This window comes from Elaeis guineensis, chromosome 5 (assembly GCF_000442705.2).
Source record: "Elaeis guineensis isolate ETL-2024a chromosome 5, EG11, whole genome shotgun sequence".
NCBI classification, from domain to species: Eukaryota; Viridiplantae; Streptophyta; class Magnoliopsida; order Arecales; family Arecaceae; genus Elaeis; species Elaeis guineensis.
Window position 1 is genome coordinate 43,474,024 of NC_025997.2, and position 72,089 is coordinate 43,546,112.

Genomic DNA, 72,089 nt, shown 5'->3' on the forward strand with positions numbered 1-72,089 from the left:
TTGCATGATCAAGGTTATAAGACTTATGAATCAGCAATTGAGCTCTTTCTTTATCCACCGATTAGAGTGGAGAAAATATTCTTTTTAAATGTGTTGTAATTTGAGCACTTTGCTTATCAGCTAACAAATCGGTTATAATATTTCTTTTTGGGTAGATTAAGATCTATCAAGCTCTAACTGATTATTGATTATTTAGAGATTTGAATGGTTGTTGATTTTGCTAGAGACACATCATCATTTGATTTGGTAGGCTGAGTTGTTAGGCAAGATTTTTAAGATGGCAAATCCAAGCCATATTAAAATATAATCTCTTTTATCACTCTATTTAAAATGAGCGTGACATTGGGGGCTGCAAGATGAGAACTAAGGAGATGTGGTTACAAGCCTCAATAAACTAGGATACAAAACTCAAGCCACTAATCTTTCATGGCTTCTACTTGTGATCATAGGCATAAGGATGAACAAAACAAATTCTCTAGAAATGTAACTTAGGTACAATTTTAGCTTGAAATTGACATGATAATCAATTTTTAAGTGCAATAATTAACCCTTTTCTCTAGTTGTCCCCCATTTCTAACCTATTGGGTAACACAACATAGCAAAAACTCCTAGAGACCATACTCAACTTGCAATATTGATCTCTTGCAAGATATTTTTTGGACCATTCTATATCATAACTTCATTAGAGTAGAAATCCATCACTATTTCCAAAGCAACATGACATTATCTACATCCATATTACTAAACTATAAATAGTTATAGACTCAGCTAAGTTAATGTAATTATGAACCCCATGATGCTACTTACTTTAGTCATATGTCCTTCCTGTGGATGCAATCAAGTTGAACCGAGTCAAGAAACTAAAGGGTTGAGCTTGACTTGATTCAAAAGAAACTCGACATGACATCGATCAAGCTTTAATATCCTAAGCTCAAGCTCAATTCGATAGATAAAGAATACAATACTCAAGATTGACTCAAGACTCAAATGTCAATCAAGTCACATTCGAGCACGAATTCAAGTCTTAACCTACTCATATAATATATATATATATATATATATATATATATATATATATATATATATATATATATATATATGTGTGTGTGTGTGTGTGTGTGTGTGTGTGTGTGTGTGTGTTCAAATAGACTCGTAAATCTTCAAACTAAGTATCTTGCTATTTGAGCTCGACTTAAAAACTATTCGAGTTATTTGAGCTCGATAGGAGCCAAGTCAAGTCGAACTTAGACTCAAGGATAGTTCAAATAATTAGCAAGTAGATTAACTCATTTGCACTCTAGTCCTCCCTGTCCCCTTTCGTTTAGCATTAACAATCTGATTTGTTTACCATTGAGACTGCCAATCTATGCCCTCATCATCATCTTTTTATTATTCTGATAAGTCTGTTTAAGCTTGAGTATCCTTAGTACACTAAAAGTCCAAATTCGTTCAAATTTAATCATAATAATTAGTATGTGATTAGTTCAAACAGATCGATGCATAGTGTCCTTTAATTCGTATAGGTCATAGATCAAATTAACCTTGACACAATTTTCAGTAGTCCAGGATCTTTCTTAATAAAAAAGTATTATTTAGGGGATAGAGCTAACTATAGGTCAGATTTGGATAAAACAATGTTAAATTTCAAATAGGCTTGATTTGAAACTCTTATTAAAAATGAATATAGTTTTTTTGAGTTTGTTAAATAACAACAGAAAAAGAATAGAGAAAGTCTTTGTGCACCGCATGCGGTGCAATAAAATTGATATGGAGCACACCACCCAACCACATTAGAGCACGTAGCTACTACTTTCTAATACACATTTAATGCCTATAGTTCTACTTTTTTGTTCATAATTTTGAATGATAAAAATATTTCTCATATTCCAAAAAAATTATGACATCCTATGGTTATATTATGATATCCTGCGATCAAATTATGACTTCCTATACATAGAAAGTCATAATTTTTTTTCTAAAGTCATAAAGAGGAAAGGATATTTTTTGTTAGATGTATGTCCTAGAAGTCAATTGGACTGACACATTAATTCTTTCTAAGACATAATTTTATATTTGACCTAATCAATTAGGATAGTTAATTATCATTCATGTAGTGTATGTGTCCATGAATCATCCAATGAATTAATAAGATAATGACACATATTCTCAAGAGTTGAAAATTTAAGATATGTATCATTGATGATTAATTCATAAATTATTTTTGATTGTAGGATCATCATGAAGATGGTGATTAATTTGGATAGATTGATGTATGGATCATTTTTTTTTAGATAAATGAGTCTCGAGTCTATAGTGTAGAGATACTGAAGCAAGAGTGTAGGTGTTTGTTAGAGAATAAAAATACTGAGCATGATCAACATAAGAAGTCACTTGAATATCTACTCTGTTACCCCAAGAATTAATTGTGATGGTCACAAACTATTTGAGGAAGCTACTAATAAGTTTCTTATCCTTGGAGAATACTTTGGTGTGGTTTCAGGTAGTCCAAAAATATTGAGTTTGAAAAGCTTCTTCAAGGATACCGTTGGTGCAAAAATCCGCCTGCGTTGGAGAAGCTGGAGTCGAGGGAGTCGCGGTCGCCGCCAGGACCTGCAAAGGAAGTCTAAACCAGAGTTGGGGTTGCTCCGGCAAGACCCTCCAACGCTCAAGTCAGTTCTTTGCTTCAACAAGAATGGAGTGCTCGAACAAAAATTTTAACAGAGTTTTTGGGATAGAAATTAGAGCTTAGAGAATAATGTATCTGGGATCCCCCCTTTTTATAGGTGGAGGGGGCAACAGACCGATAGCGACGTTTGTAACCATCTGGCAGTGGGCTGTTCGGAGCTAGGAGGAGTTTGTTATGAAAAGTAGTGGAGTGGAATCATGGCCATCACCATGACCTGCCACGTGGAGTCTGAAGCGGCGTCCGTTGTCGCGACTTGCCAAAGGGTGGAGGAGCCGCACGGTATCCATCGTAGGAAGTGGAGCAGAGTTGTGGCCATTATTGTGGCCTGCCAGGGAGTGATGGAGCCGCACAGAATCCATCGTAGGAAGTGGAGCAGAGTTGTGGCCATTACTGTGACCTGTCAGGGAGTGATGGAGCCGCGTGAAATCTATCGTAGGAAGTGGAGCAGAGTCGTGGCCGTTATTGTGGCCTGTCAGGGGGTCCAGGCCTGTCGGTCGAAGTTCGGTTGGGGTGCCTGGTGGAGAGAGGTAGCTATCCATCCGAGAGGAGCTCGGATGTTGCAAATCCTGTTGGGTGCCTTGGGCGTCAAGGCTGCAGGCGAGGACCACTTGCCGTAGGAGCTCGGTCAGAGGCTTTCCACAGACGCAGTCTGATTTTGCGCAGACTTCGACAGAGGGTCGACCGGTGGTGGATGTCGGATGGCACTGGAGAGGTTCATCCATCGGAGGGGTCCAGCTGCTGGATTCCGTGAGCCTGACATTTGCCCGCTTATAGAAGTTCGGTCGGAGTCCGATCTCCGTAGAAGCCTGGATGGGGATCATTTATCGAGGAATCCCGACCAAGGCCTGTCTGCAACAAAAATCTGAAAGGAATTCATCCATAATGGAAGCTCGGGTGAAGACTTACAGTGGGAATCCAGCACGGACCGCTCGTGGTAGAAATTTGAAGTAGATCATTTGTAGCAAAAACTCAGAGTGGGTCGCTTGCAGTAGAAGCTCGGAGTCCGACCCTTGTAGGAGTTCGGGGTGAGATCTACCTGCAACAGGAGTTCAGGACGGAAGTCCGGCTCCCGTGGGAGCCCGAACGAAGTCTACCTGCAGTTGGAGTCGGGGGCGAAGTCCGGCTCCCGTAGGAGTCTGGATGAAGTCTTCCTATAGTTGAAGTCAGGGATGAAGTCCGGCTCCCGTAGGAGTCCGGATGAAGTCTACCTGCAGTTGAAGTCGAGGATGAAGTTCGGCTCCCGTAGGAGTCCGGATGGAGTCTTCCTGCAATCGGGGTTGGGGATGAAGTCTGGCTCCCATAGGAGTCCGGATGAAGTCTTCCTGCAGTTGAAGTCGGGGACAAAGTTCGGCTCCCGTAGGAGTCTGGATGAAGTCTTCCTGCAGTTGATGTCGGGGATAAAGTCTGGCTCCCGTAGGAGTCCGGATGAAGTCTTCCTGCAGTTGATGTCGGGGATAAAGTCCGGCTCCCATAGGAGTCCAGATGAAGTCTTCCTGTAGTTGAAGTCGGGGATGAAGTTCGGCTCCCGTAGGAGTCTAGATGAAGTCTTCCTGCAGTTGAAGTCGGGGATGAAGTCCGGCTCTTGTAGGAGTCCGGATGAAGTCTAGCAGATAGAAACTTGGGCGGAGTCCATCCATCGTGAAGAATTCGATCGATGCTGGTGGGGGTCTATCCATCGGCAGAACTTGAGAACGTTGCGGAGGCTCGGCCATCGGAGAGGTTCGAAAAGATGTTGTCGAAGGTTGGACGCCGGTAGAACCTCCGGAGGGCCACTCCTGACACGAACTTCGGCTGGGGGGGGTATTTTATGCCCAACACCAGTCTCCCTACTTTCGAGTTCGAGTTTCGAATGAAGAAAGTACAGAAAAATTTTCATAGCTGAAGTTGTCCCCCTGAATCCTGTGCACGATCGCCCTCAAATATCTTCGCATTTAATGCACGCGTGTCGGAGTCTTTTTTCAATTAGGGTGATCCGAAGGGTCCTTTCGAAATTTTCGTCGGAGCGTAGTCCCAAGTGCCACACCATAATGGTCCCGCCAGCGGTCAGCCCTACGTCGCGGTGAGTGGGACACGTGGCGGGCATTGGTTGACCTAGGAATATCTGCCACCATAACTGTGCCAGGCCCCGTCGCTTATTTAAGCCCTCTCTTTCCCTCCGAAGACTTCATCTCGCCTGAGAGTCGACGCCTTTCTTCTGCCTGAGAGTTTAGCCACCCCATCGGTGCCCTTTTCGACTCTGGGCATTCTTCGCACCAATCTTCGCCATCTCCGCCGGCTCCCCGCAGCCTTCAGTCTTTCGAGCCCTTTCGAGGAGTTCTCCCGTCGGGGCTTCTGCCCCAGAGCCCAATCTCAAGAGGATGTTGCGGATCGAGAGGAGTAGGAGGGGGAAAACAGTGGTCTGCGAGTTCAGCGACTGCCGAACCGTCACTAAGGGTTCCCACCGCCTCGAAGGGGGCTCGAGGGAGAATTCTTTCAACAACAGGGATTTAATAACGGAACCAATCGATGAGCACATTCCGCCCGAGAATTTCAGAGTAGTTGAACGAGGCGACACCGATCAAGGGGGTAGAGTTGTCGTCATAAGCTGTGGTGGGTTTCTTGACATCATCGGGGTCGAGGGACCAGAGGCGGTCAGTACTGACGGCGGGGCAGTAGAACTTGTTGCGGAGATGGTGAAAGTAGCGCATGCCGACCTTGCCGAAGTACTTAGGATGGTGGTCGTCATGGAGCACGCGGTGGTGGTGCATGCCTCCGGCGTCATCGCGGCCTCCGAGGTACTTTCAGTTCTTCCTGATGCAGGTTGTCGTCGCCGCTGCCGTCGCCGTCGCTGCCCCTTGAATTCTATCCCCCCCTTTCCCCCTAGGGTTGGGGTTTCAGCAATGGAGCAGAACGAGGCAGGGGGCGAGAGGTGAGAGGTTTATCACACGCACTGAAAAATACTGCTGAGAAGGATGGAACCGAAAGGAGAAGTCGAGAGCTTGAAGTGGTCCCTAACGTGTTCCTTTCGAGTCTTGTAGTAATGTTCTTTTTTCTCAGACCTCAGGGTCTTGTAACGTACATCTTGTTAATCGAGAATGAGAAGGAGATCTTGTTACCTTGTTCATACTTTGTGTCAAATTGTCACCTGCCGAACTTCTTTCATTCACCATTGTTATTGTTGTATTCCCCTCCTCTTTTCCTTTTCGTCTTCTTTCTCTCTTCTTCCCCCCTTTTTTTTTTTGTCGACGTCGTCTGGAGGTTACTGGTCGTTGCCGCGTCGGCCCACTTTTTCGGTCATCTTTCTTCTTCAGCCTTAAGGGCTCTGTAATGCATATTTAGTAAATAACATGAGAAGAGAATTTTCTGCTACCTCTTTTACTCACGTGTTGAATTGTCGTTTGCCGAGCTTCCTTCGGCTTTCGCCTTGTTCGATATCGATACCATTCGGAGGTACCTGATCGCCGTCGCATAAATCCATCCTTATGTTTATGGCCGCTGATTGGTTTGGGACCACTCGAGTTTGACGCCTCCTTTCAGAGTTCGAGCTCGAAGATCTAAGCTTCTCGTCGTCCTGAGGAAGCCGTCTTATCCTTGGCCTACATTGAGAGCTCTTTTGGAGACCAAGGATTTCGATGAGAACCCCCATCCTCGCTGAGATGAGGTCCCCTGTATTTTTATTGTAATTTATTTTTCATTTGTCGCTGATGTAGTTTGTCGCTTTCCTTTTTAACCCCTTCCCCTCTTTTTTTTCTTTCCTCGAGTGAGGGTTTTCCCCCTACTCTTTGTGGGGTCACGGGAGCGCAGAGGGGTCGCTGGGAAGGTTTTCCTTTTTCTTATCCGATCTTGAATGACCAGACCTTAATTGGTGTCAGGATGAGATTCTTCCCCTATTTCTGACGTAATCGATTTCAGCTCAGGTTAGGATGAGGTCCTCCTCTTGTCTCTAACAGGATTATGGGGGCACATATGGGCGTTGCAGGGCCTCTCCCCCCATCTGATCTAAGTGTAATCGGGCCTTCAACCTTGCTCGTGTTAGGACGAGGTTCTCCTCCTGTTCCTAATAGGGCCGTGGGGGCACATATGGGCGTTGCAGGGCCTCTCCCCCCATCCGGTCTAAGGGTAACTGGGCCTTCGACCTTGCTCGTGTTAGGACGAGGTTCTCCTCCTGTTCCTAATAGGGCCATGGGGGCACATATGGGTGTTGCAGGGCCTCTCCCCCCATCCGATCTAAGGGTAACCGGACCTTCGACTTTGCTCAAGTTAGGGCGAGGTTCTCCTCCTGTCCCTAATAGGGCCGTGGGGGCACATATGGGCATTGCAGGGCCTCTCCCCCCATCCGATCTAAGGGTAACCGGGCCTTCGATTCTCTTAATCGAGAATGACATCCCCGCATTACAAGGAATAAAAGTTTGGTTGTCATCATAGTTCTCCATGAAGGATTTGGGTGAAGCATCCTACATCCTAGGGATGAAGATCTATAGGGATAGATCTAAAAGGATGCTTGGGTTATCCCAGTCCATGTACATAGACACTGTGCTGAAGAGGTTCAGCATGGAGAATTCCAAGAAGGGCTATCTACCGATAGGCCAAAGAATTTCTCTCTCTAAGAAGGATTATCCAATAACTCCTGAAGAGAGAGAGCGTATGAGTAGAGTCCCATATGCTTCAACCGTGGGATCTATCATGTACGCCATGACATGTACAAGACCAGATGTGGCATACTCACTAGGAGTAGTGAGTAGATACCAATCTGATCATGGAGAAAATCACTGAAAAGTGGTTAAAGCCATCCTTAAGTATTTGAGAAATACTAAGGACCAATGGTTGGTTTATGGCGAGTCAGATCTGAAACTTGTGGGGTTCACAGACTCTAGCTTCCAATCTGACCATGATGACAGCAGGAGCGTGTCGGGTTATATCTTTACTCTGAATGGTGGAGCCATCTGCTGGAAGAATTTCAAGCAACATACTGTGGCGGACTCTGTTTGTGAAGCAGAGTACATCGCAGCATCGGATGCCGCGAAGGAAGCTGTGTGGCTGAGAAAATTTATCAACGAACTCGGAGTAGCACCCTCCCTCGATGGTCCGGTCCTGTTCTACTGTGACAGCACTGGTGCCATAGCTCAGGTGAAGGAACCCAAAGCACTTCAGCGGACGAAGCACATTTTGCGTCGCTTCCACCTGGTTCGGGAGATCGTGGATCGAGGTGACATCAACCTTCAAAAGATCGATGGAAAGGAGAACCTGGCCGACCCCTTCACTAAAGCCCTGGCGATAAAGGAGTTCGACAACCACAAGTCGAAGATCGGTATTAGATATTGTACCGAGTGGCTTTAGGACAAGTGGGAGTTGTTGGGAAATGTGTCCCAAAAAGCCAATCGTCAAGCTGTTGACGGTTGAGCAACCAAGTATTGTAATTGATTTGTTAATAAATAAAATATATTTGGCTTTTTCATCATAAGTTTTTATCTTCTAATGAACTCCGTTGTTATGATGAAATCCTTAGGACTATTTAAGTTCGATAAAGAGAGGATTTATCGATTAGTCCTTAAAACAGTTCACGACCAAATGATAGGCTGTTAATAAGGACGATAGCTTCTATCGAGCATAGATCGCTGTAGGCCATATGGGTTGGTTGTCCTCTTAACCAAGGAGTGTGGAGACATTGGTATGGCATACAGGTGAGATGTACTGGTACATCATCATTGAACGTGACCAACTCCAGAGTATTCTGCTGTCGAGAATGTCTCTGATGGGATATAGGTATAAGTGTCCCTTAGACTTGAGATCGCCTCAGTGACTTGCAAGCAACTCACTGTGCTTTGGTACTGGACTAACTGAATTTCTAATTCAGGGATGGAAGGCTTTTGGGCACAGTCAAGTACTTGTGAAGTCAGAGTGTGATCGAGATGGGATTGACCACTCCAAGAGTTGGAGAAGAATGAGTCGCTGTATTTCAATTTAGCAAAACCTTGGCCAGGGTAATCTATCAGATGGATTTGATATTTTGAAATACAATGTGGACAACCTGATCAGAGTTGACAGTTGAACTCTGGGATATCCTAAGATCATTTTGGTCAAGGGGATGAATTATATGAAAACTATATCCGCATGGGTTCTAAGGATGTTGTTCTACACATTCGACCTATCCGGTCGTCGGGTACCATTGCTAGATGGTCACTTCGATTGGTACAGAAATTTATTTCTATGCTATCAACTTAGGTTTGGACCTATGAGGTCACACACATTAGAGTTCATGATCCGATCGGATGGTTGATCAATGATTAAAAATCATTCTAGGGTTAAATGATCAATACGATTGACATTTAATCCAATGCAAGTGTTGCAGGAGGATCGATTAGCAATTTGATTGCTAATTGACTTAATTTGATTAAGCCAATGGGCTGAGATTAAGTTTAATTAAATATAATTTAATTAGATTTAGTTTGGGCTTGATTGGATCAAGTCCAATTGGTTTATTGGATAAGTCAAGTGCAAGAAAAAACTAGTCATAGTTCAACTAGGACATGGGTCAATCTAATTTCTAATTTAATTAAAAAATTAAATCAGATTTAAATCTAATTTAATCTAATTAAATTAGGTTCTTAATTGGGTTAAGACCTATTTTAATTAGGTTGATCTAATTTTGGTTTGATTTGGTTTGAGAAACCAAATTAAAACAAGTCATAAGATAGAATCCTAGTAAGACTAGGATTCCACCTTGCACCACATAAGCCTTCCCCACGCCCTCTCTCTTATTCAACACCAATCTTCTCTTATTTTGTGTGACAAAAGCCCTCTCCCAGGTCTCTTCCATGTTCACAAAAGGTCTCCTCTCTTCTTTCTTACATGGAAGGTGGTTTGGATCAAATCAAAGAGGAATAAGTTTGGATTTCGAATTCTATGAGATAGAGTTTTAGAAATCTAAAACTCTTTCAATTTTGCACCGAATTTATCCAAATTTTTTTTGGAATTTTTATGGCTTTTAGGATATATATTGTGTACCTTTTGGTAGTGATCTATGTATGAAAATAAGGAGGAGGTGCTCAAGAGTTGGGCGCCCCTTATCTTGCCATGTTTGGATAAGCCTTGACTAGGTATTTGACCTAGATAAGGACTCTATCATATCTCTCTATATAAAATGAGTTTCTTCATAAAATTTTTGAAAAAGATATAGATTTGAGAGACCTTTGATCCATCCAAAAATTAGAGAGAAAAACCTTTGGGTCGTGGAGATATAAAAGACACAAGTTAGGGTGTCTAGAGAGAGAAACGAGAAGAAGAAGAGGGTCTTCTTCTAGGGTTGTTTGTTTTCATATCTTTCCTCCCTCCATCTTGAGTTTCCTGAGAGTGTCTCAGATCTGAAACTTTTTATTCTACTTTTTATCTTTAGAAGAGTCCAAATCAAGAAGAAAGAGGCACCTGATCAACCATCAAAGAAGGATCAGCGCAGTACTAGCATACTGTGCTGATTTCCTGAAGTAGGACTTCTGATCGAGATTCGTGGGCTCGTCTGGATGACTCCTAGAGGCCGGATGCATGTGCGGCTTGCAACATCATCCTCAAGCCCGGATCATCGAGATTAGAACATCAAACTTGCAAGGTAATAGATCTGATCTATTGTTTAATACATACATTAGATGTAGTATAGAAACATGTTGATATGATCAACATGTAGTTCATGCTATATTTATATATTTTAATTTCTGATTTAATGCTATGTAATAATCATATAATAGGATCTTAGATCTAGAAATTCTCTGATTTTAAAAAATAATTTTGATTTATTTTAGTCTTCCGCTGTATGATCTTCAAAAAGTTTCAAGATCTAACCCTGAAATCCTAGATCTGATTCCTACAACCAAAAGCTCTCCCTCTCTTCTCCCTCAAACTAAGATTTCTCTCAAATCTCTCTTCCCACCAATTTTCACCCTTCAAATCGTCTATTTAGGAACCAACTTTCTTTCCTCTTTCTTTCTCGTTTGGGCAATTCAAGCTTGCTCTAGATTCTACCCCTCTTCTCTAAACCGATGATTTACCTCTCCAAAATCTTTGCTTTTTCTTCTAAAATCCTTTTCTCTCTACCTCTCATTTAGTCTCCTAAGCTCCTTGCAAGTCTCTTTCATCCAAATAGCTCCCAAAATGAAGCTACCGCAAAGAAGAAAATCTGTTCGTGGGTTGGAAGAGAGTGTGCGCAGAAAAAGAATAGCAGCTGAGCCCTCTCCTGCTCCAATACCAGCTCCAGGTCTTGCTTCAGCTTCTACACAGTCTTCAATCAGTCCAAGCAAGATACCTCTCTCTGATCAAAAAGTGAAACCCGAAAAGAATATAGATTTCAATTTTTTTTGAAAAAGAAGGGTTCTCTATTGGATCAAAGATTAAAAATCAAGGATAGAAATTTTACTGTCTATTGAAAGAAAACACTTATGTTGATTTGGTCAGACAATTTTATTTAAATTTATGTTACTTCAATGGAATAGTAAAGTCTACAGTGAAAGGTGTTGATATTATTCTTGATCTTTTGCATTTGGGACAAATTCTGCACTTGCCTTGTAAAGGCTATACTAATGGAAAAGGTGCAGGATTTCATGCATGAATTTTAAAACTTTTTTGAAATATAACGTAGCAGAACATGTAAATTAAATAATTTAATCTATAAATATATGTAATCAAATTACTAAACCCTATAATTAAGACCTATAACATGTCATATTGTATTTATAAATCAGAAAATAAAAGATTTGGTATTGATCAAATCAATACCCTAGATCTGAAACAGTTTCAGATCTAAAACTTAGATCATATCTAGATAAAAGAAGAGATCAGATCTCTTACCTTCATGCAGGTCGAGAACTCTATGGTTGATTTTTTTTATTATCTTTAGAGCCACACATGTGTTCGGTCTCTACAGATGATCCACACGAGGCTGCAACAAAATTAGAAGTTCATCGAACAAAGATCCACTCGAAGTGCTAACTTCTTGCAGATCCCTCCGGATGGTTAATCTAAAAAATATTCTTTGAATCTCTTGGATATTTCAAGAGATAAAGAATATGAGAAGAAATAAGAAAGAAGTCAAATCTTTTGACCTCTCTAAAATCAAAATTAATATTTAATAGAAAAGGGTCCTAAGAGAAGATAGATCTTCTCCTTCAATACATCAACAATTGATATCCTGAAAATATCTCTATGCTAGGACTTGAGAAGACCTTTTTCTCTTGATATTTTTTTAGTTTTCAGATCTTATAATATCTAATTTTTCTCATAAAAAAATCTCATGATTTATGGAGAAGAAGGGTTCTAAAAGAAACCTTAAGAAAAGACCTTCTTTTCTTCTCTTCTTCCATCAGAACATGATCATATCATATCTAAAATAAGATCACCATGCTCCAACTCTTTGGAGCATGAATTCACCACACCTTCCCACTTTTTCTTTTAGATATTTTATCATATAAAAAAATAAAATAAAGAGATATTAATATGAAAGGAAAAATAATAAGAGAAGACAATCTTCTCTCTTACCTTTCTCTCTACAAGACATCAACCTTTGATCTCTTGATTGAAGAATTTTCTTCAAGGATTTTGGCACCTCAAACCACTCATGTAATCTTTCTTTCTCTTTCATATTTTTATCATATAAAAATACAAAAATAAAGAGAAAAAAATATGAAAGAAAATCAATAAAAGAAGACAATCTTCTCTCTTACCTTTCTTCTCTACAAGACATCAACTTTTGATCTCTTGTTAGAAGACTCTCCTCCATGGATTTTGGTGCCTCAAACCTCCCAGGTCTTCCTCATTCTCCTCTAGTAATTCTCTCAATTTTTTACAAATTTTTTGACTCCTATATCATGGCATATGGGGTGGCCTCCTTTTATATGGCAGACTAGGTCATAAGACCTAGTCTAACAAGGAGTCCTTGGGACGTCCAACTCTTGGACGCCCCCTATCTCATTTATTTCATGGATAGCATAAAAATAACCACAAAAGGGGCAACAAAAAGGAAGATAAACATGGGGGAAGTTGGTGCAAGAGAGGGAGGGAAGAGTCCTTGTGAAGAGGGACTCTTTCAAAAAGAGAAATAGGCTAAACCACTTTCCACAATGAATCAAATTAATTTTCATATTGAACTAGATCAAATTTGATCTAAATCTCTAGAATAAGTGGTGTGAGATTACTTCTCTTAGATATAAAAATCATAAAAAAATTATCTAAAATTAATTAGTGGGCGTGGGCTTTGATTTTCTTAGGTGGCGCAAGAGAAGATGGAATCCTAGTCTAACTAGGATTCTTATTTAGATTAGGTCAAATACTTTAAATCTAATTTAAATTAATTGTAACTTAATTAATGGTAATCCTAGTCTAACTAGAAGTTTAATTAAATTAGATTAAATTATATTTAATTTAAATTCTAACTTAATTAGGAATAGGTGCATACAAGTCCTAGTCAAACAGAGACTTGTTCTCCCTTGCAACTAGCTTATCCAATAAATCAAATAGACTTAATCTAATTAAATCCAAACTAATTATAATTGAAACATATTCAATTAGATTTGATCTCAGCCCAATTGCTTAATTAGATTGAGCCAATTAGCAATCCAATTGCTAATGATCCTCCTGCAACACTTGCACTAGGTCAAACATCAATCACATTGATTGTTTAACTTTAGAATGATTCTCAATCATCGATTAACCATCTGACTATGTTACAATCTCTTATATGTGTGACCCTATAGGTTCGAACCTAAGCTGATAGCACAGGAACCAATTCCTGTACCAGTCGAAGTAACCATCTAGCAATGGTTCCCGACGTCCAGATAGGTCGAATGTATGCAAAGCAACATTCTAAGAACCCTGACCCATGATTGCCATATAATTTATCTTTTTGACTAATAATGCTCAAGATGACTTCGAGTATGCTCTCAACACTCATGTAAGTCATCTCTATTGTGTCTCAAAATTTTTGCAAATCCCATGACTCCTCACGAGGATTACCCAGGCCTAGGTTTTGCTAAATTGAAATACAGTGAGATATTCTCTTTCTGAAGTTAATCAAGAGTGGTCAATCCCATCTTGACTCATACACTGACTTCACAAGTACTTGACTGTACCCAAAAATTTTTCAAACCTATATTAAAAATATAGGTAGTCTGGCACTAAAGCACAGTGAGTTGCTTGCAAGTCACCGTGGTGATCTCAGGTCGGAGGGACACTTATATCCATTGGTCTTAGTTAACTACTCTTGATAGTAGAGTATTACATTGGTCATGTTCAATACAGATGTACTCCTACATCTCACTTGGATGCCATAACAGTATCTCCACACCACTTAGTTACGAGGACAACCAACGCATATGGCATACAGTGACCTACACTTGATAAGTTATCGTCTTTGTTAATAACTTATCATTTGATCATGAATAATTTAAGAACCATCTGATAAATCCTCCTTTATCGATTGATTGTGGTTCTAAAGATTTCATCATAATTTAGGAGTTCATTTAAGAAAGATAGAACTTTTATGATGAACCTGTCAAATAACTATTATTATTAGATAATTCATATACTAATTCCAATCATCTACCACTTAGATGATAGGCTTTAGGACATATTTCTCAACAACTCCCACTTGTACTAAAGTCAATCAGAATGATATCAAATATTCTATCTTCCACTTGAGTTCGTAGAACTTCCTAGTTCCAAGACCTCAGCAAATGGGTCGGTCAAGTTCTCCCTTTTCATCGATCTTCCAAAGATCGATGTCACCCTAATCTAAAATCAAAAGTGATAGTAATATAGAGTATATTGATCCTTCGATCTTTAGCCAGATTTATAGCTCCAGTGCTACGATAGGACTGGACCATCGATGGAGGGTGCCACTCAAAACCTGTTAATGAAGCTCAGCAATTATACAGCTTACATGGCAGTATCATATGCTACGATGTACTCTACATCACTAACTGAGTAGACTAAAGTATCCTGCTTGAAACCTTTCCAGTAGATTGCTCCTACAATTAGGGTATGATCCGATACTTTCTTGTTGTCATCTTGATCTGACTAAAATCGAAACATCCACATGTTTAAAGTCAGTATTTTCATATTTGACTCACTGGATCTTAGTATTTTTCAAATACTTAAGGATTGTCTATACAATCTTCCAGTGGTTCTTACTTAGATCAGACTGGTATCTGCTCACTACCATTAGTGAGCATACCATATCTGATCTTGAACATGAAGAAATTAGATGACACCCAAACCTTTATTCCTTGCAATGCTGGAATACCGTTCCCGATTAAGAGAATTTCATCCACAAACAAACAAGGAATAACACTACAGAATATTTTACCCATTTATAAATGCAGGGTACCTCTTTGTTCATAACAAAGACATATGTTCAAAACGTATATTCTAACTCTGGGATAATAGCGAAACGAGCTTTATAGGTCTCCACTTTCCCATCTGTGCTACTCTGATCCTTTTGAAAAATCCATTCACACCTAATGGATTTTATTCCTTCAAGTGAATCATCTAGTGTCCATACACTATTGATTTTCATGAATTTCAATTTGGATTTAATGGCTCCAAGCCACTTCTCAGAGTTAGACCACTGCATTGCGTTTACTTTAATGGGCTCCGAGTTTGATCTAATCAAATCCGGTTCTGTAGGTTTACTAGATTATGTCGGTTCATTTTCTACCAGTCAAACTTTCAAGTTCAACTTGATAGGCATCAGTTCTTTCTCTAAGGAACTCCTTTCTAAAAAGAATACCCTACTGCTGATGAGCATCTTATGTTCTTCAGCATGATAGAATTAGTAATCCTTAAACAACTATTGAACCATGAACCAAGTTTATCTGTATGCAAACCTTTGACATAGGCCGATCAACTGCAAACCCAAAGGTGAGAGAGTCTAGGTCTATGTCCGATCCATATCTCATAAAGAATCTGCACAATAGACTTACTCAGTATATTTTCAGAGTAAAACAAGTAATCACACAAGAGCACAATCCTGAAACAGGCAGATTAGTGAACCCTATCGTGGATTGAATCATGTCTTACAAAGTTCAACTTCTCCTTTCAGATACACTGTGTTCTGAAAAAGAATCCACTGAGAGAGAATCCAATTCTCTCCTAGATATATCATCCTTTTCATCATTTGAATCATTTGAACATTTCAAATGATTTGGCCAGACGCACCCATGCCCAGATAGATCGTCTGTAATAAAATATTAATATCTTTCTCTGGTACTTAAGTTCACTGATCTACATACATCACTATGTATGAGATTTAGAACTTTATCAGCTCCTTCACCTTTTTCATTAAAAGGTGATTTTGTCATCTTTCCAAGAAGATAAGACTCACAGGCTATCAATGATTCACAATCATTGATGTCGAGGTTTTTCTCTCAAGCTAACCCATTTATCTTGTTCTTGTCAAGATGACTAAGCCTATAATGCCAAAGATAGACATTCATAACATTATCTAACTTGAGTGTGTACATTACACTTAACAGACTGTGTAAATATCATTTTCTTATTGTCCATGTATTATTGTAACATTATTCATAATAATACCATAATAATCTTCCTTTATGAATGATGATCATCTTTAGCCAAAAGGCCAACAAAGATTATAAACAATGGACAATAGTAATAATTACTTTAAATGATAATATTTGAAAATAAGCTCTACAATTCCTAAAGTTAGGATTGGAATAAGACTTTCCTCCCTAACATTCAAAAATTTCTCACCATTTTCAAATATTCCACTTGTAGTCCTAAGCAATAAATTGCATAAAACCATCTGTATCTAATACCTAGGTAGTGGAATTACATAGAGAAACTTTAAGGTGTTATCATATAACATCCTTGATGAGCAACCCTTGTTCCTTTCTCTTGTTCAGCCTATTATGGTCAAGGAAAGCAAGACAATTCTTCCTATGATCCTGTGCTTATGCCTGATTTGGATCAATTTTGGACTAATTATTTTGACTGGACTAAGAAGCTCCAATATGAACCCATTCGTACTGCTGAACCAAATTCAACTTTCGATAATAATTAACGAAGTTGGGTCCCATAAGTCATCACCGTCTAACAGTGATTGGAGTAATTAAGGTTTAGCCTTATTTTGAGAAAAGAGAACAATGACCTAATGTATATGAATTATTTTAAGCCTAGAGACTTGAACTTTAGTCTCATGGTTCTTTCACTATTTTAATCAAATTGGTAGCCTTTACCTCCAATTCAGAAAATTTCTTTAATTTTTTAGTAGGTACTAGAATCCACATAAACTACACACAAGCCTGACTTTGATCGGCCAACCCATGTGCATCTACAGGTAGGTTCATTAACCAATTATTTTTCCAAATAATTTTTAGTAATTTAATTTTGCCCTAGAAACCTAATCAGTAGGCTTTGGCCTCCACTGTAAGGATCCGCTTAGGTCCAACCATTAACATGACCATACTTGGTGCATCTAACCAACAAATGATTAAGCCCAACTTTGGTTGGCTAACTTAACCACCATTAGAGAGATACATCCAAGTTATCATATGATGAGTGATAATTCCATTAGTCAACAAGCACCAGGCCTTTGGGTCTGCAATGATTATTGAGTTAATGGACTCATTATCAAATACCTTAATGGGAGGCTATGACTCAGTTATCTCCATAACTTTATCATTTTAAGGATCTAATAATTTTAGAAGATTTAAAATTATCAGTGATTTAAGGATAGAAAAGACATGGACCAATTCGCTCCCACTGACTTCATCAAGTCAAGTCCTCCCACTAACTTCTCAAGTCATTAACAAGGACTAGGATCAAATTTGGTCTATGGGCATCTAGATCAGTCTCACTGAATGAAATCAGATTCTCTGATTTTCTATGTGACATGGGTTAGCACGAATCAATGAGCAACCTAATCAAGACCTGATTAACCACATTGGCCAAATAAGTATGATCGATGGGAGAGTCTGTCAATACTTGCCTTAGACACTATAAGAACTAGTTAGATAAGCATGCTCTCAATTAAAAACTACCGATCAAGTTTATCTTAGACACCAACTGGTTTATCAGTTTTGATTTGGTCTGCCTAAAGACTCAGGCTCAGCCGCTAAGCCACGATCAGTATCCATTTGTTAGATATATAGACTTTGATCAACTACAACTAATGAAGTGGTCTATAAAAATAACCTAATCCTAATTAACTTTTAATTAAGTTTGATCAATTTCTTAACTTAGTCCATATTTAATCTAACCCTAGGTCTAACCCAGTTAATGATCTGATCAAAGCTAACCCATTACCCTTTAACCTATGTTTTATGAAATTGCCTTAGGATCTTTAAATCACAAACCTAGATCCTAAACAATCACTTAATTCTTTTAATTAAGTTCATGACTGAGGGTTGGGGTTCGACATTTTGAAAAATATTTTCAACTTTTGAAAGGTTTAATACAATCTAGTATTGTTTCACTAAATAGATCAACTCATTTCAAAAATGAGTCAGCTTATTTCACTAACAAACACTAACAATTAAAATCAGTCAGAAATATAATTCAGCCAACTTTTCAGTCGAGCAGGCATGCTGGTCGAGCTAGCTTGCTGGTCGAGCCGGCCCGATCAACAAATAGAACCTTCGTAAGACCTGTTCTAGGCTGATTTTAATCTATGTACATTATATAAAAATTCATGAAATGAAATAGACTTAATCTAAAATATTCATGAAAAGATTTATTTAAACTCTTTTAAATTTTCTAGATCGCAATGTACCAGGACAACCTTTGCACTGTAAGGGGTAAACCTTACAGCAGGACAACCTACAGTCCGTGCGATCATTATTTTATTTTTTAGATTTATTTTAATATAATTATGAACATATTCAAGACCAGATATGGTATGCTCACTAATGGTAGTGAGTAGATACCAGTGTGATCTAAGTAAGAATCTGTTGCCCAGCTATGCAACCCAAGAGGGGGGGGTGAATTGGGTTTCTAAAAATTTTAAGCCCCAACTGATTACTTATGAAGAACAACACAAAGACTTTAATTCAATATTAATTACCTAAAGCAGGAATGCAAGAATATAATAAAGAAATAAAGGGAAGCGATAAAGCACACCACAAACACAAGGATTTATAGTGGTTCGGTGCTAACCTTGCACCTACATCCACTCCCCAAGCTCCTACTTGGGAATTTCAATCCACTATACTTTGTATTCAACCCGAATACAAAACGTCGGAAACTCCGACACTAGCTATCCCAAGCTAGATCACTTATTTCTCGGGTACAAGTAAACCCAAAATACTCCGATTTCAGGTTCGGATCAACCTTTCCTTGTTTTGGAAATCCTCCAAAAACAAGAACTAAAACTCACAAAGAGTTAGAAAATTTTGAGCACAGATTAATACAATAACAGCTCCTTTAAATGAGCGAATATAACAATAAAAACTTTTACTCAAATGAAGAACCCCTTTTCGAATTTTCTCAAGGTGGATGAACGCTTGAATGAATGCTTGAGAAGAGGTTGTTTGTTGATTGAAGATCTCTTGAAAGCTTTGGAAGATCTCTAGATCAAGGTTGAACAATAGGCTTGAAAGATCCTCTTGAATGCTCTTGCTTTTCTCTTTCACAATCTCTCTTGTATATTGTGGATCCTCTCTCTTTTTCTTTTTGGATATTTCGTTGATCTCAGGCTTTTTCGTGCAGATTTTGGATCCTTTCTTCTGTTTTTTTTTTTTGATTTCATGTTTGATCTGCTATTTAATCTGCAATTTCTTTCACCATTTAAAGCATTTTATTGCATTAGAAGCAAGAGAAAATAATTTAGGCAGATAAAGAGCCGTTAGAGGATTTTTAGGAAGCATAAAAGGTAATTAAAATGGGCAAAAAAATAGCTGTTGCTGACATTTTCCATCGCAGGGGTCGACTCATGAGTCGACTCATGCTTCAGGGGTCGACTCATGAGTCGACCTCTGTTGCAAAAACCAGAGAATGCGTTTCTGGAAATTCTTGGCTCAAATTAGCAGGGGTCGACTCATGAGTCGACTCATGCCTTGTGGGTCGACTCATGAGTCGACTCACAGGTCGTGCCAAGCCAGAAAACTAGCGTGTCAAGGAGAAATTTTGCGTGCCAATCAGCTCACAGTGCCATGAGTTGACTCATGAGTCGACTCATGCACTTCAAACCTTCATAACTTCAAAAATATAAGTCCAAACACAATGAAATTTTTACCAATAGATTTCAAATCATTTGTTCTACCAAATAGTACTATCAAATCAGGATTTTAGTGAAATTACATTTTTGCCCTTGAAGAGCATAAGGACTTTTTCATTTTAAAATTATTTGTATCCCTTCAATCTGCTTTGTAATCATCAAAATCAATCTAGGAGCAACAATCTCCCCCTTTTTGATGATGACAAAATACTTGAACAAAAGCATTTATGTGAATGCATTAATTTCAAAAAAATGCACTATAGGTGTATATGCTTGAAAAATATGATTCTTTTGGCATGTGATATAAATGGTTATATGCAAAAATAGTTTGTCCATTTTTATAAACATTTGAAAAGAGTATTAGATCATTTTGAGTTTAAGATATATCAGAGCAAGAGAGAAAAATAAATTTTTTAATATATCAGAGCAAAAAAAATAATTTTTACAATGTTATCCGAAAAGATTTTACAATGTATCAGAGTAAATGTTATAATATAACAGAGAAAATTTCACACTGTATCAGAGCAAATTTTATAATGTATCAGAGAAAATTTTACACTGTATCAGAGCAAATTTTGTAATGTATCAGAGAAAATTTTACACTGTATCAGAGCAAATTTTATAATGTATCAGAGAAAATTTCATACTGTATCAGAGCAAATTTTGTAATGTATTAGAGCAAGTTAAAAGAAATTTTAGGAAGTATCAGAGTAAGTTAAATTTCTTAAGATGTATCAAGGTAAATTTCAAAAGATATATCAGAGCAAGTTTGAATTTTGAAATATATCAGAGCATATTTAAATTTTTAAGGTAAATCAGAGCATATGTAAAGAAGTAATTTAAAAGTTACATAATTGCATTGTACTTAGCATTGTACTTTTGGTATTGTTCTTTAAATTCTTCAATTAATTTCTCATAATTTGTAATTTTGCTTTTGATGGGTTGCTTTTTGTTTAATTTCTCAATAATTGAATTGCTTTTTGTTTAATTTCTGTTTGATGTCAAATTTCTCATAATTTGTAATTTTGCTTTTGGGGTTTTGCCTTTGATGAGTTGCATTTTGTTTAATTTCTCTCCCTTTTTCTTTCATAATTTAGGGTTTTGCTTTTAATGAGTTGCTTGCTTTTTGTTTAATTGTTTACTTTCTCCCCCTTTTTGACATCATCAGACATGGTTAACTTTTCCTTTTTCAGAAATATTCTTTAATTTCTCCCCTTTTAGAGTATATCACAGATGTTTGCTCCCCCTTAATATAGCAATTATCAACAGCAAACAACAACAATATTTCAACAAGGAGAATATATATAACCAAAATATGATCAATATCATTACAAAAGGTAGAAATATAGGTAAAAGATGATTCCATTAATATCATAATTGTTTCAATACATAATTCTTAAAAATAAAATTCAACCAGCTAATTGTCAATACATGGCCCCAAGGTATAGATCCTAGAACAAGATACTAACACCTAGGATCTAGTAAAGATCAAGATAAGTCAATGATCGGAGTCATCAGAGATAGGGTGAGGAGATGATGGATCAGAAGTGCGTCCTCTACCCCGTCTGCCTCTGCCACGAGTGGGAGAGCGAGATGAACTGGGTGGCTGAGAACGCTGAGATGCTAGGGCTGATACCATGAGTCTGATAGAATCAAGTACGTTCAGTGCTCTGGAAACAGATTGAAGTAGAGTAGTGAACTGAGTGGTAGCATGCTCACTCGATCCTCGGATCTCTTTCCTCAGTAATTCATATCCACCTTCTAGTGCTCCTCTGAGCCTGCCAGCCTCTGCAGTGAGGTCTGTGACCTCAATAGTAGACTCCTGTGGCTGGGGATGGGCCAAAGCAAGGACTTGCCCCTGCAAGTCAAGAACTCTGCCAGTAAGTCTCCAGACTGTGTCCTCAAGCTGCTGGATCCTGATGGACTGATCTGATATCATCTGAAACACAGTGGAGATGTGGGGAGTAATGGTCTGATCAGAAGAGGTGGCTCCAGGTGCAAAAGAAGTACTACCCCACTGACTAAACAGCAAAGAAGCCACAAGCTGAGATATATGCTCGATCTGATCGTCAGCCAGTCTGAACTCTGAATGAGGTACTCTGCTCTCTGGCTGATACACTGGTGTGGGCATCCTAGTAAACTCTGAAGGGCCAGCCTCAGTATCAGGAATGAATTGGGTATCTGGTGAAGCTGCCCTGAAGTCATGTACAGGAGAAGATGGACCTTCTTCTTCTACTCTGCCTTCAGTTCTGTCTTCAGCTCTTGTTTCAGCTCTATCCTCAGTTCTTTCTTCAGAGCCCTTGATCCAACCACCAACAGTCTTTGTAATTTCCATTCGGTGCAGGCTGTGTTGGTTGAAAGTGTCCACATGTGAGAGTTTGGTAGGTGCCTCCCCCTCACAGCTAACTCCAAGCCTCCTAAATACTCTAGTAAGGGCCATACCATAAGGCAAGTGTGCCTTGGATCTGTTCAAAGTTTCTCTCATGGCCTCTATCATAAGTGCAGGGAGGTTCAGGGGGGTCTGAGTGATGACATGAAACATGACACATACATCTTTGCTGGAAAGTAAGTCATGTCTACCACTCCTAGGAAAGAAGAGCTTTGAAACTATCTGATGCAGCACCCTCATCTCAATGGACAAAATCTTTGCTTCTAACTTGTTTAAACTTCCTGAATAAGTTTCTCCTAAGATCATTCTGATCCCCTCTTCTTTAATTGGGAGTTCCATATATGAATATCCTTCACTAGGCAACTGAAGTATTTCTCCCAATATCCTAGAATCCAAGCAGATATCAATTCCCTTTACAGTTGAAGTCACTGACCCGTTTTCATAATGTAGATTCTGGTAGAATTCTCTTACTAGGTCAACATAGGTGACTTCCTTAAGAGAGCAATAGAGTTCCCATCCTTGATTTTTAATTTTACTTGCAAAAGTAAAGCCTTCTTTCTCAAAGAACCAAAAATCTATATTTTTCCCAATTTCTACTTTTCTATCAGAAAGAGGATTTACACTGGGGCTTATGGAGGATTGAGAGGGACCTTGAGTAGGTACTGAAACTGGAGTGGGAGCAGTTGAAGACTGAGCATGCCTTTTCTTTCGGACAACTTCTTCAGGCTCACGGATTGATTTCCTTCTTTGGGGAAGCTTCATCTTTGGAGCCATATCCACTAAAGTAGCAGACAAGAAGACTTGAATTGAGTGGAGGAGGGATCACAAGAGAGTGACGAAGGATTTTGGTGGAGAAAAGAAGTGGATTTTGAAAGTTTGGTAAAGTGCTAGGGCACGTTCCAACCGCGCCAAGCAAAGCGAGAAAGCACAGAAAATCCTTTTGAAGGAGGCGATTTTTGGTGGAGAGGAGGAGGGAGAATTGCCTCAAAATTAATCCTTGGATTTGGAGCAAGAAGAGTTGGAGAAGACGGCTTTTGGAAGAAGAACGATGGGAAGATGAGTCGTCTCACAAACAGTAACCCTTATAAAAACAATGAACCCGTTGAAAGTTGGTGGGATTTACAAGTTTGCTATTGAGTCGACTCATGGGGGTCGACTCATGAAGTTCAGAAAATCAGAAAAAATGTGAATAAATTTCAGAAAAATTTGAAATTTTGAGTGAAGAAATTTTGCTCAATGATAAGTTTTTAGAATGATAAATTTGAGCTTTTGGGACCAGGATAGATGTTGAAACTTGAGCTCTAATCAATTCTTTGGAAATTGAGAAATTTTAGGCAAATGGATCTAGAATTCTTAGATTTCTCCTAATTTCACAGAATCTATCCTCACTAAGGGCCTTTGTAAAGATATCAGCTAATTGATTCTCAGTGCAAACATATTCAAGAATTATATTTTTATTTTGAACATGTTCTCTTATGAAATGATGTCTTATTTCAATATGTTTGGATCTTGAATGTTGAATTGAATTTTTAGATAGATTTATGGCACTTGTGTTGTCACATCTTATTGGTGTTTCATTAAGTTTGATTCCAAAGTCTTCGAGTTGTTGCTTAATCCACAAGATTTGAGCACAACAACTTCCGGCTGCAATGTATTCGGCCTCAGCCGTAGACAGTGCCACCGAATTTTGTTTCTTGCTAAACCATGAGATTAGGTTAACTCCAAGAATTTGGCAAGTTCCACTTGTGCTTTTTCTATCTAATTTACATCCAGCAAAATCGGCATCAGAATATCCTAATAAATTAATTTATGAGTCCTTAGAGTACCATAACCCTAGAGTTTGAGTACCATTTAAGTATCTAAGGATTCTTTTAACAGCATTCAAATGAGATTCTTTAGGATTAGTTTGATATCTAGCACATAAGCAAACACTAAACATGATATCAGGCCTACTTGCAGTTAAATATAATAATGAGCCAATTATACCTCTATAATATTTTAAGTCTACGCTTTTACCTTCATCATCCTTGTCAAGCTTACTTGAGGGACTCATTGGTGTGCCAATTGGTTTGCAGTTCTCCATTCCAAATCTTTTGAGTAGTTCCTTGGTGTACTTGCTTTGGGTGATAGAGATTCCCTCTTTTGATTGTTTAATTTGGAGTCCGAGGAAGAAGGTGAGTTCTCCCATCATGCTCATCTCGAACTCTCCCTGCATAAGCTTAGCGAAGTCTTGACAAAGGGATTCATTAGTAGACCCAAAAATTATGTCATCAACATAAATTTGTATAATTAGCATATCATTTTGATTTCTTTTAATAAATAGGGTTGTATCTACATTGCCTCTTGAAAAACCATTATTTAGTAGAAATTTGCTTAGCCTTTCATACCATGCTCTAGGTGCTTGTTTTAATCCATATAAAGCTTTATTTAATCTAAAGACATGATTAGGAAAAGCATGATTTTTAAATTCAGGGGGTTGTTCTACATATACTTCTTCAGAGATATATCCATTTAAAAATGCACTTTTAACATCCATTTGAAATAACTTGAAATTCATAAAGCAAGCATATGCAAGTAGAAGTCTAATAGCTTCTAATCTAGCAACAGGTGCAAAGGTTTCATCAAAATCAATTCCTTCTTCTTGATTATATCCCTTAGCAACCAGTCTTGCTTTATTTCTAATTACATTTCCATGCTCATCTAATTTGTTTCTAAAGACCCATTTTGTTTCAATTATTGAATAATCTTTAGGTCTTGATACTAAGGTCCAAACATTATTTCTTTCAAATTGATTAAGTTCCTCTTGCATAGCATTAATCCAATTATGATCATTTTCAGCTTCTTCAAAAGTTTTAGGTTCAAGATGAGATACAAAAGCACAATGATTAAGTACATCTCTAAGTGAAGAATGGATTTTTACCCCATGCATAGGGTCACCAATAATTAACTCCTTAGGGTGGTTGTGAACATACCTCCATTCCTTGGGTAGGTCATTTGTACCTTGAGGTTGTTCTTGAATTTCTTCACCTCTTTCATTTTGTTCGTCTTCTTGATCCTTGTCTTTTGGAGTTGCTGAATCTTTCAGAGTGATCTCCTTCATACCTTCTATTAGTGGATCTGCATCATCAACACCCTCATTCTTCCTTGAAGGAAGATCGTTAGATTCATCAAAAACAACATGTATGGACTCCTCAACTACTAAAGTTCTTTTGTTGAAAACTCTAAATGCTTTACTAGTGGAGGAGTAACCTAAAAAGATTGCTTCATCTGATTTTGCATCAAATTTATCAAGTTTTTTTTTTTATTATTTAATACAAAACATCGGCAACCAAAGACATGAAAATATGCAATATTTGGTTTTCTTCCTTTCCAAAGTTCATAGGGGGTTTCTTTAAAAATTATCTAATTAAAGCACGATTTAAAATGTAACATGCTGTGTTAATAGCTTCCGCCCAAAAATATCTTGGAAGGTTGCTTTCACAAAGCATGGTACGGGCCATTTCTTCTAAGGTTCTGTTTTTCCTTTCAACTACCCCATTCTGTTGGGGTGTCCTAGGAGCAGAGAAGTTATGGCCAATTCCATTTTCATCATAAAAATTTTCAAAATCTTGATTTTCAAATTCAGTTCCATGATCACTTCTAATATTTTGAATTGAAAACCCTTTTTCATTAGAGACTTTTCGATGAAATTTAGTGAAAATATGAAAAGTTTCATTTTTGTGAGCCAAAAAGAAAACCCAAGTAAAACGAGAGTAATCATCTATAATTACAAAGCCATATCTTTTTCCTCCTAGACTGGTGGTTCTTGTTGGTCCAAATAAGTCCATATGTAAGAGCTCTAATGGTCTAGAAGTTGAAACAGTATTTTTGGATTTAAATGATACTCTAGTTTGTTTACCTAATTGGCATGCATCACAGATTCTATCCTTTTCAAAATTCAGTTTTGGCAAACCGAGAACTAAATCTTTCTTAATTAATTTTGAAAGAGAATGCATGCTGATATGTGCAAGTCTATGATGCCACAGCCAACTAGTCTCATTGATTTTAGCATTCAAGGATACTAGGCATTGCATGTCTAATTTGGCTAAGTCATTCAAATCTATCATATAAACATTGCCATGCCTATGTCCTATAAATTTAATGCCATCGTTAATAGGACTAGTCACAATGCAAACAGATGATTCAAAAACTACTTTATACCCTTTATCACAGAATTGACTAATGCTAAGTAAGTTATGCTTTAAACCTTTAACTAGTAAAACATTCTCAATGTATTTGGAGGGAGTGATACCAATGTTACCTATCCCGATGATCTTTCCTTTGCCATTATCTCCAAAGGTGACCATCCCTCCATCCTTAGCATCAAGCGTGATGAATTGTGATTCATCACCAGTCATGTGTCTCGAGCATCCACTGTCAAGATACCATTTCATGTTTCCTTCTTGGGATGCTAGACACACCTGCAAGCAAAGGTCAAGTCTCTGTCTTAGGTACCCAAGCTTTCTTGGGTCCTTTTGGGTTAGTCAGAATGGTTCCTTTTGGAACCCATATTTTCTTTATAATTGTATTGGTAGATTTAAGGCATGTGTATGATTTATGTCCTATTCTACCACATTTGAAACAAGTAATATTTGTAGACTTGTTACCTGAATAATTTACATAAATATCCTTCAGAAACTTTTGTTTCTTCAGAGGTTTATAGCCAAGTCCAGCCTTATTATATATAGCTTTCTGATTTTCAAGGATCATATTTAGTTTGTTTGAACTTAATGTGAACTTATCTATTATAGATTTCAGCTTGTTAATTTTATCCTTTAAGTTTTGATTTTCTTGACTCAAGGTGAGTTTTTCAATTGAAAGAATTTCAGCTTGTTTCACTAAGGACTGATTTTCCAATTTCAGTTCTTTGTTTTTCTTCCCTAGTTTCTTTAATTCATCAATTGAGTCATAGAAAGCTTCATGCAATTCTTCAAATGTGAATTCACTAGTGGATTCAGAAGTTACCTCATTTTCATGTGCCATCAGACACAGATTGGCTTGTTCTGTTGAGGTTTCCTCGTTGGAGCTTGAGTCATCACTCGCACTCCAAGTCGCCATCATTGCCTTCTTTTTGAACTTTTTGGGACCTTTTTTCAGTTGTGGACATTCGGATCTGAAATGTCCCGGCTTCTTGCACTCGTAGCATGTAAGGGGTTGATCTTTCTCTTTTTCTTTGCTTTGTTCCCCTTTTGTGAATTTCTTTCTCATCCCCTGTTTCCTTTTTCTTAGAAACTTCTTAAATTTTTGGGTGATGAGTGCCATCTCTTCATCCTGTTCTTCATCTTCAGATTCATCCGTTTCATAATCAGGCGAAGTTGTGGATTTGAGGGCAATGGTTCTTTTCTTTTTGACTTCATCCTCTTGATGTTGCTTCATCTCAGTTCATGAGTCATCAAGGATCCAAGAAGCTCTTCCAGAGGTAGAGTATTCAAGTCCTTTGCTTCTTGGATGGCAGTCACCTTGGCTTCCCAAGTTCTTGGCAGTAACCTGAGAATCTTCCTTACAAGTTCACTGTTAGTATAAGATTTGCCAAGACTCTTCAAACCATTAATTATATCAGTAAAATGAGTAAACATGGCAGTTATGGACTCATCATGCTCTATTTTGAACAATTCATATTTATGTACAAGCATGTTTATTTTAGACTCTTTTACTTGATTTGTTCCCTCATGGGTGACTTCTAACCTATCCCATATTTCTTTAGCAGATGCACAAGTAGAAATGCGATTGAATTCACTAGCATCTAGTGCACAATAAAGAACATTCATGGCTTTGGCATTTAATTGTGCCAATTTCTTGTCAACCTCATCCCATTCTTTCTCGGGTTTGGTTGACTCCTCACCATCTATAATCTTGGTGGGTGTGTGAGGACCATTCACTATGATACTCCACATATCATAGTCGAGTGCTTGTATGAAAATCTTCATCCGAGCTTTTCAATAGGTGTAATTAGATCCATTGAAAAGTGGAGGTCGGTTTGTTGATTGCCCCTCGGCTAGAGAAATACCGACATGGGTTGCCATAGATCTTTGGCTCTTTGATTGTTAGATCAAAGAAGGGCTAGAGCACTGGCTCTGATACCACTTGTTGCCCAGCTATGCAACCCAAGAGGGGGGGGTGAATTGGGTTTCTAAAAATTTTAAGCCCCAACTGATTACTTATGAAGAACAACACAAAGACTTTAATTCAATATTAATTACCTAAAGCAGAAATGCAAGAATATAATAAAGAAATAAAGTGAAGCGATAAAGCACACCACAAACACAAGGATTTATAGTGGTTCGGTGCTAACCTTGCACCTACATCCACTCCCCAAGCTCCTACTTGGGAATTTCAATCCACTATACTTTGTATTCAACCCGAATACAAAATGTCAGAAACTCCGACACTAGCTATCCCAAGCTAGATCACTTATTTTTCGGGTACAAGTAAACCCAAAACACTCCGATTTCAGGTTCGGATCAACCTTTCCTTGTTTTGGAAATCCTCCAAAAACAAGAACTAAAACTCACAAAGAGTTAGAAAATTTTGAGCACAGATTAATACAATAACAGCTCCTTTAAATGAGCGAATATAACAATAAAAACTTTTACTCAAATGAAGAACCCCTTTTTGAATTTTCTCAAGGTGGATGAACGCTTGAACGAATGCTTGAGAAGAGGTTGTTTGTTGATTGAAGATCTCTTGAAAGCTTTGGAAGATCTCTAGATCAAGGTTGAACAATAGGCTTGAAAGATCCTCTTGAATGCTCTTGCTTTTCTCTTTCACAATCTCTCTTGTATATTGTGGATCCTCTCTCTTTTTCTTTTTGGATATTTCGTTGATCTCAGGCTTTTTCGTGCAGATTTCGGATCCTTTCTTCTGTTTTTTATTTTTTGATTTCACGTTTGATCTGCTATTTAATCTGCAATTTCTTTCACCATTTAAAGCATTTTATTGCATTAGAAGCAAGAGAAAATAATTTAGACAGATAAAGAGCCGTTAGAGGATTTTTAGGAAGCATAAAAGGCAATTAAAATGGGCAAAAAAATAGCCGTTGCTGATATTTTCCGTCGCAGGGGTCGACTCATGAGTCGACTCATGCTTCAGGGGTCGACTCATGAGTCGACCTCTGTTGCAAAAACCAGAGAATGCATTTCTGGAAATTCTTGGCTCAAATTAGCAGGGGTCGACTCATGAGTCGACTCATGCCTTGTGGGTCGACTCATGAGTCGACTCACAGGTCGTGCCAAGCCAGAAAACTAGCGTGCCAAGGAGAAATTTTGCGTGCCAATCAGCTCACAGTGCCATGAGTTGACTCATGAGTCGACTCATGCACTTCAAACCTTCATAACTTCAAAAATATAAGTCCAAACACAATGAAATTTTCACCAATAGATTTCAAATCATTTGTTCTACCAAATGGTACTATCAAATCAGGATTTTAATGAAATTACATTTTTGCCCTTGAAGAGCATAAGGACTTTTTTATTTTAAAATTATTTGTATCCCTTCAATCTGCTTTGTAATCATCAAAATCAATCTAGGAGCAACAGAATCACTAGAAGATTGTATAGACAATCCTTAAGTATTTGAGAAATACTAAGATCTAGTGACTCAAATATGAAAATACTGACTTTAAACATATGGATATTTCGATTTTAGTCATATCAAGATAACAACAAGAAAGTATCGGATCATATCCTAATTATAGGAGCAATCTGCTGGAAAGGTTTCAAGCAGGATACTTTAGTCTACTCAGTTAGTGATGTAGAGTACATCGTAGCATATGATGCTGCCATGTAAGCTGTGTAATTGCTGAGCTTCATTAACAGGTTTGGAGTGGCTCCCTCCATCAATGGTCCAATCCTATCGTAGCACTGGAGCCATAAATCTGGCTAAAGAATCGAAGGACCAGCATACTCTGTATTACTATCACTTTTGATTTTAGATCAGGATGACATCGATCTTTGGAAGATCAATGAAAAGGGAAAACTTGACCGACCCATTTGCTAAGGCCTCGAAACTAGGAAGTTCTACGAACTCAAGTGGAAGATAGGATATTTGATATCATTTTGATTGGCTTTAGGACATATTTTTCAATATATACTAATATGGAGCTCCCAATTAAAGAAGAAAGAATTAATATTATCTTAGGGAGAACTTTTACTGAAAGTTTGAATAAATTAGAAGCAAAAATTTTTTCTATTGAAATGAGGCTTTTACATCACATGGTAACCAAATAGTTTATCCCTAGGAGTGGTAGACATGACCTCCTATCTGGTAGGGACATTTGCATCATGTATCATGTGATCACTGAGACCCCCTTGAACCTTCCTATTCTGATGATTGAGGCCATCAGAGAGACCCTAATTAGGCCTAAGGCTCATTTGCCTTTTGGTATGGCACTCATCCTGATCTTTAGGAGGTTCGGAGTCAGTTTTGAGGGGAAGGCAGTTACTAGGTTGTCTCATTCTGACACTATCAACCGCCACATACTGCACTGCATAGATTTTTCAAAGACTGATGGCAGTTGGTTAAAGGGTGTCAAGGAAAGAGCAGAGAAGCCAGCTAAGGAAAGAGCAAAGGAGGAGAGACTGTCTTCACCTCCTCGTGATCACAGAGCATCTCCAGATATTCAGTTCGTGTCTGATCATGAGGCTGGTCCCTCAAAGTCAATGAGGAGGCATGCTTCAGTTCTATAGTCAGGGAGCAGGGTACATCCTTCGGAGTTCAGACTTGTAGATGATCAGATTGAGCTGATGTCCCAACGTGTTGTCTCTATTTTATCTCAGCAGTTTGCCACCTCAGTCTTTGCTCAAAGGTCGACATCTCAGGATGACTCAGACCAGACTTTGAACCCTCATATCTCTACTATTTTTCAAATGCTCACAGCTCAGTCCGTACGACTTGAGAAGCTTGAGGGATGTGTTCTAAGACTGACAGACAGAGTTTTAGACTTGCAGGGATAAGTTTTAGCCTTAGCCCATCCCCAGCCATAAGAGAACATCATGGAGGTTTCAGACCTATCTGCAGAGGCGGTTAGACTTCGAGGAGTTTTAGAGAGTGGATTTGACTTTTTGAGGAGAGAGATCAGGGGCTCCAGTGAGACTATCTCTACTCAGTTTAGTACCCTGATGCAGTCTGTGTCGAGAGCCTTGGATCTTTTGGACACCATCAGACTTTCTCTTCTAGCACAGTCCGTAGCTTCCCAGGCTCCAGGATCCTCTCGCCCCTCTACTCATACTAGTACTTCTACCCGTGGCTGAGGCAGACATGGTCGAGGTCGTGCCCATGAATTTGATCCTACATCTCCTCATCATATCTCTGACTCTTCAGATTCTGATCCCTCTAGCCATGATATCTATTAGATCTAGAATAGTCAATCTTTTTTTTATTTTTGTCTAGGATCTATCTTATGACCTTTGTATTTTGTTGGCTGATTGACTCTTGGATAGTTGTTATCCATGATTTTTGTACGATCTATGTATTTTGACTTAATGTATTCAGTCATATTTTGATATATACATTTTTTTATACTTTGAATTTCAATGAATGTCTTTGGATTAATATTTATGAATGGGATCAGTTAAAATATTTTAATTATAAGATATGAAAAATGACTCATATATGTGTGATGAAATATCATGAATAGCAATATCTTCTAAATGAACAAATTGATATGTCTTTTATAATTGCTATAGTGAGGGAGAGTAGAGAAATAAACAATGCAAGAGGGATAGTAAAGAAATAAAATATGATATCAAAAAGGGAGAGTAGAGAAAATATGTCCTTTATGTTATCTTTTTTTTTCTCTTCAAAATTCCTTAAGATCTTAATTGATACTGTCAAAAAGGGAGAGTAGAGAATCAAAAATCGAGATCGAGCAATAAGCAATAGAGAAATAGAATCGAGAGCAATAAGCAAAATTGTCAAAGCAAATGAGCAAAATTGTCAAAGCAAATGTGTCGAAGAACTAAAATTATCAGTAATTTTTAAAGTAAATGATCTAATAAGCAAATTTCAAATTGATCTTCAAACTACTCATGATGCATTTCATTCAAATAATTGGCTATGATGTTTAAGTGATGCATCATAAATTTGAAATTCATATTTAATGCTTTATATATGCTATACTCTGCTTTTGCTCAAGTATTTTGTCATCATCAAAATGGGAGAGATTGTTGCTCCTTGAATTGATTTTGATGATTACAAAGTATTTGAGGAGGTTACTAATGATTTTGGCTTAGAAAAAGATTTATTATTTTTCAGAGACAAAATCATAATTTTACCAAGTCCTAATTCGAAAACCTCAAGAGCAAGAACAGAAGATTTATGATCTATTAGAGAAAATTTCATAATTTTTGGATGTATATTTTGAAAAAAAATAATATTTTTAAAATTGAGTCAGCCCCATGAGTTGACTCATATCAAATTGGGCTGAATGGCACGTTATTTTTTGGCTGGGACATCCAATTGAGTCGACCCCATGAGTCGACTCCTGTGCATGAGTCAACCCTATGAGTCGATCTCTATTGCTATACACGCCAAAATTATAGAACAATCATTTTCTGTTCCGTGTCACAGTAGTTGACCCCATGAGTTGACTCATGTATATGAGTCGACCCCTACGATGGAAAAACTCCATAACTGTTAGTTTTTCAGCTCATTTTGATATATTTAATGCTCATTTAATAATCTCCAACGGTTTTAAAACTATCCAGATTACTCTCCATCATCATTTGAAGCTATAAAAGGCACTTAAAAGAGGGAATAAAGAAAGTTTTTCAAGCATTCATTTCAGCCCTATGCAAAGAGCCTTCTTGAAGTTAAAGAAGCTTTTATTTCAAGTTCACTAACCCCTCAAGAGCTCATTCAGATCTTCAACAACCTTGAAGAGAATCAGAAAAGCTTCTTCATTATTGTATAAAGTGTATTTAAAGTTTTATTTGCTCATTAAAGGAGCTATATTTGTATTTTCATGTGATTAACTGTTGTACTTTATTTTTGAGTTGATCTTTAGTTTCGGAAGGGTTCCAAAATATGAAAAGATTGATCCGAACCTTGAATCGGATTGTATTAGATTAGCTTGTATCCGAAAAATAAGTGTTCTAGCTTGGGATAGCTAGAGTCGAAGGTACCGATGTTGTATTCTTATTGAATACGGTTTAGTAGATTTGAATTCTCAAGTAGGAGCTTGGGGAGTGGATGTAGGTGCAAGATTGGCACCGAACCACTATAAATCTTGGTTGTTTGTGGTGTGCTTACTTATTCTCTATCTTTTTTTTTTCTTGCACTCTTGCATCTAATATCTTTATTTTGCTTAAATCACTCACTTCAACTAACTTGCCTTTTATTCCTTAATCCTTGTGGTTCTAGATTAATTTTAAATTTTTAAAAACCCAATTCACCTCCCCTCCCCCTTTTGGGTTGCATAGCTGGGCAACAACTATCTAGCAATGGTTCCTAACATCTGGATAGGCTGAATGTATGCCCAATAATACTCTAGAACCCATATGGATATAGTTACCATATAATTCATCCCTTTGATACTCAATGCTCAAGGATGACTTTGGATTAAACTGTTAACCCAAGATGAGTAGTCCACATTATGTCTCATCCTCAAAAATTTTGTGACTCCTCACTAGGACTACTTTGACCAAAATTTTACTGAATTAAAATACAGTGATGCATCATCTCTAATTTTACTTGGAGCGGTCATTCCCATATTGACTCGTACTCAGATTTCACAAGTACTTGACTATATCCAAAAATCTTCCATCATCGAATTAGAAATTCAGATAGTCCAGCACCAAAACATAGTAAGTTGCTTCCTAGTCATCGAGCCAGCCTCAGGTCAGGGGGATACATATACCCATATCCCATCAGAGTAACCCTTAACAGCAGAGTACTTCGGAAGTGATCACACTCAGTGAAATGTACTCCTATATATCAATCATATGCCATACCCATGTCACCACATGCCTTGGTTAAGAGGACAATCAACTAATATAGCACACAATAACCTACACTCGATACAATTATCATCCTTATAACAATTGTATCATTTGATTGCAAGTAGGATTTAAGAACCACATGATAAATCTTTCTTTATCATTTTGAAAGTAGCTCTAAGGACATCATAACATATGAGTTCTATTTAAGAAGATATATTTTTTATGATGAATCTTGCTAGATAATATTTATTATTTTATAATTCATATACATGTATGGAGCACAATCATCTACAACCTAGATGATTGACTTTAGGATACAATTCCCAACAACTCCCATTTGGACTAAAGCCAATCAGATTGATATCAAATACCCATCTTCCATTTGTGATCATCGAACTCTTTAGAACTAATTGCTATAGTCAATGGGTTGGTCAAGTTCTCCTTTCGATCGATCTTCCTAAGGTCGACTTTATTTCGATCTTATCGAACAAGGTGATTGCAATGCAGAAAGTGTTTGATTCTCAGATGAAACATCAGTTCTTCAACTTGAGCTATGACTCCAATACTGCTGTTAATACAGAAGGACTAGACCATCAATGAAAGGTGCCTCTCCAAGCTCGCTAATAAACTTCTACAACCAAATAACTTCTTTATCGGCATCAAATGCTGCAAAGAACTTCATATCGTAAATAAAACTGGCTACTGAATACTGCATGGAACCTTTCCAACATGTCGCTCCTCTTTTTAGGATAAAAATATAACCTGATACAATTTTATTATTTCGATCTGATTAGAAACTGAAATCAATATTCCATAGATTTTAAGACAGATTCTCCATAAACAAGCCATTGGCCCTTAGTATTTCATAAATACTTAAGGATGGTTCTCATAACCTTCCAAATCTTTATGGAGAATAAAGATGACAATCAAGCTTTTATTTCCTATAATGTATGGATGTCATTTTTAATTAAGAAAATTTCATCCAAACAACACAAAATACTTTTATAGAACTATTAGCCCATTTATACATACAGGATTTTTCTTCATTCTCAACGAAACCATGTGTTCAAAACATATATTCTAACTTCGAGAAGTTTAATTCAATTCAAATGGACTTGAGGATTGCCATAAGAAAATCATCTCATCATAGTCAATACTATAACTTTGATGAAATCTTTGGCAATCGGACAGAATTAATAGATCTCCACCTTTCCATCTGTGCCTCTTATCCATCTAAAATCCACTTACACCCTATGGGTCTCACCCTTTCAGGTGAATCCATGAATGTCCATACATCATTGATCTTCATGGATTTCACTTCAGATTTAATGGCTTCAAGCCACTTCTCAAAGTTAGATCTCTGTATGACATCCATATGGGAGATCAAATATCTATCTCAAACTTAGAAATCGAAGTATCTATTCAGTTGACACGGTACTCTACCATATCTTCTCAAGGATGCCTTTACATCAGGCTCTGGATTTGATCTAATCAACTTCGGTTCTGTTGGTTTGTGTCAGAGTCAGTTCCTCTACCATCAAACTTTACCAAGCTTGCTTTTAATGATGTCAGTTCTTTCACCAAGAAACTTCTTTTTCAAAAAGAATGCCTTAAGATTCATGAACATCTCATGTCCATCAGGAAGGTAGAAGAAATATTTCTAAAATAATATTTATCAGATCAAGATCCAAGCTAGTCAGTTTGTGAATATTTCACATAAGTTCGACGTCCCTAATCCTAAGGTGAGAGAGTATCGAATTACCCAAGTCCATATCTCATATGGAGTTTTGGTGATCGATTTACTCAAAATATTCTCAAGCACATATCAAGTAGTCTCTAACATAACCTCAAGCAGACCAGAAAATCCACAGTAGATCGAATCATGTCTAATAAAGTTTGATTCCTCCTTTCATACATCCTTCTAAATAATGATCGCAGGAGAGGTCCATTGAGAGAGAATCTAATTCTCTCCTAGATATGTCAAAACTTACTATAAAGATATGTACTTCATCAATCAAACTGATTAGTTCTAATACTCTTTGCAGTTTATTTTTTTATCTTATTATGGAATCGTTTGAACATTTCAATCGATTCAGATTTGTGCTTCATAAGCAAGACACACCCATATCAAGATAGGTCGTCAGAGATTTTTAATGAAGTAGTAAGTCCTCTTCTGATACTAATGTTCATGAGTGCAAATACATCAATATGTATCAAACTCAGAATATCACTGGTTTGTTCACCCTTTCCAATAAAAGATGATTAAGTCAACTATGCCAAAAGCAGGTTTCAGTGATATTATCTAATCTAGGATGCTAGTTAGATGTATACTTTATACTAATAGGCTATGGTACTGAGTTTATGTCATTTTCAATTATTCACTCATTATTGCAGTATCATTTACAATAATATCATAATAATCATTCTTATTGACACCATCAATAAGATTGGATAGTAGTGACAAATACTTAAAATGACATCTTCAGGATTGAAAATAAGCTTGATGATTTTTAATGTTAAGACTGGAACAGACTTTCATCTCTTACATTCAAAAGTCTCTTGCCATTTATAAATCTTTTACTATCCTAAAATTTTTTGCAACTATTTACAAACATGACTTGCACAGTCGATATCCAATACTCAGGTAGTAGTATTACTAATAGAGAAACTTTAAGTTATCATATAACTATCTTAACCAGCAACCATTTGTTGATTTCTCTTTTAAGCCTGTTTGGGTTAGTCTTAGACTTTTTGATCAATTAGCTCAAAAATTATGCTTAACTTCTAATACTGACTATCGAATTTAGGTCTGATAACGTTATCACTATCTAACAGTGAACAGAGTGATAATATTCTAGCCATTTCTAAAAAAAATAATTGATCTATTAATATATGAACTATTTAAGCCTAAAGACTTTGAATTTAGTCTAAAGATTCTCTCACTATTTTATACGAATTGGTAGCCTCGATCTCTAATCTGAGAAATTACTTTAATTTCTTAATGGGTACTAGAATTCACACAGACTGCATTCAAATCCGAGTATGGCTCGGCCAACCCTAGTGCATCCATAGGTAGGTTCTTAATCAATTGTTTCTCCAAATAATTTCTAGCAATCAGATTTTGCCTCAGATTTCTCTTCGGCAGGCGTGTGGCACCTCCACTGAAAAATCTGGTTAGGTCCAACTATTAATATGACAACATCAATTACATCCAAAGGTATAATAAGATGGTCATATGATGGATGATAATTTCAATACATAATAGACACCAGGCATATGGTGCCTCCAATGCCTATTTAAAATATTGGACTTATTATCACGCACCTTAATGGGAGGCTATGATCTAGTTATCTCCATAACTAGCTCATTTTATGGACTTAATAATTTGAAGAATTTGGTTAATTTTTTTATAAGACATCAGTCAATCTGCAAGTCATAAATCCTCCCACTGATTTCACCAAGTCATAAAAAGAATTAGTGACTAGTAGGTCTAACTGGCACATCATAAATTCTTCCACTGACTTCATTAAGTCATGAGAAAGACTAGAAACAAGTCGGTCCAAGGTACCAAAATCAGTCATACTGATTAACCTTAATGATATGGGTCAACTCATGTCACTTAGCGATCTAATCAACCCAATGACTCAGGGTCAACCATTGAGCCTTGATCAAGGTTTATTTGGTTTAATCAAAGATACAGACTCGATCAACTATAACTACTGTGTTTGATGTAGGGTACCCTTGACCTAATCTAAATCAACTATTAGTTAGATTTGATCAACTACTCTTTTTAGTCCATTAAGTTTTTGATTCTAACCTTAGGTCTAATCCAATTAAAAGAACCAGATTTGAGCTAATCCATACCCCATATTTTATGCAATGTCATTAGATCTTTAATCATAATTCTAGATCTAAAATATATTTCTTAATTCTTAATTAAGTATAGCATTAACATGGGTTAAGATTATTAATTAAAATCATTTTAATTTTATAAAATAATTTTACATCATTTTTATACAAAATTTTCTATTCTGAAAACTAGATCGGCTCACCTCTGGACTGAGTTGGCTCACTTCAGTGAGTCGACTAAGTTGATACTTGATCGATTAATTGATCATGAATAGTAACCATTACTATTCGATCTGAGACAACCAGGTCAAGTCAGTTAGCACTGAACCAATTAAAGCAGGGGACTGGATCGACTCAGTTCAAAACTGAGTCAGTTCAGTTGGTGTGCCAATAGGTATCACATAATTTTAGATTTGAAAATTTTTACATAAATAAAATCAATCATAACAAATTTTTGATCATCTCTAAATATTTTATGATTTTAAATTTTATTTTTCATGATTAAAATAATTTTAATCATATAGATTAGATGTTCTACTTTTCATACAACACATGCTTTGTATCATATACAACAAATCCTAGGGTTTCAACATCTAGAGTTCTGCAGAAAGGTAAGTTCTTCTTTTTGCATTCTTCTTCATGGGATTAGATCATATGGCACCCCTACATATCATAAGAGCATCCCATCGAATAGAAAGAAAAGACCTTTAAATTTTTTTTGCTCCTTTGATTGGACAGTCCAATGATCAATTCAATCCAAATACTTGCTAATCGAATCATCTAATCTACTCACATATCATATATATAAAAATTTAGATCTAATCTAAATTATATCAGATCTAATTTTTATATTAGATTATATCTAAAATTAGATCATAACATATCTTATGCATTGTTAAATTTAAATTTCAACTCTACAGGCATATATGTTCATGTCATAACGAACCTTCGCTCTGATATCAGTTGAAGAGAAGCGTGGTGGTTTTGTTCATGCATTTTTAAAATTTTGTAGCAGAACATATATAGATTAAATAATTTAATCTACAATACATGCATAGATCAAATCTAAAACTATCATACAGGATCCATGACATAAACTAATATGCATGTATATAAATCTGAAATCTAAAATTCAGCAAGTATAGATCCCATCTATATCAAATCAGATCATATCTGAATTATATTTAGATCATATCTAAATATGAATTTAGTCCAAAACTCCATACCTGAGCATGGGTAGCAAATCACCATATCCAAAATCCATGGTAGTTGATTCTTCATGATGCTCGACAGTCGCATACGTGTCCGGCCTCTACAGATATCCAAATGAAGCCCATGTACTGATCGATCTCCTCGGACGTGCTAGCTCGCGAAGACACCATGCTTTGACTGATCTAAGAAGAATCTGAAAAAGATAAAGAACAAAGAGATCCTCTCTTTTTTTTTTTCTGGATCCATGCATCAAATCTCTATGATAGAGATTAATAGAAGAACCCTTTCTATTCAATTTTCTTACGCACAAGGAAGAACCTTTCTCTCTTCCTTTCACACCTTTAAGAAAAAATTTTTTCTCTAATTTTTTATGATAAAAATAAGATCTAATCTGATTTCTCATACTAAAAGTCACATGAAATCTTAAGCTCTAGAAGAACCCAAAAGAAAGATCCAAGAGAAAAATCATTCTTCTCTCTTTTTCTCCCTTTTTCTCTTTGATCTAGAGCCCTAGGAAGTCCCAAACACCCAATCAGATTTTTTTAATATTTTTTTTCTAAATCTTCATATTAAATTAGATCCAATCTAATTTTTATTCTAGAAAAAAATAGAGAAAAAAATTTGAAAGAAGAACTTCATCTTTAAGACTATGCACAAGAAAGAAGATCCTTCTTCTTCCTTCTCTTTCTCTCTTTGGGAAGAACATTTCTTCTCCAATTTTTTGCTGTAGAACTAGCAAGAGAAGTCCTCTTTGACACCTAATAACTAGCAGCAAAAGCTTCATAAAATCTTTTCAAAAGGGGTTAAGGAAGGAAGCCTAAACGCATGGGATATGGGGCGTCCAACTCTTGGACGCCCCTCCTTTCTTTTTGGTGACTAAAAGTGGGAGGGACCACCTTATTTTCTCATGAAAGAGAGGGAGAACGTGGCTCCTTTGGTGGGGCATGAGATATTCTATGGTGAAGAGGAGATGTGGTGTGAAAACTTAAATAGATGGGTGGAGGGAGTTGGTTCAGCCCTATTCCAAATAGGACTCATGAATCTTGATCAAACTCTAACTAATTCTTGATCCTAATCCTAACTAATTTAGGAATTAGTTATAAAAAATTAACTAATTAGGTCCTAATCCAATTATAAAATCAGTTAGGCCCCAATCCAATTAGAAAATTAGTTAGATTAAGATCCTGTCTGTGGGAAGTATTTTTTATTCAATAGGGCTTGATCCAATCAAGCCTATTAATCAATAGGATTTGATCCAATCAAAGCCTATATCAAACTAATTGAATCTTATTCAACTCAAAATTTGATTTACATCCCTAGGATCAATTGAAACAAGTCCTGTTATCCAATAGGACTACATCCAATCAATTCAAAGCAAACTTAATTGAATCCAATTCAATTAGATTTGATCCAATCTCCATTGCTCAATCAAATGGAACCAATTAATAATCATATTGTTAATTAATTATTCTTCTAATTTATCAATCATTAGTAAATAACTTATTATAACCTTTACAAAGGATTAATTATCAATGACATTGATAATTAAACCCTTCAATGATTCATAATCATCGATCAGCCATTTGATCAGACGATACTTCTATGTGTGTGATCCCATAGGTTCGAACCTAAGCCGGTAGCACAAGAATAATTTCTGTACTAATCGATATTACCATCTAGCAATGATTTCCGACATCCGGATAGGCTGATTGTATGTCCAGCAACACTCTAGAATTCATGTGGAGATAGTTACCGTATAATTTATTTCTTTGATACTCGATGCTTAAGGACGACCTTAGGTTAAACTGTCACTCTAGGATGAGTAGTCCACATTGTGTCTCAACCTTAAAAATCCTATGACTCCTCACTGAATTGAAACACAGTGATGTATCATCTCTAATTTTACTTGGAGCGGTCAATCCCATCTTGACTCGCACTCAGACTTCACAAGTACTTGACTGTACCCAGAAATCTTCCGTCATCGAATTAGAAATTTGGATATCCGGCATCAAAGTACAGTGAGTTGTTTGCAAGTCATCAAGACAGCCTCAGGTCAGACAGATACATATACTTATATCCCATCAGAACAATCCTTGACAGTAAAGTACTCCAAAAGTGGTCACGCTCAATGAAATGTACTTCTATATATCACCCATATGCCATATCCGTGTCACCACACATCTTGGTTAAGAGGACAACCAACTAATATGGCACACAATAACCTACACTCGATATAATTATCATCCTTATAATAATTGTATCATTTGGTCACTAGCAGGATTTAAGAACCACATGATAAATCCTCTTTTATCATTTTGAAAGTAGCTCTAAGGACTTCATCATAACTATGAGTTCTATTTAGGAAAATATATTTCTTATGATGAATCTTGCCAGATAATATTTATTATTTTGTAATTCATATACATGTATGGAGTACAATCATCTACAACCTAAATGATTGGCTTTAGGACATAATTTCCAACAGAAAAAATTTTGTAGGAGAAATAAAATTCAACCAAGAATACCTATAGGGCATCCAACTATTGGACTCCCCTTTAAATAAATGGGCATCAGGATTTTAGGTTAAGAGAGGAGGCGCCAAAGACTCCATGCCACATCCATGTACAGCATCCTAATTTTTTCAAAATTAAGTGATGGTATGAGAAAGAAATCAGATCTTTTTCACATCAACAAACACTTCAAAGAAAACAAAGAAAAATTTATTTGGCACCACCTTTCTTTCCAAACATAACGGATCTCTTTCTTTCTTATCTCCTTATCTCTAATTTAGATCGCATTCAAATTAGAAAAGAGATAAGGATCATGACTCATCATGCTTGCTGCCCACCCTATCTGCGTCCTCTCTTCTCATGCTCAAAATCACACGCAAAAATCTTTTTGGCATTAAGAAGAAAGGTATGGGTCCAGAGTGATGCAAGAGAAAGAGATAGAGTCTCTGTTGGCTGGGACTCTTCATTTCCAATTTGATTCCAAATCAAATTAACTTTGGTTTGAACCCAATGAGAGGAAAGAACCTAATCTAATTAGAAACCTAATCATCTCAATAAAGTCCTAACCCAATTAGGAATTAACTAAGCCCAAATTCTGATCAAATCAGTAACAAATTTTTCTTGCAATTAGACTTGATCAAATCAAATCCAATCTAAGTCAAACTGAATCCAATTCAATTAGAGTTAATCCAAAACTCTTTGCTCAATCAAATTGAGTCAATTAGCAATCTAATTGCTAATAAATCCTCCATTAATAGTAGAGTCCCAGTCCAGTGAAACTCTCATCCAGAGTCCCAGTTCCAGTGGGACTCTTCACCAAAGTCCCAATCCAATGAGACTCTTCAGCCATCATATCAGACCAAATCTTCTAATGTGCGTGACCCCATAGGTTCGAACCTAAGCCGGTAGCATGGAAATAATTTTCTACACTAATCGATGTAACCATCTAGCAATGGGATCCGATGTTTGGATAGGTCGAAAGATTGTAAAGTAACATTCTAGAACATACTGATGTATGGTTATCGTATAATTCATCTCTTTGACCCAAATACTCAAGGTGATCTAGGATTTAACTGTCAACCCTATATAGTCAACTACATTATATTTCAACCTTTCAAATCCATCACATGGATTATCCTAGCCAAGATTTTGCTCAATTGAAATACATTGATGCATTAACTCCTACTTATTCAGAGGGATCGATCTCATCTTGACTCATACACCAACTTGATAAGTACTTGATTGCACCCATAAACCTTCCATCACTGAATTAAAAATTCAGATGATCCGGTACCAAAGTACAGTGAGTTATTTATAAGTCACCGTGGTGATCTCAGATCAAAAGGATACTTATATCCATACCCTTCACGAGCTACTCTTGACCATAGAGTAGTTGATAAATGGCCACGTTCAGTACTAATGTACTCTTACATTCTATCTGCATGCCATACTAGTATCTCCACACTAGGTTAAGAGGATAACTAATTCATATGGCACATAACGACCTATACTTGATATTGCTATCGTCCTATTAACAGCATATCATTTGATCGCGAACATATTTTAAGGACTAAACAATAAATTCTCCTTTGTCGATTAATTATAGTTCTAAGAATTTCATCATAACATAGGAGTTCAAATAAGATGGACAAAATATGAGCACAATCATCAACAGGCTGATGATCGGCTTTGGAACATATTTTTCAACAGTTCTGATATAAGTTTGCCCTAGCATAACAGTAAAACATTATGTTGAATGATTGTCCTAGAATATATTGAAAATAATTTTAAAATTTTTTTCACTATATTTTAAATTTTTAAAATTTCTGCATTCAACAAAAAATCCATGTGATGGATTTCCTTCATTTTCATCATTGAAATTTTATAAAAATTTTAAATAACGAAAATATCTCTCTATTTTTTATGACATTTTGTAGCTAAATAATGAATAAAAAATTATAATTTGATTATAAAATATCATATATGATCCCATAAATTTTTTAAAAAATAAATATTTTTATTATTTAAAATTTAAAATAAAAAATAAATTAATATATTTTGAAAAGCGACGGAATGTTGCATTTTTTTCGCATGCGGTGTACAAAGAATTGTATAGCCCGGCCTGAAGCCGAACTAAACAAACTGCATGGCAAGCGCTAGTCGCCTGTGTTCTCTATTATCTCTGTGATGGCCCGGCCTGAGTAAGAATCCTAGCCCACCAAAGCCCAAAAAAAAAAAAAAAAGAAAAACAGAGGAGAAGACTCCCAAAGGGAGTCTTCTTCCTCCTCTCGCCGGCTCCCAATTGAAGTTGGAAAAGATCCCTCCTCTCGCTCTATTTAAGAAGGAGAACCCTCCTCTCTCCCTCTCATCGAGAAATTTCGAGGCAAAACGGCAGAGATCGCTGGAAAATCCTCACGGAGACCCATCCCTATGCCCGTCCAATTGCTCGCCGAAAAAGCTTCACCGACGTCAGAGGTAAGCCTCCTCCCCTTCCTCTCTTCTTTCCTTTCCTTTCCATGCCTGTGTGCACGCTCGCCGACGACCGGAGTCGCCGGATTTTATTGCGGAAGAAACCTTTATTTTGCCATTTTTTCTTTGATTTCCGACGCCGGTGGTCACCGCCGACCACCAGTTTGGGCTCATTCGGGCGGCGAGTCGCCCCCCTCCTACCGATGGTCGCCCCACGTCGGCTGCACCGCTGCTCGAAACTCCAAGGAGGGGTCTTGCCGATCCCCTGTTTCGGCCCAAAGGAAGCCCGGGAAGAAGAAAAGAAAAGAAGAAGAAGGAAAAGAAAAGAAAAAAAGAAAAGAAAAAGAAAAGAAAAAGAAAAAGAAAAGAAAAAGAAGGAAAAGAAAAGAAAAAGAAAAGAAAAAAAAGAAAAAGAAGAAAAAAAATAATATAATAATAATATAATAATAATAAATAGGATTTTCTCCTTTTTTTCATGAAAAAAAAGAAAAAAAAGAAAAAAAGAAAAGAAGAAAGAAAAAAAATAAAATTAATTAATTAATAAATAATGATATAAATAATAAAATATGAGAAAGTGAGTTTCTCTCTCTTTCCTCTCTCTCTTCAGCCTGAACTAATATTTTCTCTCTCTAGAATTGGACTTTTTCTCTCTACTTTCTCTCTCTAAAATTCTCTCTCTAGATTATTTTTCTCTCCTAAGATTTTTAAAATTTTGAGAAGAATGATGATGAATTTAAATGATCCTCATGATGGATTTTTGATTTGTGATCGTCAGACGATACACCGACATCCACTTTGATCAGATCAGATATTTTTAGATTTTATTTTTCATGATTTTATTGAATTATCCACATGATAATTTCAGCATAATTTGATCTGATCGATTGGATTTATTGAATCATATTGTCTGAAGAATTCAAGATGAGTTTTCTCTCTCTAAAATTTTCTCTCTCTAAAATTTTTTCTCTCTAAAATATTCTCTCTCTTGATTGATTCTCTCTCTAAAATGGTTAGTGAATGAAGAAATTTCTTTTAATAGTCCTGATCTGATTCTAATGAAGAATCCTGATTCATGATTGTCAGACAGCGTACTGACATCCACTTTGATCAGACCATGAATCTTTAGATTTGATCATCCATGATTTCGATCTAGCCATGACTTGATTTGATCATATTGATTTTACCAATCGAGATATTGGACCAATCGTAATGTTGGATTGTGTCACCTGATCAATTCGAATTGTACCTCATGAATTCTCTCTCTTCTGATTTTTTTTCTCCACTTGATTTTATGAAATCGATGAAGAAACCTCGATCCTATCACCTCGAATCCGATTTGATCTGATAGTCAAACTTTGGATCGTTAGGTCCTAATTAGATTTTTGATTAGATAAAATTAGATGATCGGACCCAATCTAAACCGTTGAAATATGGTATTCGTATTCTTTTTAATTATTGAAATTGATTCTATATAGGATTGTGGATGTTTAATCATGGGATATCGCGATATGATCTACGAACAGAATTTTTGGAAGAAAATTTATAGAATTATGTGGATTTATTGGAATGCGTTCGAGGTAAGTAATGTTTCACTTTTTCTAGATTTATCGGTAAATTATAATGTATTTTTCTGACATAATTTGTGAAACGATGCATGAATTGGATGAATGGTATTTTGTTATGAAAATATCTTATTTGAAATGTTGTGATGAAGCATGATTGAACATATTGATTCCATGATGCATTATATTGATTGATTTCGATACTACATGATTATATGTTTTATTATTGAAATTAGAATATGAAATATGATTTATGAAGAATCATGATATAAGAAATATTATGAATTGATAACCTGACTATGTAAAGGACCCCGCCAATGGGGTCATATACGCTGGCAATTGATTTGTCCTGAGGGTTTATGTCGCCAGAGAGACCACCGACAAACCGCCAGAGAGACCAGCGGTTTCGAAGGACTTTGCTGCCAGATGATTCGCAGCTCACCGCAAGAAGATATGCGGTGTTATGATCCTGCCACAGAAAAAATGTGGTCATAGCTCATGGTTGACGAAAAGAATTTAAGAACGAAAGAAATTGAAATCTCGAAAGAAACTTGAATTTTCTAAAAAAAAAGAATTTGACATGAGTAATATTGCATAATTGAAATTGATTTCGAATTGATGAACTCTATATGCTTATTTTCTATAAATAATTATTTACTTAAATGTCTGATGAAATCTATTGAAAAGTGATCATTGCTTACTGGGCTGTCTAGCTCATTACCTCCTATTTTATTGTTTTTACAAATGTTGAGGAATTAAGATGATACAAGATATGAATGGAAGAGTGATCAGAAGCAGAATCTCTATACTTTTATTTTTGGTTGAAAATCTTATTGAATTTGATGTAAGAACTATGAATCATTGTTGAATTTATTGAGACATTAAAAAAAAAATTTAGATCTATATATTTTAAATTTAAATTATTGATTAATTATTCTGTTGTTATTTTAAAATAATATAATAAAATATCTTATATATTTATAAAAAAAAAAATTTATAAATATGTACAGACCATCGATTTACAATTTCGGATCGCGACAATCTCTCTTCCCAAAGATCCATACAGCAGCCGAAATCCGATACCGTTGAGCTGCTTCTCCACCTGCTCGACTCGGCTGAAGAGACGGTCACCCTCGCAACGAATCCTGAAGCCGAGACTCTAACCTCCTCCCTCCCGGTCTTTGCAGCCCAGGTCGAACGGTTGACACCAATTCTGCATGTTCTTCACCGGTGCAAGGTTTCAGGAACGCCTACGATCCGGAAGGCTGCGGAGGCCCTCGACGCCGAGCTCCGGCGGGCCCGGGCAACTTGTCAGGATCTCCGCCGGCTCGCCGGTGAGGCGGTCCACCTGATGGATGGCTCTATTCATGACCTTGTGAGGTGCCTCGGCCTTCTTCTTGATGCATTGGTGGATCCGGAAGGGATCAAGGACGAGACTGGAGATCTGCAGAGGGAGATGACGGAAACGCAATTCGATGGCTCGACAATACGGAAGGGTGGTGGTCTCCTGGATATTGAGGATGATTTGGTGGTGCGGGTTAAGAGGGGCGATGAGGATGAGTTTGGCATAGTGCTTCTGTAGCTGGCAGTTTTGATTACAGAGGGATGGGTGGGGGAGGAAGGAGAGAGTTTGATTCTGCTTTTGTTCAACCGGTCCGGTTGGGTTATAATAGGTTGAGATAATCGTGTTGTTGAGAAGCCTAGCCTTCCATAGTGATGGGAAGAAGCTAAAATTTTGGAGCAAATCCAAAGACGAAAAAAAAAACTTACATTATATAAAACATGTCATGGTAGAGTGGATTCTTGGTATAGGGAATGATTCCTTTGCTTGCCTGCAGCCTTCTAACTCTTAATGTCCTATTCTATCCCAATTATCAATTTAAAAACAGAGGAATTGGGAAAACTACCTTAAAATTAGGCCTATCAATTTGCTATGGTTGATAGGAACTTATTGTATTGTTTCTGCGATTGTGTACCTCTGTTGTCTAATATTGTATGTCCTTGTGGTATTGTAGTATTCTCACCATCGTGGTGATCATATTTCTTGAATGTTTATATTTACCTTGAGCCATATCTCAATGAGTGTCGCATGTTTCCACGTACTTTGACTTCTCTTGTACCTGTCACTTGAACATATCAGTTTTATGATGTGGCTTGTTCGGATAGTGGGGAAGCAGATATATTTGTGATTTAGGTGATGTGTTATTTGAGGAACAATTGGATTTTTTCTCTTTGCTTTGTTTGTTTATGTTGTTGCTTGGTTTGCAGGAGAGAATGGCAGGGATCGAGGCTCATTCCAGTGTTGTGCGGTCTTTGTCAAGGGATGCCGATGAGAGAAGAAGAGCAGCAGGGCTGCTTTTGGATATTATTGTCTGCTTTGTTGAGCAACACAAAGAGTGCGCTTCTCATGGCAGAGGCTGGTTACTCCATTCTATTGGTACACTATTCAAAAGAAGGTACTACCACGAAGCTCTTTTAGTCCTTCTATCAGATTGTGTTTGCTATCTTAGAGATCTTAGAAGAAGGCAGGCTACTGTGATGTGTATTCTTTCACCTCAATTTGGCATCAAAACTTCACATTGTAGTGATTTTGTACTAGAGGGTTCTACAATCTGGTTCAGTAATTATCATATTTTGATTCGCATATTCTAGCTAGAAACATGTTCAGAAATTCTTATTCAGAACATGATGTACCACTAAGATTAAAGTCACTTATTGTTAGTATGGGAGTCTTGACCTTATGTTCGGATATAGTTAGAAAGTACTACCTTGTGAATGATTGCAGATTTTTATTTTGTTTTTGATGATTTGACTACATTCTAGAGGCTTTTGTTGTTTGAGTAAGAACCAATTTTATTTTGAAGAAGCCCCTATGCAATAAGAAGTTCTAGATAGTATCTGTATTCATGTAATTCTTTACACTGATTTTTTTAAGAAACATGAGTACATTACCAAGATATATTTGCTATGAAAAAATCAGGGCTATAACCAAGGGAAGGAGATATCCCCTCATACATCTCAAAAGTCCCTAAAGCTCTACGGTCATGTCCAAGCCTCTGTATCCAACAATCACTTACTAGTTTCGTCACCGCCCTAAACATCAAGCTGACATTTTGGAGGCAATTGCATTTTAGATAAAAACCACAGTAAAATACTCTCCAGGCCATAATCACCTATTTAGTCAGTTCTAGCATAACAAGAGAAAAGAAAATATAAAAGAAAAGTTGAGCTCTTTTATCAATCTCTAATTTCATTGTTTTGCAGGTTTCTTTACTCTATATTTGCATGAGGAACATGCACTATTACCAACAAGTGCTAATTAAGTTGATAATCTCCAATGCACATGTATCTGACCTATAAAAGATGTTATGGTTTCATTCCTTCTGCATTTTTCAACTATGAGAAGAACTGCTATCTGCAAATCTTATCCTAGAGCTTTTAAACTCTGAGTGCCTCTATACAGCATGATAAGAGAGTTAGGATCCTTTAAGTCTCATCACTTAACCCAAAATACAAATATGAAACCAATTTCTTTTTTCTTTTCAAAACCTATACTTGAGTAGCAAGCATCTATTAGTTTGGCTAATTGATCTCACACTTATGTTTGCTAAAGTTTGATCAACCTCTCTTTGTGGATTCTCATCAAAGTTACCGTTTCTATTTGATTTTGGGTGCCCAAATCAGCATCTTAATTATTTCTGTTCCATGTGCCTATGTTTGCTCCTTATATATAATCCTTGGTCTACTCTGCAATTCCACCCTCTCGTCACCATGTTGTTGCATTGGGCTTTTACAAAACATCAAACTTAAAATTATCATTTTTACGATGCTCATTATTTCCCAGCAGGTTGATCCATACTATATTGCCAGCCTGACTGTCCTCTTATTGAGGTTTTTGCTGTCAAAAGCATTCAACTACAACACAACATCCCACAAAAAATTGTCCACTTTATTCATCTTACTCTAATTCTACCAAAAATATATATTTTGATCACAGCAGCTTAAATTTTATAAATTCGATTGTGTCCTATTCTCACGCCAAGTCTAATGCGAAGTATCATCTTCTTTCTTATACGAAAGTGACATACTTTGGATGTGCTGTATTGCTAGAATTGAACAACTTGAATGGGATGGTTACTAATAGAAGTTGCAAACAGTGAACATTTGTGACCATGTAGCCTGTGTTGTGTTTATATTATCATCTCCATTCAGTTAGGTTGTCAGTTAAAATATGTTAGGCTTCTCTGAAATAATCGTGTAAAATAATTTCATGGCCTCCTCAACATGTGAACTTGGTCATGAATAATTTTCGGCATCTAAGATGGGTTGGTTCTTTAATCTATGTTTAACTGAAACTACTATCAGTTGTTTTGCCGCAACCAATCTATTGTAACAAGAGAAAACGACCATGTTGAAGTTGTGTTATGTTAGAACGACTGACACATCAAAAGATTATCACTTCAGACCATGTGGACAACTTTGGTTACAAGTTTAAATACTTTAGTTTCGTGGTTAGGATCAGCAGGGATTTGTTATTTTACAAAAATATATTTCAATGTTTTTGACATTAGTCACTTCAAAGCAAAAGATGTGCAAGAAAATTTCCATTAGTATGACAGATGTGGTCTTCCCCCCCCCACCCCTCATGCATATATAACACAAACTCCAGCTAGTTCTTCCATATTGACATGTTGCTTGAATTAGAAAACTATTATTATCATTGGGAAGTGCTAAATTTTGTACTTTTAATCTGCATCTTTTTCTAATTCGACTTTGTAAAAGATTTTACACTCAAAAGATTGCCAACCTGCACCACATTTGTAACTTCCACTTACATTAGCGGAGCTATGTCTGAGCATGGCGGGAAACTTTGGTGGTGAAAAAGTCTACTACATTTGCTCTAATTGAAGGGCTGCACACATAATGTTTTGTCAAACAAGTACATGCAAAATAATTAAAGATCAGCTGGCATGAGATTATTTGGACAACACAAGATGAGGGATCTTGCATACCTGGAAAGGTTAGGCTTGGTCTCCAACTCTTGACATAGGGAGAGTGAGAAAGAAGAGAGAGGGAGCAAGAGAAAGAAGATAGGTAGAGAAGGCGCCGGGAGGGGTGGGCTCCCTCTATTTAAATGTGAGCACTGAAGGGGCTGACCATCTTAGCATTTCTTGGCTAACAAGAAGAGTCTGTTGGCACAAGCAGGGACCATGCCACAAATGTGGGCTCTGGGCCTAGTAACTCCATCCTATGGCAACATGTAATACTCCAAGCAAGGTTCTAAATCCCATGGAACATTGTGGAAACTCTTTCCCTGAGAAAAAAATATCTTTGCAAAGCATACATATACCATCTTTATTTAATCAAAAATTTGTTAGTCGAGCTCATGAAAAAAGTCTGTAATGCTAGATTTATGCATGAGTTCATTCTCTGAGTTCAATATAGATACTTCTCTATTGAGTTGTAGATTCCTTGATAAGCATCCCACATATCTGCAGTAGCAATCATATACATCATACCATATAATGTTTATTCATTCCTGGGCCTACTTTTCTATGCAGTCTGATAATGAAAGTTTTAGTGGCTCATACGAAGGCATATGGATCCCTCAACTCCAAGACATGCAATGATTATCAAACAAGATTGTGATGTCTCTTGAAAGCAAGTTTGACGACAGATGTTTTCAGGTAGCCCTGTTTTCACATGTTGATGTGCAATCACCACTCTAAGAACCAGTAAATGTTGCCAAAATTTGGTCCGCATGTATTTTTGACGACATATGAGTAAGTCACCCACACCCCTAGCTGTGACTGATTTGAGGAATGAGATACAGGACTTCTATTGCTCCCCCAATTGCCTAATGAAATCGACTGAGTTTCTGGAAATGTCTTATGGATTTTAAAGACCCAATACAGCATAAGTTCACGCTAGTGTTATGTCACACATGACATGCACGGGAAAATGGTCATTTGCTTAATGTCTTCTAAAGCATCCCATTGTTAATAGAGATGGCTTTGCTAAGATGACACTTCCAACATTATAGTTTAACTATTCATGGAACCGTATTTACATTGCTAAAGATAATATAGATGGTGGTTTTGATTGAAAAATCTTACATGCTTCATGACTTCATCCTTGTCATTCTATCGATATATGTATACTAAGAAGGTTTAAAAGACCATCTTCCACAGCAGTCAGTAGCTTGTCTTACATTCAGAAGCTGTCTTTATGTATTTGCTGGGCAAGTTGTTTGTGTTAATTTTGGGCATGCAGAGGCTTTGCATCCCCTATACCTTTTACCAGACTTCATCAAATGTTTCCATGGTTTAACCTAAGATTTAATGGTATATTAAACTTTGTGTAATATCTTTTATTAATATAATCTGCTTTGCCATTTTGTAGTATGATTGAAATTTCTCTGCAGGTTCTGATATGTACAATATTCTCATGGCAACAGAAATTTCAAGGATGGAACCTACAGACCAAATGAAAGCTGTCCTTTGGGAAGATTGCCCAATTAAAGTACTTGCGAAAATTCATCTCAGTGAAACTTAAAGCCAAGCTGTCTGCATTTGGAGCCCTTCATAACCTCTCTAACTTGGCAGAAAATATTCCACACTTGATTAGTTCAGGTACTGTAGCACCTCTAGTTTAACTCCTGTTCTCTGTTATATCTGTGCTCATTACTCTTCGAGAACCTGCCTCAGCTATATTTGCAACCCTACCTCATGGTGAACTTATTCTCATAAACAAAGATGTGGCTCAGCAAATGCTCTTGCTTTGTAATTTATCCAACACAACAATCCAGTTTCACCTTTTACTGGCTCTTAAAAGCATAATGACCCTTTAAAAGCTAAAATAACCAGAACTAAAATGAAAGAAAAAAATGCAATGCAGCTTCTTTTACAATTTCTATCCGAGAGCAACGTTGAAATCAGGAACATTGCCCTGAAACTACTCTTCAATCTTCCTGAAGATTTTGAAGGAGAATTAATGGACTCATCTCGACATCTTAGTGGACATCACTTCCGCATCAATATCTGACAGTGAGAAGGCTACTGCTGTTGGCATACTAAGTGACCTCCCTCTGAATGGCAAAAAGGCAACAGAGATTCTTACAAGGTTAAACTTACTCCCTATTATCTGTTTATTCAGGATAAGCCTCTCAGCCTCGTCAACTCCTACAAAGATTATGGTTGCTCGAGAGAGTTTACTGTTCCTTGTGATAAGAAACTCCAAAAGGTGTCAGCAGCCAGTGGAGTAATTCCTTGCCTTGTAAAGCTACTCTCAAGTGCATCAGTGGCTGCCAGGTCTAGAGCCACAACTTCATTGGCTCACCCATCACAGAATTCACTTGTTTAATGTAAGGTTTAGTCATCAAGATGGCTCCATGTTCCTCCTCCTGAGGTTGATAATGGTAATTGCATTGTCAGAAACACATTTTGCCTAGTCAAGGCAGTGCTCTATGACCTTTGGTACAAATTTTGGAAGGCAAAGAGCGTGAAGCAGCTCTCAGTGCTTTGGCAACTCTTGTGCAGGACGAGCTATGGCAAGATGGGAGCAATGCCACAGAGAAAGCAGTAGGAATTCAGGCTCTTATGAGAATTGTTGAAATGGATAGTTTGAACTTTGCAGTCTTTAGAAAGCAACTTGGATGCTATTGAGGATATTTAGGCTTCCAACTCAAGGAGAGTGATATGGTGGAACTGCTCAAATTGTGTATATTGATCTTGCATGAAAGGGTGATCGGACTCTGAAACCAATGATTGCTGAGATATTGGCACACCTGTGGCACTGATGCAATCAGGCTCCTTCTTAGTGGGCTTGGCTTTGATATGGTGTGGAACCATCCATATGCAATGCACAGAAAGACTGAAGTCCTTTGGCAGCCAAAGATTCTGCAATTTAGGATGCACTGAACTTCTTTCATTTGTGTATACTTGCAGAAGATAGCCCGGAGTTGCTTAGCTAATGCTTATTGCTCATGCATTAAACTGTTACAGACTGAAATCAGTTGTTGGAAGCAAGCACATAATTGGCTCGGACCAGGCTTCAAAAGATTCTCGGTGATATGCAATCTTGTGACACAAGGGAAAAGAAAAGGAAAAAGGATTGTCTCTATCAAGCTGTCATCAGGAGATTGTTTTCTTTTGTTCTTTTATAATTTTCAATGAGAGAGTTGTAGAGTGCAGCAGTTTCAAATACTTTAGGGAAAGAAATATAGAAATGCAACAGGATGAATACGTATTTTCCAGGTCATTGTTGTTCACTGTTTTGTACATGTTATAGAGAATTAGGTTACAAGTAGACTATCACATGTAAATAATATCCAACATCCTCTTATGTTGTGTGGGTTGATATAAAAAAATTTTGAGTTATCATTTTTGTGGAAAATATGCAGTCCAATGCACTTATGCAGGTCACTAACCCTGGTTAGAAGCAATACGCTGTCCAACTTAATTATTTTGATTTTTTATGCATTAATGGGAAATTGCAATTCTGCTTTACCGAGAATGGTTATTTGCATGCATGGACTGTAAGTTTCTTTTTTTTTTGGTAAAAGAAAAAAAAGAGAACTCGCCAACATGATACTACTAGATCATTTTTCAGTGCCTTTTCATTCTAGTTACAATCAGTGTGCTTATCGAGCAGCTAAAAGTACTCAGAATAATCAAAACGCTCAGCTCCTCTTCACAGTTTGCAGCCCAGGAAAAATACAGTTTAATGCATGGTTTCCCATGATAAAGCTGAGAATTTACTCTGGTTCAGGTGCTCATGAAATATTTGTTTAACCCATGGTCACCATCTCATTTCATTGGATGAAGCATAAACTAGCAAAATGAGACCAAATTCACAATAACTGCAAAATTCAACTCAGATAACCTCTAAGTCAGGAGGAACTCTACTTGACTCGAACCTATCAACAGAACAGTTTTAGTTTGGAGCCTTACAGCAATAAGTCCTAAAAACCAGTTTAGGTTCTGATGTATGCTTGTTTATCTGATTTGCACCTCAGTTCTATCTGTCAGGAGTGCAAGTTATGTCGAACTAACTCGGCCCTCATTCAATTAACTGGTAGCGAGATCCACAATGTCAGTACCAGATGCTGTATCGGTACTTTACTGATCTATGATATGATATGACCGGTATGGTATAGTATGCATTCTGTACTGAAATAGTTTTTAAATTATTTTTTTCAATTTTTGTATTGCACCTCGATATAGGTTGATATACTTTGGTAAGGGAGCATACAACTCGGTGTACCTCGACACATCTTGGAATAGGTTGGTGCACCTTGGTACGAAGCGATATGGGGCTTATATTGACTCGAAGTTGAGTTTTATATTGATTTCCATCTAATATGGTACAATATACCTCGTATGGGGTGGGACAGCAAACCATGATTAGTGATCTGGGTCAATTAAGCCAAATAAGATCAAGCTTAACTTAAAAGATGCGAACCAACTCCAAGTTAGACTGGTTTAGGTTGAAGGCTTGATTAGCCCTAACTTTTGGTTCTAGATTCAAGTCAAATTGGGTTCATAGGATTTGGTTCCATATTTATTTCATGATCTTTAATATACATTTGCTCTGTGATTTGATATGACCAATCTGAATTGTGTATAACCTTCTGCATCTTCAGTCCATATTGGACAGTGTTAGGGCCTCGGTTCCATGCCTAAAGGTCTGGCTGATGTTGTGATGGACTCTTTTCCCTTCACAATTTTGACTTTTAAATATATATCCCACTATATTTTTAATTTACATGAATACCCTTTAAATATAATTTTTCAGAATAATTGAGCCCTTTAGTTGTTGTTTGAACAGCATTTATTTGGTGAAATGGTGCCAACATGCTTGAACATCTGATAGTTAGACTTATTTTTTTTGAAGGCATTTATGTTATTTTATTTACAAACAAGTTAAATTTATATCAATGTATATATGTATATAGACGTACATGCATATATGTATGTATGTATATGTGTTTATGTATATTTGAAAATTTATTCATGCAAAACATAAATTTCTGAGAGAATACAAGCAAAATCTGAAATTATGTAAAAAAAAAAAGCCTGCCTACTAGAATAACAATGGCAACCTAACTATGTGAGAGCATGCTATATATTTGCCCAAGGTAATGTTGAGGCAAGATCTACTTGGATTCTCCTGCATTTTAGATTGAGACTTTCTGTGGATGTGAAGATTTCTATTTGAAGATTCCAACTCTAGACATAAAAGGGCTACTGTTACTAACAACAGTTTGGCATTGGAATTATTTACAGAGAAGCTAATAGTACTGATGATTGGATGGCATCTTATGCGGCTAATTATAAGGATCAATATTATGGATATCTAGGGCAGATCTTCCTTTTCAATTTTTTAATTTTTATTTTCTGATTCTCGTTGATGTATTTGTTCATGTTTAGTTTAATTTAATGTATCTATTTTACCAAAAAAAATCAATTCAAAGCATATTTCTTCTATCAACACTGAAGAAAAAAAAGCTAGAGATGTGGGGAAGTTCTCTCTCAATTTGTTTTAGTAAAGATGTCTACGTGTTCTTTTATACTATTTTTGTATAACTACTTACCATAGTAAATAGATACAAGGATGGAAATATGCAACAATAGATTTTTCAATAATATGCTCTAGGAATCCTACATGATCTTAAAGATTCTATAAATATCCTAAGAATATGCTACAATAAGTCCTTATTAGAAAATATACAATAATAGATTTAGGAATATGTTCTGAAAATTTCTTGAATATTCTTCGACAATCTTTTAAATAATTGGCTGAATGATCTTGAAGATTTATATAGTACAAATAGGCTAATACTTTCCCTCAAGTGAGTGGGGCATAGGCTGCATATTAAGCTTAGACCTAAAAGTGGAAAATCAATGACAAGGGAGATCTTTGATTAGTATGTCAACGATTATGGGAGGAGATGAATCTTAAATGCAATTGATTACGAGCTATCCATTCATAAAGAAAATAAAAATCGATTTCAATTATGTTTGGCATGGGCATAAATAATAAAATTGGCTATCAAATAAACTGCATTTATGTTGTCACACTAAAGTGTAGGAGGAAAGGTAAGAAATACACCCAACTTATGCAATAACTTTTGAATCTATATAAGCTTGATCATAGCATTAGCAAATCCTTTATATAATTTGACTTTGTATGGGTTATAGTGTGCTGCTTCTTTCAACTCTATAAAATAAGATTAAAGTCGAGAAATATAGTATAGCTGCTCATAAATCATCGATCATCAAGGTCTCTAGCCCAATCCGTATCTGTATAAACATGTAAGGCAACTTTAAATAATTTACTGAGTTTGAGCCCATAGTAAATAGAGTACTTTAAGCATTGCAGAATTCATTTAAAAGCCTTCCAGTACTCAGTTGTTGGCCTATACATGAATTGATACACATAATTTACATCATAGAAAATCTCATGCTGAGTGAGAGTAAGGTATTAAAGGGTCACTATTGGCATGGTCCCTCCCATATAGGACTCACCGCCTTAAAGGAAAGAAGCCTCATGTAGCTTAGGTAGCATGCGGAAATGTACGGAAGACCTTTCTGCCACGAAAATCAAAAGCCTACAAAAACCTTTTGATGTGCGGAATAAGGAGGCATGGAGAAACCTTTTTTTGATGTAGAAAAGAGTTCGTAAAAGACTAATTTGGGCCTATAAAAGGAGGGGCTTGTGGACATGAATGAAACATGAAAAAAAAATAGAGAGAGGAGGTCATAAGGAGGCCGTGAGCCACCAAAAGGAGAGAAGGAGAGAGAAAAGAAGAGAGGCTTAGACGGTACTTTGTTCAAGAAGAGAAGATTGGAGAAGGTTGATTGGAAGAATTCGCTAAACCTTGGATTAGAGTTATTCCATCGAGAAGGATTCTTCTGGATGTTTGTTTAATCCTAAATTTTTTTTTCTTGTATTAGAAGTAGTGTTTCTGACATAATGTCAGAAATATTTTGTACTCTAAACTATTATTATAGTGGAAGCTTCTTTTTTTTCTAATCCCTGTGTGGATGTAGACTTCAGTCAAGTCATGAAAAATTTTGGTATTCTTGTGATTGCTGTGATTTTTCTATGAGCATAGTTTATCCATTCATTTTATCTATTATTTTTCAGGAGGTGTTTGGTTGGAGAGAGTGGGGGTCAGAAATTAAAATGAGAATGGGTGACTCCCATTCCAATCGTTTGGTTGGGAGGAGTCTCATTCCAATTTCGATTCTGGGATGGAATGAGAATATTTCAATTTACATAAAACTCAATCCCTACTCTCCTCTATTGATTTAAATTTCTATTCTAATTTTGATTCTGATTTTGATTCTGATCATGAATCAAGTGCCTCGTCAGTACTCACGATCCCAACAAGTGGTATCAAAGTTTAGTTCCTTCGAATCCAAATTATTGAAAAAAAAGTTAACAGATCGAGGACCAGTCTTCATCGGGCACTATGATCAAAATGACATCCACCAACTACTCAATTTGGAAGCCTCACATGGAAGACGACCTTTACTACAAAGATCTTCACGATCCAATCGAGGGAGTCATTGCTTAGCCTGATAAGATGTCCGAAAGAGAATGGAAGAAATTGAATCACAAAATCATTAAGCTCATCTGGCAGTGGATTGGTGATAACATCTTCTACCATATTTCAATGGAGGTTAACACCCATAGCCTCTGGTTGAAACTAAAAAGCATCTATGAGAGAAAGATGATACAGAACAAGACATTTCTAATTCACAAACTAATAAACATGAAATATGAGGGGACTTCTATGATGGAGCATCTAAGCAACATCCAGAATGTGGTGAACCAGCTCACCATGATGAAGATGGCATTAGATGAAGAGCTTGAGGTTGTACATTGTTGAGTTTCTTATCCGACAATTGGGAGACTCTGATGGTGTATCTAAGCAATTCTTCACTGGAAGGTTCGATAGCCTTGGCAATGGTGAAAGGTTGTATGCTTAATGAGGAGGTTGGAAGGAAGAAGCAAAGGGTCTTGAGCCATAATAAGGTCCTCGTCATAAAAAGAAAAGGAAAAAGCAAGCACAAGGACTTCCAATCTAACTTGGATGATGGCCGTGCTAAATCATAGGGGAGATCCAAGTCCCAAAGTGGTAGATGTTACAACTATGACAAACAGAGCCACTTTAAGAAAGACTGCCAATTATTAAAGAAGGAGAAGTTGAAAAACAAATCAGGTGGTACTCCAGATCAGATAATGAGATGATAATAGTAACTTTAGGTAGAGAGGTGATCATTGTTTGTGGCACAATAAATGATAGTCTTACAGATACTACTGGTCAAAACTCTATCTGGATGATTAATTCGATCACTTCATATCATGTTATGGTGAGGTGAAAATTATTCTCATCTCATCATTCTGGTGACTTTGGGATGATAAAGATGAGGAATGATGGAGAATCAAAAATAATTGATATCAGAGATATTGTGCTGATCACGAGCTTAGGATATAGGCTAATGTTGAAGAATATTTGATATATACTAGATATCCATCTGAACCTATTATCGACAGGGGTATTAGATGAAAAAGGCTACTATAGTGTGTTTGGAGATGGTAAGTAGAAGCTAACTAAGAAATCACTAGTAGCAGCCAGAGGCATCAAGCAAGGCTCTTTCTACTTCAGAATTGTGGCATCGACGACTGGAACATATGAGCTAAAAAGGGATGTTAATTTTGGCCAAGAAGAACACTCTTCCTATTGATGGTTCTAGATTGAAGACATGCAAAAGTTGCTTGATGGATAAGCAAACTCAAGTTTCTTTTCAGAATTTTTCCTTTAAAAGAAAAATTGGTATGTTAGATCATGTTCACAATAATGTTTGTTCTATGAGTGATAAAACTCTTAATGGCTGCTCTTATTTTATGATTTTTATTGATGATCACTCTCGAAAAGTTTAGATATATGCTTTGAAAATAAAAGATTAGGTGCTCGATACATTTAAGCAATATCACGTCTCTATTGTGAAGGAAAAAGTATCCAATCGCATCAGATGCTAGAAAGAAAATTGAATAGATTAGCAATTAAAATTTTTATAACATTTATGAAATCTTACCTTAATTTACAGTGGAAGACTTAATCAAGGTTGAAACATTTATGAAGGTTGTTGCTTTACAAGATCCAGACGTCCAGACCCTCTACTTCACTCGCACGCCAAACAACATAGAAGAGAGGGATGAAACACTTCTTCAGAAAGGAAGGAGAGGAGGCCTTGAGGTCTGATTTCTATACTTGGGAACAACTCACATGCCACCACCCAAGGGGAGGGAGGATGCCCAAGAGGAGATGATGCCTAACGGAATCACATGCTCAAGGAGAGGATGCCCACACCAAGCCTCCATGCCAAGATCAATGCTTGATTGATTATTCTCTTCTCCACACCCCTTCTTAAATAGACAAAAGTTTCTAAATCAAATCAAATATCTTCATGGATTATGAATAGTACCCTTCAAGTTTGAATCAAATCTAAACTCCCTAAACCATAAGATTTTCTAATAGAAATAGGAGAGGTGCCAACTTGCACCTTCCTTCACCATACCACATGCCCAAGGGGAGGGGCTGTTTCCAACACCCTCTCCTCTACCTTGATCAGTCATATGGGTGAGAGAATGCATGAAAACTATGGCTAAGTGCATCAAATCCAATTTGGTTTAGATTTAAGTTCAATTCGAATCTAATTTGAATCTGATTCGAATCAAATTCAAAAAAACTGCTAATCCTAATCTAATTAGGATTTAGGTTCAAATTTAATTTGGATAATTAACCTAATTTAGTCTCAGTAAAATCAAGTCCAATTAAATTAGATCTGATTTAAAATAATTAAGACATAAATTTTAACTCTTATAATTTTTTGAATTATAGATTTAATCAAATTCATCTCTAAAATCAAATCTGTGCCTCATGTGCAGTGCTTGCTGCATATAGTCAGTGTTTAATTTCATATGACTCATAACTTAATTCTCAAATAAGTAAATCTATATGTTCAATCAAGTCTTATACTTTTAAATTGAATGCATAAATATTTGGTCAATTCTTTCCTACATTGATTGATTTTGTGCATGACTCCATAAGTTCGAACACTAAGCCGATAGTATAGGAATCCCTTCCTATACTAATTGAAGTAACCATCTAACAATGATACCCAACATCCGAATAGATTGAATAATTACAAAGCAACATTCAAGAATCTCATTATATGATTATTGCATAATTCATCCCTTTGACCCTAATGCTCAAGGTGACCTAGGGTTAAACTGTCAACCTTGGATTAGTCATCCATGTTGTATTTTCAATCTTTTTCAAATCCTGTAATAGATCACAAGGATTATCTTAGTCAAGATTTTACTGGATTGAGATATAATGATGCATTAACTTCTGTAAACTGAAGGAGTCAATCTCATCTTGACTCACACACTAACTTCATAAGTATTTGACTGTACTCAGTAGCCTTCCATCACTATATTAAAAATATAGATAGTCTGACATCAAAGTATAGTGAGTTGCTTGCAAGTGACTGTGGTGATCTCAGATCGAAGGGATACTTATGTCCTTATTCTTCACAAGCTATCCTTGACAGAAGAGCACTCCATAGGTAAGTCACTATTCAGTGATGATGTACTCTTATATCTCACCTGTATGTCATATCAATATCTCCAACTCCTTGATTAAGAGGATAACTAATCTATATGGTACACAATGATCTATACTTGATAAATATTATTGTCCTTGTTGATAATGTATCATTTAGTCATGAAAAAATTTACAAACTATTCAATAAATCCTCCTTTATCGATTATATTATAATTATAAGGACTTCATCATAACATAGGAGTTTAAAGGAAGATGCACATTTATGATAAACTTGCCAAAAATAACTTTTATTCATTAATAGTTTATATGCAAATTACAAAGTGTTCAATTGTCTACAGATAGATAATTAGTTTTAGGATACATTTTCTAACAACTCCCACTTGGACTAAAGCCAATCAGGACTGTATCTAATACCCATCTTTCACTTATGGTCATCGAACTCTTTTGTCCTTAGAACTTTAGTAGAGGGGTCAGCCAAATTTTTCTTTCCATCAATCTTCAGCAGTTCAACGCCATCTCGATCGACGATCTCACAGATCCAGTGATAGCGATGCAGAATATATTTGATTCTTTGATGGAACTCGAGTTTCTTGGCTTGAGTGATGGCACCAGTGCTATCACAATATAGTAGAACTGACCCTTCAATTGAGAAAGCCACTCCAAATTTGCAAATAAATTTTTTCAATCAAACAGCTTTCTTTGCAGCATCGGATGTCGTAATATATTCTGCTTGATAAATTGAATTAGCTATTGTGTGCTACTTGAAACTCTTTTGACAGATTGCTCCACCATATAAAGTGAAAAATGTAGCTAGACACACTTTTGCTGTCATCTTGATCAGATTGAAAACTAAAATCAATATATTCTATAAGTGTAAAGTTTATATCTGTATAGACTAACCATCGATCCTTAGTGTTTCTCAAATACTTAAGGATTATCTTCACAACCTTGCAATGGTTCTCATTTGGATCAGATTGATACCTGCTCACTACTCCTAGCGAGTAGGCCATATCCAATCTTATATATATCATAGCGTACATTATAGATCTCACTATCGAGATGTATGAGATTTTACTCATACGCTCTCTCTCTCTCTTGAGGAGTTATCGGATAGTCTTTTTTAGAGAGAGTAATTTTTTAACCTATCAGTAGATAGTCCTTTCTGAAATTTTTCATACTGAACTGTTTCAACACGGTATCGATGTATGTAGATTGGGATAGTCCAAGCATCATTTTAGATCTATCCCTATAGATCTTCATCCCTAGGATGTAGGAAGCTTCTCCCAAATTTTTCATGGAGAACTATGATGACAACCAGAGTTTCACACTCTGTAATACAGGGATGTCATTTTTTATTAAGAATATATCATCTACATACAATACAAAAAAGATGACTATAGAACCATTAGTCTATTTATAGATGCAGGGGTCCTCTCCATTCTTAACGAAGCTATACATTTTGATTGTCTTATCAAAACACATGTTCCAACTCCAAGAAGCTTGCTTCAATCCATAAATGGACCTATTTAGCTTGCACACTTTAGATTTATCTGTGGATGTAACCCTTCAAGTTGTATCATATATGCCTCCTCTTCCAACTCTCCATCAAAGAAAATAGTTTTAACATTCATTTGTTAAATCTTATAATCTAGGTTTGCTTCTACAGCAAGCATAATCTGAATAAACTTGAGCATTGCCACAGAAAAAAATATATCATCATAGTCAATTTCATAATGTTGATGATATCCTTTAGCAACTAGATGGGCTTTATAGATCTTTATCTTTTTGTCTGCTCTTCTTTTTCTTTTGAAGATCCATTTACACCCTATGGATTTAATCCTTTTGGGTGGATCAATAAGCATCCATACACCATTGATCTATGTAGACTTCATTTCGGATTTCATGATTTTTAGTTATTTCTCAGAATCGAGCCTCTGCATGGCATCTATATAGGTGATCGGATCCTCATCGTTCTCATCTAGTTCAATAGGATCACCATCTCAGATCAAAAAATTATAGTATCTATCTGATGGATATGGTACTCTATCGGATCTTCTTAATGGTGCCTCTACGATAGACTTCAAATTTGATTCTCCAATCAAATCTGGTACTGTATTCCTACTCAGAGGTGTCTGATTTTCTAGCTCATGAACTTCACCAAGTTCGATCTTAGTGGCATTAGTTTCTTCTCTAAAAAACTCTCATTTTAAAAAAACTATCTTATTGCTGACGAACATCATTTATTCTTCAGCGAGGTAAAAATAATATCTTTTTATTTTTTTTGGATATCCTACAAATAAATATTTATCAAACTTGGGTCCAAGCTTATCTGTCTTTAAATATTTGACATAAGCTAGACATCCCCAAAGCCTAAAATGTGAGAGTACTGACTTACGTTCTGTCTATATCTCATATAGAGATTTATTTACAAACTTGCTTGGAATCCTATTCAGTACATAGCATGCAGTTTCTAGAGCGTATCCCCAAAAGAAGATTGACAAAGTCACAAAGCCCATCATGGATTGAACCTTGTCTAATAGTATTCGATTTCTCCTTTCTGACACCCCATTATTATTGAAAAATATGTCCTAAAGTCAATCATCTAAGTGGTAGATGATTGAAATTAGTATATAAATTATCTAATAATAATAGTTATTTGGCAGGTTCATCATAAAAGAACTATCTTCCTTAAATGAACTCCTAAATTATGATAAAGTCCTTAGAACCACAATCAATCGATAAAAGAGAATTTATCGGATGGTTCTTAAATTGTTCACGACCAAATGATAAGTTATTAACAAGGACGATAACTTATCAAGCGTAAGTCGCTGTATGCCATATGCATTGGTTCTCCTCGTAACCAAGTGGTGTGGAGACACTGATATGGTATCCAGGTGAGATGTAGGAGTACATCTGCATTGAACGTGACTAATGTAACACTCTACTGTCAAGAGTAGTTAGCTAAGGCCAATAAATATAAGTGTCCCTCCGACTTGAGATCACCACGGTGACTTGCAAGCAACTCACTGTGCTTTGGTACCGGACTATCTATATTTTTAATATAAGTTCGAAAGGTTTCTGGATAAAGTCAAGTACTTGTGAAGTCGGTGTGTGAGTCAAGATGGGATTGATCACTCCTGATTAACTTCAGAAAGAGAATATCTCGCTGTGTTTCAATTTAGCAAAATCTAGGCCTGGATAATCCTTGTGAGAAGTCACAGGATTTGCAAAATTTTGAGATACAATAGAGATGACTTATATGAGTGTTGACAGCATACTCAAAGTTATTTTGAGCATTATTGATCAAAAGGATGAATTATACAGTAATCATGGGTCAGGATTCTTAGAATGTTGCTTTGCATACATTTGACCTATCTGGACGTCGGGAACCATTGCTAGATAGTTACTTCGACTGGTACAGGAATTGATTCCTGTGCTACCAGCTTAGGTTTGAACCTATAGGATTATACATGTTGGGTATAAAATAACCCCAGTCGAAGTTCGTAAAAGGCCGACTCTTCCAGGGCTCTTCCGGCTTCCGACCTTGTGTGGCATCTTTCCGAACTTCCCTGATCGTCCGAGCTTTCATAATACCATCCGGACTTCTCCAATCATGACCTTCTCCATTCATCTATCGGACTTCTCCAATCATGACCTTCTCCATTCATCTATCGGACTACTCCAAATGCTCTCTGAGCTTCACTTTCAGCCGATTCTCTACAGTGGTCGACTATTCTCCGAATCTCTTCCAGACTTCTCCCAACCACGATCGACTTTACTCCGAACTTCCTTCGAACTTCGTCAATGACTGAGCTTCTTCAGCAGTAGGACTTCTACAGTAACCAGACTCCATATAAGTTTCTACGGTGGTTGATCGCCTTTCAAATTTTAGTCTAACTTCTATCGCAAGCAGTCTACTCTGAACTTCTACTGCAAGCGGTCTACTCCAAATCTCTACTGTAAGCGAATTCCATCCGAGCTTCTACTGTAAACGAATTCCTTCCGAACTTCTATTACAGACGGACTTCAGCTGAGCTTCTTCAATAAGCGGTCCCCATCCGGACTTCTACAAGAATCGGACTTCATCTGAACTTCCATAGCGGATGGATTTCGGACAAACTTCTACAACGGATGGGCTCCAGTAGCTAGATTTCTACAACGACCGACCGCTTCCAGTGTCTTCCGTACCTCTCCAGCCATCAACCTTCAATAGCATCAGCCAGACTTCAACAACGCCAACCGGACTTCCACAGGATCCTCCAGACTCCTCCAGTGGATAAACCTTCACAACTATAGTGAAAATTTAGTGCAGGGGCAAAATAGTAATTTTAAATTTTTTTTAAAATTACTATTTTACAGCAGAATTATTAATTAATCTCATTAATTAATACTAATTAACCCTACACTAGGATCTAAATATGATACAACAGCATGCATTTAAATTTAAAATTCAAATTTGAATCAGTAAACGTTTTACAGTACTGTGTTCAGAACACATCACCTTTTGCGGGTAGTCGATCACCGCAATCTGATCACCGTCGGAGGGCTCTGATCATCACGTCGTAGCCATCCAACTGTCTGGCCTCTGCGGATCATCCACACGAAGCTCCCATCTGATCAGCTCCTCACGAATGCTAGTTCGTGATTTCACCCTTTTGATGGCAGATGTTGATCGAACTCCTTCGATCGATGTGTGCCGACTTCTCGGACACTCTGGATCATCTGCACAGTTACTTGAGAGGCTGATGGATCTCTCTCTAAAATTTGGTGGACTCACGATACTCGTGGCACACCAATCTCACTTCCCGAACCCTAGGTAGAAACCCTAGGGTACACACCAAAAACCCTGCGCCCAATTTTCTCTCTTTTCTTTCTTTTTCTCTCGGAAGGTTTTGGACCTTCACCTTGCGCAGAAGCCTTCCTCACGCCCCAAAGTTTCTCTCCTAATTTTTCTATGCACGTCCCACCTTTCTCCTCTTTTTAAAACAACGTCGAACGTGTCTTATCCGCGTGAGAGGATAAAGACAAGAGGTTACACATTTGAATTCAAATCAAATTTGAATTCAAACGAAAACCAACTTATCCCTATCCTTTTGGGCGTGAGAAGAGAAGGGGCGTGGCTCTTTGTGCGTGGAAAAGTTTCATGAGAAACCTTTTCTCGTGTAAGTAATGTGGCGCACAAAATGGATAAGGATGAAAGGGCAAGTGATAAGTTATCCATTCAAATTCAAACATGCTTTGAATTTGAATGGCTAACTAATTAATTTATCCATCCATATGGTGCACAAATGAGGATGTGGGGAAGGGTTTTACGTGAGAAAAATTTCACGAGAAGTTTCTTCTCGTGAATTCAAATGGGTGCAAGGAAGTTGGGTGACGCAGGGAATTTAAAACAAGGTGGTTTGATTCAAATTGAGCCAACCTAGTTTAAAATAGGTTGAGCACAATTAGACCAAATTAAACCCAACATAATTAGGCTTAATTAGGCTTAATAAAATCCTAATCAAATCAGAAATTAACTAAACCTAACCCCTGATCAAATCAGGGACTAAACCACCTTAGCGATTAGGTCAACATTTAACCTAATCGGGTCAATCCAAACTGAATCCAATTCAATTGGACTTGATCCAAAAATAATTACTCAATCAAATTGAGTTAATTAGTGATTAAATCACTAATTAAACCTCTCATAAATGTTGAGTCCAAATTCGATGGGCAATCAGGCATCAGAGACCATCGATATGAAACCCTGATCAAAGAGTTCAAATTTCAAATTCAAAATTCGAAATTCAAAATTTTGACCCCGGTACCCAAAATATATGGAACTCATGATTAGAGAATCCTAATTCTCAATCATAGAGTTTCAGATAGATAAGACTCATAATCAGCCATCAGATCAGAAAGGAACCTCTAATGTGTGTGACCCCGCAGGTTCGAACCTAAACCGGTAGCACAGGAACCAATTTCTGTACTAATCGAAGTGACCATCTAGCAATGGTACCCGACGATCGGATAGGTCGAATAATCGCAATCGCAACATTCAGAACCTACGTGAATATGGTTACTGTATAATTCATCCCTTTTGACTCCTGTGTTTAGGATGACTCAGGGTTAAACTGTCAACCCTGATGATATCATCCGAATCGTGCTCAACTCAATTAGTCCTGTGACTCCTCACTAGGACTACCCTGGCCAAGGTTTTGCTAAATTGAAACACGACTGTACACAGCTCCTAAACTGGAGTGGTCAATCCCATCTTGACACACGCACCGACAAGTCAAGTACTTGACTACACCCAGCAACCTTCCGTCACTGAATTAGAAATTCAGGTAGTCCAGTGCCTAAGTGCAGTGAGTTGCTTGCAAGTCACCGTGGCGGTCTCAGGTCGGAGGGACATTTATACCCATATCCCATCGGAGCAAATCTTGACAGCAGAAATAGCTCCGGAGTTGGTCACGTTCAGTGCAGATGTATCATTATATCTCACCTGTATGCCATACCAGTGTCTCCACACTCTTTGGTTATGAGGACAACCAACCCATATGGCACACAACGACCTATGCTCGATAAATATTGTCGTCCTTGGTAACAACGTATCATTTGGTCGCGAACATGTTTAAGGACTAAGCGATAAATCCTCCTTTGTCGAGTCTAAATAGTCCTAAGGACTTCACCACAACACAGGAGTTCATTAGAAGATGAAACATTTGTGATGAAAAAATACCAAAATAACTTTTATTTATTTATAATTCATGTACTAATACAAAAGGAGCACAACCGTCAACAGGTTGACGATTGGCTTTGGGACACTATTCCCAACAATCTCCCACTTGGCCTAAAGCCTATCGGTGCAGTATCTAATACCTATCTTCGACTTGTAGTCGTTGAACTCCTTCACCGCAATGGCTTTAGTGAATGGGTTGGCCAGGTTCTCCTTCCCGTCGATCTTCTGAAGGTCGACGTCACCTCAATCCACGATCTCCCGGATGAGATGGTAGCGGCACAGAATATGCTTCATCCGCTGGTGTGCCTTTGGTTCCTTCGCCTGAGCAATGGCTCCAGAGCTGTCGCAGTAGAGCAGAACTGGACCAACAAGGGAGGGTGCTACTCCGAGCTCGGTGATGAATTTTCTCAGCCACACCGCTTCTTTGGCAGCATCTGATGCAGCAATATACTCCGCCTCGCATACTGAATCAGCCACAGTGTGCTGCTTGAAACTCTTCCAGCAGACAGCCCCACCATTAAGGGTAAAAATAAATCCTGACACACTCTTGCTATCATCTCGATCAGATTGAAAACTAGAGTCTGTAAACCCTATAAGTCTCAAGTCCGATTCACCATATGTAAGCCACTGGTCCTTAGTATTTCTCAAATACTTCAGGATGGTTTTAACAACCTTCCAGTGATTCTCTCCTGGATCAGATTGGTATCTACTCACTACCCCTAGTGAGTATGCCACATCTGGTCGTGTACATGTCATGGCGTACATAATAGATCCCACTGCCGAAGCATATGGAATCCTACCCATACGCTCTCTCTCTTGAGGTGTTGTCGGACAATCCCTCTTCGAGAGAGAAATTTCATGGCCTATCGGTAGATAGCCTTTCTTGAAATTTTTCATGCTGAACCTTTTCAGCATAGTATCAATGTACGTGGACTGGGATAAGCCAAGCAACTTTTTGGATCTATCCCTATAGATCCTCATCCCTAGGATGTAGGAAGCTTCTCCCAGATCCTTCATGGAGAACTGTGACGATAGCCAAATCTTTATTCTCTGTAATGCAGGGACATCATTCCCGATTAAGAGAATGTCATCCACATACAATACAAGAAATACTACTGCTGGACCATTAGCCCACTTATAAATGCAGGGTTCTTCTCCGTTCTTAACGAAGCCATACGTTTTGATCGTCCTATCAAAACGTATGTTCCAACTCCGAGATGCCTGCTTAAGTCCATAAATGGACCTCTGTAGCTTGCACACCTTAGACTCATCTGTGGATGTGAACCCTTCAGGTTGTATCATATACACCTCTTCGTCCAGCTCTCCGTTTAGGAAAGCTGTCTTCACATCCATCTGTCAGATTTCATAGTCCAGATGGGCAGCTATCGCAAGCATAATCCGAATGGATTTGAGCATTGCCATAGGAGAAAACATCTCGTCATAGTCTATACCATAACGTTGACGATATCCCTTGGCAACCAGACAGGCTTTATAGGTCTCCACCTTTCCGTCTGCGCCCTCTTCCTTTTGAAGACCCACTTACACCCTATGGGTTTTACTCCTTCGGGTGGGTCAACCAATGTCCACACATCGTTGACCTTCATGGACTCCATTTCGGATTTCATGGCCTCTAGCCATTTCTCAGAGTCAGATCTCTGCATTGCATCCATGTAGGTGATCGAATCTTCATCGTTTTCATCAAGTTTGATAGGATCACCATCCCGGACCAAGAAACCATAATATCTGTCCGGTTGATGTGGTACTCTACCAGACCGCCTTAAGGGTGCATAATCAATGGGCTCCAGATCTGATCTAATCAAATCCGATTCAGGTTCAGTAACATGTGTCAATTTTTCACCTGTCGAACTTCGTCAAGTTCGACTTTAGAGGCAACAGTTCCTTCACTAAGGAACTCCTTTTCTAAAAAGATTGCCTTAAGGCTGACAAACACCTTTTGCTCATCAGCAAGGTAGAAATAATACCCTTTGGTCTCTTTTGGGTACCCTATAAAATTACACTTGTCAGACCTAGGTCCAAGCTTGTCTGTAATTAAACGTTTAACATAAGCCGGACACCCCCAAACCCTAAGGTGCGAGAGTACTGGCTTACGTCCTATCCATATCTCATATGGCGTTTTGGCTACAGACTTACTCGGAACTCTATTTAGAAGGTAACAAGCCGATTCGAGCGCATATCCCCAGAGAGAGATCGGCAGACCAGCAAACCCCATCATGGATCGAACCATGTCTAACAGGATCCGATTCCTCCTTTCAGACACACCATTATGCTGTGGTGTTCCAGGAGGAGTCCACTGAGAGAGAATCCCATTCTCCCCTAGATACGTCAGAAACTCATTAGAAAGGTATTCACCTCCTCGATCAGATCGAAGAGTTTTAATACACTTCCCAGTTTATTTTTCTACCTCATTTCAGAATAGTTTGAACATTTCAAATGATTCCGACTTATGCTTCATTAAATAGACATACCCATACCTAGATAGGTCGTCTGTGAAGGTTATGAAGTAGAAAAATCCACCTCTTGCACTTGAGCTCATGGGTCCACATACATCAGAATGTACCAGACCTAAGAGTTCACTGGCTCGCTCACCTTTTCCAGTAAAAGGTGACTTGGTCATCTTTCCAAGAAGACAAGACTCACAGGTTGGAAGTGATTCACAATCACTAACTTCAAGAATTCCTTCTTGAGCCAACCTGTTTATCCTGTTCTTATTGATATGACCTAGCCTACAGTGCCAAAGGTAGACTTCTGACACATTATCTATTCTAGAGCGTTTACCGAATTTTTGAACCACATTAACAGGCTGTGATAGTAAGTAAATTCTATTATTTAATTATCCAACAAATATTGTAACACCATTCAAAATGATATTGCAAATATTTCTTTTTATTAAAAAATCATAACCGTACATGGCCAAAAGGCCTACAGAAATAATATTTAATAAAAAACTTGGACAATAGTGACATTCACTCAGAATTACATTACGAGAATTGATTACAAGACTCATGATTCCTAAAGCTAGAACTGGAACTTTGCTTCCATCTCCAACATTCAGGAACCTCTCGCCTTCATCAAATCTCCTACTGACCTGCAGACCCTGCATCGAATTACAAATATGATAAGGGCTTCCGGTATCCAATACCCAGGCAGTAGTATCACAAATCGAAAAGTTACAAGGAGTTATCATATAATTACCTTGCTTCTTCTTTGGCCTGTTCGGGTCCAGGGAGGCAATGTATTGAGGACAGTTCCTCTTCCAATGCCCGTGCTTCTTGCAAAAGAAGCACTCCGCCTGGCTCTGGTCATGCTTGCGCTTCTTGGTCTGACCCCATGCTACTGTCCCAGCATGAGATTGCACCTTCTTATTTTTCTTCTTCTTGTTCTTCTTCCCCTTCCCAAAGGATTGACGACGAGAAGAAGACCCTCCCACTACATTCACCGACTCCTTATGGAGTTGGTGATCCTTCTCAAAGTTCTGCAGCAACCCCAACAATCCGTGGTAGTTTACTGCAGGCTTTGTCATTCGAAAATGAGTAAGGAATGGGAGGAAGGACTTGGGCAAGGAATTAAGGATCGCATCCTTACCGAGCTGCTCATGCAGAGGAAAGCCCAATTTGCTTAGGCGCTCAATCATCTCGATCATATACAGTACATGATCAGTGACTGAGGCCCCATCCCTCATCCGAGCATTGAAAATAGCACAACTAGTTTTGTGCCTTTCAACATCGTCAGGCGTGCCAAAGGAGTCGTTCAACATTTGAAGCATCTCCTGTGGCTGGGCGTTCTCAAACCTTCGGCTGAACTCGTCATTCATTGCTGCCAGCATAATACATCGAACGGTGGTGCGGTCATTGAGCC

General features: G+C 37.3%; 1 pseudogene; it reads left to right on the forward strand.

Moving 5' to 3' along the window:
- The first annotated feature begins 5,397 nt into the window (after window positions 1-5,397).
- Window positions 5,398-54,289, forward strand: LOC105035353 (U-box domain-containing protein 43-like; annotated as a pseudogene).
- Window positions 54,290-72,089: the final 17,800 nt, after the last annotated feature.